General features: G+C 37.3%; 1 protein-coding gene and 1 long non-coding RNA gene across 5 annotated transcripts; one reads left to right on the top strand and one right to left on the bottom strand.

Moving 5' to 3' along the window:
• Positions 1–34,657: 34,657 nt before the first annotated feature.
• On the bottom strand, positions 34,658–54,194 carry GORAB (golgin, RAB6 interacting). Of its 4 annotated transcripts, none has more exons than XM_026003316.2 (5): positions 54,033–54,194; positions 47,804–48,161; positions 45,552–45,653; positions 43,129–43,269; positions 34,658–36,433 (listed from the first exon to the last, which is right to left on the bottom strand). In XM_026003316.2, exons 1-5 carry the CDS (start codon positions 54,166–54,168, stop codon positions 35,977–35,979), a joined length of 1,194 nt encoding a protein of 397 aa, XP_025859101.2. In that variant the 5' UTR covers positions 54,169–54,194; the 3' UTR covers positions 34,658–35,976. The 4 variants fall into 4 exon arrangements, with proteins under 4 accessions (XP_025859101.2, XP_025859103.2, XP_025859102.2 ...); XM_026003318.2 differs by having other exon boundaries at positions 47,800–48,161; positions 54,033–54,182; XM_026003317.2 differs by lacking the exon at positions 54,033–54,194 and adding an exon at positions 53,428–53,893.
• Positions 54,195–54,508: 314 nt separating this feature from the next.
• On the top strand, positions 54,509–58,050 carry LOC140594990 (uncharacterized). Its single transcript, XR_011996340.1, has 2 exons — positions 54,509–54,611; positions 54,797–58,050. It is a non-coding gene; the product is annotated as an uncharacterized lncRNA (long non-coding RNA).
• Positions 58,051–72,089: the final 14,039 nt, after the last annotated feature.

The raw sequence follows: 72,089 nt of genomic DNA, 5'->3' as shown, positions 1-72,089 counted from the left end.
CATCTAGGGGTGCCTGGGTGGCTCCAGTGGTTGAGCATCCAACTTGGTTTCAGCTTGGGTCATGATCTCAGGGTCATGAGATGGAGGCCCCAACTGGACACTCTGCTCAGGGTGAAGTCTACTTGAGAGTCCCTCTATCTCTCTCTCCCCCTCTGCCCCTATTCCTGCTTTTTCTCTTTCTAATAAATAAGTAAAATCTTAAAAAAAAAAAAGAAAATTCTAGACACCCACGAACGTTCTTCTTAAGAATGTAGCTAAATACTGATAAGCACATCCATTTAATGAAATACCCAAGACAGAGAGGGGGAAAAAACCTGAAAAGATCAGAGAAAACAATCCCACCAATCAGAATGGAAAGCTTTATAATGCATGGAGCTTTAATTATTCTGAAGGGTTTTGTCTCAAGGTAAGGAAAAATCAGTCCTTGACTCAATGTTGCCAGGTTCTAGAATAATGAAACTTAAAAGCAAGATCCTCAGAGAAGGACAAACTTTATATGGTCTCATTTATTTGGGGAATATATAAAATAGTGAAAGGGAATAAAGGGGAAAGGAGAAAAATGAGTGGGAAATATCAGAAAGGGAGACAGAACATGAAAGACTCCTAACTCTGGGAAACGAACTAGGGGTGGTGGAAGGGGAGGTGGGTGGGGAGTGGGGGTCACTGGGTGACGGGCACTGAGGGGGGCACTTGACGGGATTAGCACTGGGTGTTAATCTATATGTTGGCAAATTGAACACCAATAAAAAATAAATTTATAAGAAAAAGAGAAAAGCAAGATCCAAAAGACCAATTTCCAAATAACTTAATAATGTCCCAGAATAAAGCTCAAGGTTATTTATAGAAGTAAAAACAATCAAAGGAAACAAACAAAAAACTCTTGAGCCACTAACAATGTAAAATTCACAACATCTGTCAGCTAATCGAAAATTATCAAGCAGGCAACTACTATGATTGATAATATGGAAAAAATTAATAAGAGCAAATCATAAATGATACATGATAGAATTAATAGATGAGGACATTAAAACAATTATAACTACATTATATATGTTCAAGAAGTTAAAGGAAAGATTGAATATGTTAAGTAGAGACATGAAAGATGTGAAAGAGAACCAAACTGCACTTATAAAAATGAAAAGTACAATGTCAAAAATGAAAAATACACTGGACAGGATTAAGTACAGATTAGATGTCACATAGGAAAGAAGTAGTGAACTTGAAGACAGCAATAGAAACTATCCACAATTCATCACAGAGAGGAAAAAAGGGTACTGAGGAAAGAACAAACAGATCTTCAGGAAGTTGTGGTGTAACTTTAAGCAACTTAATTGATACATAATCCTAGTACCCAAAGAAGAGGAGGGAAGAGACAGAAAAACATTTTGAAGAAATAATTCTGAAATAATGGTCAAAACATTTCAAGTTTGATGAACACTATAAATCCATAGATCCAAGAGATCAAAGAATCCAAAACAAGAACAAAACTATGAAGATCATGACACCAATGAACATCATGATAAAATTTTCTTAAAATTAATAAAGAAAAAATTCTTACAAGCAGTCAAAGAAAACACATTTTAAACAGAGGGACAAAGATAAGAATGATAGTATATTTTTATTTAGAAATAATAAAAGAAGGTTGACTACTGTTTTTGACCTATCCACCCTCTTTCTCTCTGCTTCAACTTGAACTCCAAAACATATCTAGTACGTGGTACTTCTGGAATCCACTTTCCTATCTTAAAGCCTCAATCTGAAGGCATTGAACAAGTTTTTTTTTTTTTTTAAACTACTAAACTCTTCACTGTTTTTTTTTTAAGATTTTTTAAATTTATTCATGAGAGACACAGATGTATGTATATATATATATATATATACAGAGACACAGGCAGAGGAGAAGCAGGCTCCATGCAGGGAACCCAATGTGGGACTTGATCCCAGGACTCCAGGATCATGCCCTGGGCCAAAGGCAAGTGCCAAACTGCTGAGCCATCCAGGGATTCCTCCCTAAACACTCCACTGTTTAAAGAAAAACATATCACTTCCTTAAAGAAGACATACTATATGCCATCAGCTAAAAGATACTTTAAAAGAAATTTATATTCTACCGAGAAAAGAAGGGATAAGAAATAGATTTTTCAAGTGGAGAATAAGCGAGTTTACTGAAAAAGTCTTCCTGAAGGACATAACCTTGAGCTATATTATACATCCTGGCCCTAACACATTGAGAAGAATAAGATAAGCAACCAGATGCATCTAAGGTCTTTTCTTTCCATGTACTCTGTTTGGCACTTGCCAAGTTAAGAGATGCTGGTTAATGAGTGAATTGGAACAGAATGGCAGGGCAGAGGGTCAGATTGTTCAAGTTTACATTCCTGACTGTCACTTACTAGCTTGGGAACTTGGACCATTGCCTAAGCACTAGTTTCCTCATCTACAAACCAGGAATAATGAAATGAACTTCATATGGTTATAGTAAGAAGTAAAGAGTTTACATCTGTAAATCACCGTGCTCATAGTCAACAGCAAGGATGGCAGCATATCAAAGTCCTGCTCCCAGTGTAACACAGACTGCATATGGGAGGAAGAAGTGCTTGCTGAATATCAGTAGTTTATCAGATTTATCATCCATTATGAGGAATCGCTGAATGAATTAAATTAGGTCAAGACTGAAATAAATGGAGCTTAACTCATCAGTTTGTCAAAGATATTGACAAAGTCACCAGCCTCCACTAACAGTTTTTAAGGGAATGCTAGACTTTTTCTTAGTGGCTACATGAAAAGAATACACAGTTATCAGAGGCCATTTGTGAACTGTAGTGGAGTTGAATTCATGGTTATTTTGTATTTCTTTGTTTTAACAAAAGGGAGGATAATGCAGCAAATTTTCCAAGGGTTAAAACACACACACACACACACACACACACACACACAGGCACAAAGGAAATTATTTCAAGAGTAACTATCACAAATCACTTTTTAACCACCAGATGCCAACTGCATAGTCATTAATGATGCACTTTGGGCCTCTGATTTTACCTTTGTAAGGATTGTGGCTTGGTATGAAAATGACCAAGGCTGTGGACCACTGCAGCACTAAAAAAAACCCACTCAGCAGTTTGGAAGTTTGTTATTTGGACATTAGGAATGTCAAGAGCTCTGAGCAGACTCTGAATCTGATCCAGCTTGAGGGTCACTGAAATGAGGACCTGACCAGAGAAAAACTGTCCTTCTCTGGTCTCCGTGGATCTCTACTGTGGTTAGTTGGACAGCCACCAGGGGCTAATGGTGCATCAGATCTTCATCCTGTTGCCTGTCAGGCAACAAGTAGCAACTTACTTTCCTCATCTGCACACTGAAGATGGACTTCTCAGCAAACTTCCAGACTGGATCCTTCTCTGGCTTAAGGATCAGAACCAACACTGCCAATTTATTTTCAGACTTTGCAAATGGGAATGGAATTTAAAACATTTTTTAAAAATTTCCAAATGCTAAATTGGATTTCACACACACATACATATGTACATTTAGTTTACCATCAGAGAAAGCCTACGGCTTCGTGGCTTTTGATCCCCAGAAGCCACCATTCTCCTTTTACCTGCCGACTTCCCTACCTCTCCCACCAGCATTGCCATGCCTTATCACTGCCACAGAAGTGCCAACCAAGCAGGATTGTGAATGTTATAGATTTTGTCTATCTTCACCTCCTGGCAGCCCATAAAAACAAATAGCTAACCTGAGCCTAACTCTAGGTTAGTTCTTCCTAAGCCAATAATACATAGTTTTACCTGGATATAGGAGGTACATAAATATATAAAGCTTTCTAGCCACTTCATGTTGCTTTCCAAAAGCTGCCTAAGTGTTTTCCTGGGATTCATTTATGTTTTCAGATGTGCCATATGCTAACCTAGGTTACTTATGCTTTGCTTTCACCTTGTAAACTCTTTCAGTGTTGTACCTCATTTTAGGAAAGGAACAAAACACCGAAGGGTTTTAATTTTCCTCTCTTTCCATGTTTCGACTTTTCCATGCCCCATCCATACTAGTATTAAGCGGATTTCCTCCAGAAGCCTTGAAAGTGTCTGTCTTCTTTCTAAGTTTCTCCTTTCCCTCTGCTGGGTGGCTCCCTGGTATTGACAGAGTCTGTGTTCTAGCCTTCTCTGCCCTTCCTCAGTGTGCTTGTTTGTATTTTCCCTGAGGTTGGGCTGACTGTGGGGCTTTCCACAGAAGAGGCAGGAGTTTGGATAAGCCAGCAGTTTAAGCAGGTTTTATGACCAGCCAGTGTAATAAAATGCATTCAGGGGTCACCCAAGAAACTTTAATCAGCACCAGGGGTCACTGGATAGCACTTCTAGACAGGAGAGACAGAAATGAGGAACAGAGATTCAAAAGAGAGGAAGAAGAGTTGGGGGAAGGGGTTAGGGATCGAAGGTTCTCAAGTTATCAGAAATAACTTTAAAAAAATCAATGTGTCTTGCAATCAGAAATGGCAAAAAGCGCTATAATTGCCCAGCGGAAATGAGAGATCTGCTGCAAATTTAGATGAGAATTTTACCCAAAGACTTAATTTTTTCCCCTTGTGCAGTTTTGCATGAAAGTTTAGCCTTATGATTGGTCTCGAGATGGATATCAGATATCTCACCCCGAAGGGAGAAACATTCCCACCAAATCCTTCTCCCCTGAAAGAAAAAAAAAATTTTTCTGCATCCAATAATCAGAGCCTGGGCAGACAAATTGGCACCACTTTTTTGCTTTCCAGCCTCCTTTTTATTTTCTGCTAGAAATAAGACTGCAGACTTGAGTCACAACTCACAAATATTTGGTAGTATTATGTTGCAAGGAACTGGGGGGGAGGGACCCAGAAGAAGGTAATTCTTAAAAGCTTTGCCTTCACTCATGCAAACAAACTTTATGCTTCTCAATAAATCTCCTGTTTTGTAAGTGGCCATTAAAATAACAGATCATTTGATTAAAATTCTGTTTTCTTTTCACAACGGTCATTTGGAGTTTTGGGGAACCTCCAAATGTGGTCTTGGCCATGATGTCATTAGCATTTTATTAATGCATTCAAAAGGTTAAAAGCTCTTACTTTTTATAGGGCTTTTAAAAGCAAACATTTGATTGTCTCTTGCATAAACTGACTCTGAACCCATTAAAATGTGACAACAACTTCAGAACTGACCCTGTTTAAGGGTAAGAAAATTGATCAAGGATTTGCCACATTTTTAATTGCTTTGGATGAAATGGAAACTGAACTGAGGCCAATATTTGGGAATGGAAAGAATTAAATCCAGTCCAACACCTTTCAATATAATAATGATATTTTTTAAATTAGGGTTTTTCCTTTTTAGAGTTGAATGATTCTTTATGGCACAAAAAATAGTTTATAGTTTGAAAGATTTATTTTTTTCCTTTAGTCCAGTCACAATGTAGTCAGTTTGTCATTAAAAATAAGATGGAAATTTAAAAAAAAAATATGTTTCAGGTATCCTAGCCTAAAAAGAAATGCTCAGGGCGGCAACTGTAAATGTGTCTTTGCTGTTTATTTGGATGGAAAAGCATGTGTGGCTGCGTAGATTTGAAATTTTATCAAACTTTTATTTTTAAGTTAGGCACTTTTGGGAATTATGTGATAAATCCACAGTAAAACAATAAAACCAGTGGTGCTTAGGTCTAGGCAGCCATTTATTGTTACTTTCCATTTTGTCTCATTCTCATCAGATAATTTTAGGTTGGAAGGCTCCATTTCAATGAATATTTTGTATATAAAGAGAAAACTCCTGCCCCCTCTCCCTGGCTTCTACTCTAAATGAAAATATACACCCTCCGTTCTATTTTTTTCTATTCTTACATCACTGGTCATGAAGAGTTTTCAATCACGTTTATCGTTTTATTCCTTTAGTTTTTAGTGACTGATCACATTTCTCACTCTAGTACATTCTGAGGTTTTTTTGGAGCACATTAAACCTTTATTTTTTTTATCCTTCACAAATGAACTACTGAAAAACCATCTCCCTGAGCCTTTCTTTTTTAATTGCTTCTGTGTTCTGAGGCATTGGGGGAGCTACATAACTAGCAGGAGCCGATCAGCAGATAAGCTTGCATAACACACACTTAATTATACAAACAAGTCTTTCTGGAGAAAGTCTTCTGACAATTACCTCCCGAAATAAATATACGTTGGTGACTGTCAATAGTAATAAAACCTGCACAATCATTTCTTAAAGCTTTTATTGTTTGCCTGTAATTAGCATGTTGATGTGATTAAAGCTACATTTGACTTCTGATAAACCCCAGACTCCTATAGATAACATTTCCAGCAGTTCAAAGCTGCTTTCATTAGAAGCGATATTTATCTGATTTGTAACCAATCAATTGGAAATAAAACTTTCCTGTGGCATGCCGTTAAAACAGCCAGCAGCAGCCCTGGTTTCCTCAAACCCCTCTTCTCGTCTATGTCCTTGGATGAGATGGATTCCATATGGTCAGGCGCAGGAGACCAGGCAGGGAATTGAAAAGGTAGAGAACGCAGCTCTACGGAGGCCCCACCACACTTACTGCCTTATTTCTACTTGCTGCTATTAGAAGGCACGGTCACTGCTGTAACCAATTTTCCTGAAAAATACACTTTTGTGTGGCAGTATAAAAGCCTGCAGGACTGGGGTTTGCTAAGGGCATATTTGCGATGTTTACTGTGCTTCCATATTTTTTAAGTTTACGTTTGATTCTTTTACCAGACCTTTTCAATTCTGTTTTTAACTTTATCCTTTTTGCCTTTCCCCAAAGTTCTTTCCTCCCTTTATTTCCATACTATTATTCTAATTTTATATCTCCTTTCTTTCTTCCTTTCTGAGTTTTGTTTTTTATGTGTCTGTTTTCTGTGATAGTATTTGCTTTGCAACTAGTTTAAATTTCCTTGTTCAAAAAATCACAAAGCTCTAAATTTTGAAATTTTGACAAACAGACAAATAATGATTTTCAAAAGTTATTCTGACCCAGCAAATATACTGAGAACATTCTAAATGTCCGTGAGCATTTGGGGAGCACGGAGCTAATAGTATCTCTTCATTATTACTGTAGTGACACTGCATCCTACACCTCAATTTCTGTATAATTTCACCTCTGCACAAATTTATTTATTTTTGTTCTCAGTAGGAAGAAAGAAGGAAAGAAAGCCAGCCCACTTTTAGAATCAGCATGTATTTATTCAGAGCATTTCTCCCCTCTTATCCTCCACACTCTCCAAACATTTCATATTTTTAGAAATGAAATAGAGAAAGGAAAACTATTTTCTACAATGGAACCAGTGTTGACATGCAAACCTTTATGGATTTCCAGCCATGGCTCATTAAAATCTGTCTTTAAATATATAGTAAACATGTGCATAAATGCCATATATGCCATGCTTTTTAAGTAGAGTTTTAAAAGTGAATGTACATAAACAGAATATTTTATTGCTGTTAAAATGAAAACATGAAATCTGTGTCTGTAAAGCCATTTATACTAATCTGGACATGTTCAAAGGTTTTCAATTTTTATTTAATTATATGGTTTCTCAGTGTCCAGGTCAAATGTTTTCTCAGGCACTGTAATTTATAACTTTACAGGTAATCCTATACATTCCCAAACTTATTTAAGCACACGTATGTCTTTTGCACAGATTCAAGTGCATTATCTTGAAGACATTGATTCTTTCTAATTTTGAAATGACCTCAGTTAGGACATTTCATATCTTGGAAATGAATGTTATTTCATGTATTTATCACCTAGAAGCAGTTGCATTTAGAAATTTGAGGAAATAGGAGGAGGAATTATTTCTGGAAAGTGAACAACTAAGAAGATAGCGAGATTGGTTATGATGAGTATGTCTTTCCTGGTCTGTTATTTATGAATATGCCTTATAGCCAGGAGAATTTCTGAAGAACTACAAGCTCAGGGAAAAGGTTAGTAGTATACTATATGCCTCTTGAAAGCAGCTATTATCAAAGAGTTTAAACATTTTTCTTTCCATTTTTTAAAGAAAATATTTTAGAAATCATTAAAAATCCATTTTAAGTAAGTCAACTGTAAAGTAGGTCTTCACTTCAAATGCATCCCCTCATTTATCCATCTCCTAATTATTATACACTAAGGTAAGTTTGTTGGCAAATATTTTATGCTACTAAAACACAAAATATAAAAAAAACACAAAATATTTATTCTCATAATCTTGAATTTGGATTCCTTAATTTAAGATTATAAATTGTGTTCTTGGATAAAATTTTCATTTCTGCTGAAAATATGTTAGATATATTTTAGAAACTAAAGCTGGAAATTTTTTCCACATAAATTATCTTATATTTCAGCAACCATACAATCACTAAAATAACAGACAAGTTCAGAGCATTCTGGATTTGAGCAGTGCTTTTAAAATATACTCTGCACATAACTGAAACCACAGTGACAATATTTCAAGTAATAGAAGGAAAAATGGTTTGCAGATTTACAAAGAGAAATAACTTACTTCTGCAAAGTTTTACTCTCGTAGGAGATGTCAGGTTTACAGACGAGTAAGATTAAGATAATATCACATCAAATAACTAAAGATAGAGGGGGAAATCTGGTTTAACTGGATTTTTTTTTTAAATTGATGCTTGAGTGTGTGTTTACATGTGTGTGTTTATGTTTTGTGTATAAATACAGGCACATAGGTGACCATGGTCACCATGATTGAGCTGTTTATTTTGTCTCTAAGATTTACTTCTCTTGAATTACCTTTCATAGAATTTTTAAACCTTATTTCTTCCCCGATGGAGAAAACATATACTTATTTAGCCATTGATTATAGCTACACAATGACAAATATCAGAATGAAAACTGGAAAATCTGAATTGTTTCCCTTTACAGTGCCAAAGAGCTGAGTGTCTGAAAATCATCAAGGCACTAAACTAAGGTTTCAGTTTTTACCCTAGTGTTTGGCATCATGTAGACATGGCCACAGGCTCTGTTCCCTCCTGGCTGTGGGTTCTTATCATCTGTAGATACAGGATGTTTCTAAAGTACTCAGCAGAGCAATTGCAGAAGTGATTGAAATGACAATCCCCAGGCTACATACTTAAAGAGGGGAAGGTCTGACCACTCTTTTTTGCAGTTAGCCAAGCCAAATCATTCCAATTCACATGTCTCATCTGATATATCAGGTGATTTTTCTCCCACATTAGTCTTTGCACTTGTGTGTGTTAATTCCTTTATTTTTGTTTTCTAAAATTAACATGACTATTTTTAATAATCCTACACCAAATGGAGATTTAAATTTTGTTCGTAAATTCTATGCATATCATCAACAAGCAGTTCTGTTTCTGTGTCTTTTTGAGAAAAGCTCCTGATAGAGTAAAAGCAAAAGAATCTTATTTTAAATTTTACCTGAAGACATAGTGAGCTTCATTCTTCACAGGTGTAAGTCTTTCAAAAATACAGAAGTTCCATGAACTTGGGCAGGGTCTAAACAGGAAAAGATACTCTGATTCCACTGCCCCATTAAACTACAGAGTTGATTCAAATTTAAGTAACTCAATTTGTCCATTTATTTATTTATTTATTTATTTTAGCATTCTTGGTCTGAAGCACACTTAGGAGTATGTTTTGATGTTAAATGCCCTTTCCAGTCTGATCACACATTGATAGAAACGATAACATGAGCCAAATCCACTCCAGCTTCCCAATCTTTAAATAAATTAATATAGTAACTTCTACTCTCTGGGTCTTAAAAAACTAGTTCTTCAAAGCAGCTTGGAAGATCCTTCTGAAGGAAGTCTTCCACACAAAATGGTGGTGTTGGGCAAGTCTGCTCACAAGGGAAGTTTTGGGGGAGCTACAAACTTTCGCAGAGAAGTGGGTCACAGGCAACATGCATTTGCATTTGTGAACATGTCTCTGCCACTCCTCAAGCCTGCTCTTTACATGTTGTATGAAGGCCTGATGGAGGTGGACAGAGTGGGCTCCAGAGGCACGCCTTGCATTTGCTCTCATTTTGGCAATTTTTGCAGAGTCACTGCAGAGCCCCAAAGAAAGAACAATAAAAAAGAAAACTGAAAACACTAAAAAAGTTTTAAAAGGAAAGAAAAGAAAAAGAAAGGGTGGGGGAGAAGAAAGAACAGGCCCTCTCAGCTCCAACGGAAGCTATGCCAAGAAGCAACTAACTAAAAACAGACTGAACAGAGAGGAGAAATGAGGAAAGAATAAAATGGCTTGGAATCAGGCTGACAAATGCACGAGAGAAAAATTCACATGGTTTTAGAGCAGTACTTGGCATCTCTCTCAGAATTTCGTGTGTGTGTGCATGTGTGTGCGTGTGTATATATGTACAGTTTTTCATTTTTATTTCTGGAAGAATAGTTTGCAGTTTCCTTTTACTGAGAAAGATGAGTATTTTCCTTCTTTAGGAATAGTGCAGAAGGCACCCCCAACTCCCCTCAAAAGTCTACCTCCTCTGACTTCATAGTTTTTAAATATGTTTTCTTGTGCTGAATCATTAGATCGCTTCTTACTATCTCTAACCGAATAGAGTCCTAAGACCGAAATGCCTGGGCCTACTGTCTTTCAACTAGTTTCCTAACACCCCCTTATGAGGAAATAGAGGACCACTGGCTTGTTTCAAAAGAAGGCAGGGTGCAGCGTGGGCCAATTTTGATTCTGCATTACTTTGGGTAGTCTAAGCAGCCCCAGGGCTGCGGTCTGCAAGTATTTGGCTTATTAGATCTAATCCACTGATGGCTTGTGTGGTAACGAATGTCTGAAATGCTTGTCTATGATTAGAAATTTTTAATTCTGTCCTCATGGGCTCTGCTGGGCTCTCCTGCTTATAAATGGAGGCTTAACACACTCAAATCATCTGTGGAACTGTGCGAGGGAGCTGGCAACACCCAGGGAAAAACCTTGCCATTGTGATGCTAATTTCCCTCTCACCTTTGACCAGAAGGGGTAATTATATATAATTTGCAGAAACAGTTCTTCTGGAATGAGAAAACCTAAGGGAAACATGGAAGTTTGTTTAAACTAAATTGAATGCCTTTTAGATATAAATGCAGTTTGAACTGGATTATTCTTCTCTGTCCCATGATCAAAGTACTGGGGAATTCTGACAGCTCTGAAAGCCAGGAAATAGTGTGGACATTCTTATGTGGACCTCTCTCTGCAAGGCTGTAAAGACTAGACTTAATGAAGCCAAGATCCTGCAAACAGATGCCAGGGACTTTTGTTTTCTTTATGACTGACATGTTCTAAAGGCACTGATAATGACTAATCATAAATGACTGTCCAAAGCAATAGTGTTCAAGCAGTCTCCTTCTGTGCTTCTCCCTTGCCACTTCACTCCCCCTCTCCTGCCTACCAGCCTTAACCAAGTTGTGTCGGTATAGACACACCTGGAAAGTCACTGGGGAGAAGTGTGTAGATGACTCCCACCTCAGGTGGCCACCATTGTTGCCCTGAGGCCATTTGTATAACATGTAAGTTTCCCGTGCCTCTTCAACGAGTCTCTTGAAATATTTGCTCTATCTTATGTGTTCTAATTTCCAGCCTTTTTTACATCAGAAGTGAGCTCATCCGAGTGGTAAACCTTTCAGTAGTGCAAAAGAAGGAGTCCAAGCAAACTGATGAGGATGATGGTCATGATTCCCAGGTACACCAAAAACTCCCTTTTCTGGGGTAGATGGTAGTAGCTGAGGCACATGTATTTTAACCACAGTCAGACAAGGATCCAGGAGGCTGGTATTTTAGTATTAACTGAAATATTATTTCTATCAATTTCTACTATTGATTGAAAGTTTCAAATAAGTGAAAGTCAAATCTGGCTACTCCCATGTCTTGGAAATAGCATGAGGTTTAAAGTCACACAGGTCTGGATTTACACATTAACTACACTACATATTAACTGTATGACCCTTGACTTCTCTGATTCTCAATATCTTCAATCCTAAAATGAACACCACCTCATGGGATTTTTAAGATAAGATACAGAAAATGCTTGGTATGTTAAAACAAACAAACAAAAATGAGAAAAAAACTCTCAACACTCAGTGAAAGTTAGTTCTTTCTTCTCCCTAAAAATAAGAAAACAATTTTGAAGGGAACCATTTTGTTGCAAATCATTCTAAAGCCTAGTAATCATTTCTTCTAAAATAACTGATATCCTTGCTCTACCATGATAGATTAGCATGGCTGTAGAAATTAAAGAAGACATGATGACCAATATCCTAAATGCTGAGTCTGCTCTGTAATCTGCCTTTGTACTAAATTTCTATAGAGTTTTCTTATGCTATTATAATCATAATCATATCTTTTTGAAGATTGTAGTGAGAGCTATAAATTTTTTTCACTTATGTCACATAACAAGTCTACAAAGTAGTTATTCCTATTTTACAAATGAGAAAATTGAAGCTCAAAGTGGTAAAAATGTTTGCCACCACACAAATAGTGGAGATGGATTCAAATCCAGTTCTATTTGGCTCTAAATCCTAAGGTCTTGAGTGCTGTGGATACTGCTTTATGTTATTGGAGAACACACAGAACAGAACTTCACCATGCAAACAGCACAGATAATCATTTAGACTCTACTCCAATACTCTGATGACACAAAATTTACTGTGCCATCTAGGCAACTCATTCCACTTTTGGATAGTTCTGTTTTCCTATAGTTCTTTACTTTGAATCTGATGATCATTGCTGTGAAGCTGGGAGGGACACTTGAACAACTGTCTGAAAAGAAATATGCTGTAATAGGGAGTAAACAAGAGAAGAAGCTATTGAATTCTCTACAGGTCCCCTGGCCATCATCCAGTTTCTAGAAATATTCCCCAAGGTCAATAAGTGTTATTTTTCTTTTTTCTTTTTGGAACATTTTCATGGCCAATATTTTAGAATTGTCCTTGCTACATTTGGCTATTAAGAACTTGAAATGTGGCTATCCAAATTGAGATGAAAATGCAATGTATACACTTGATTTCAAAGACTTCACACCAAAAAATAGAATAATAAGTTTTTAAAATAACATAAAATTCTTTATTAATTGATTACATATTGAAATGATAGTACCTTGGATATGAATAAATACATTATTAAAATTGTTTTCACCTCTTTTTTACTTTTTAGAATGTGTCTACTAGAAAATGTTAGAGTATGTATAGATTTACATTTGCAGCTGACATTATATTTCTACTGCACAACATTGTTCTGTACCAGATGTTTGAAATGTATCAAATCCACACCTTGCCTCATACAGTCTCAGAGAACAATAAAAAGCAAAACTTTATTTTCCTTCCAACCTAGGCTGCTTTAGTGTTTTGAATATAAGTTAGTTTGTATGCACAGAGAGACTTTATATTTTGGGGTGTGGCTATTGCTAAAATGACTCCCTTATTCACCCTTGTTTATGGTTGACAGAATCTATTTACACCAGAAATATTACTCTTTGTGTTACAGGGGAATGCATGGCCTTCAACCTTCAAATCCACGGAGTTAGCACTGGAAAAATCCAGGCATGCGTTCCCAGTGTTGCAGGGTGGGAGTAGATGAGTACAGAGGGGTGATGTGGAGCAGAGGACAAATAGGGAGCTATAGTAAACAGACCCCAGGTATAAGGATGCTCACCTGAGCATCTATAATGAACACAACGTCCTGAGTTCTCTTCTCCTTCTAAACACAACAGAACATTATCCAGGGTAATCAACCATGTTGAGGACCTTCATCGGCTCTGATAACTGTTCCCTGAGAAACCAAATGGTGTTTCCAGCCACCCCACCTAGAAATAGTCTGTTCAGGTCACAGAGAAGAGGCTACAGCTGATTTCCATCTTGGAGGAAGGAATTGTTCCCGTCAGCCTGCCTGCCTGCCGCCTGCCTGCCTGAGATTGCAGCTGAGCCATATTTAGCCTCTAAAGCTAGATGTTTTAGTGCCTGGCTCTTTTTAACTGGCATATGTTAAGAGCTTTGAATTAACAGGTGCATAAAAACTGTCAAAAAACACTTAAATCTCAAGACAGACTGTCAGTTGTATTAAAAAATATGGTGTTACATAACCGTGCACTCTCAACACGTCCAGCATGTAACAGCTTGGAAAGTCCTTTCTCCCTGCTAGCAGCCTAGCGATGCTAATCCATCCCATGAAACAAAAGGCCATGGTCCTTTTACCTCTTGATGGAGGATGCAGGTTCTGTGTGTGCATGTGCTCACACACGCGTGTGGATAGGGGAGTGGGTCAGAAGCACTGAGGGGAAACTTTTCCCTTCCGCAATGGGATGTTCTTTCAGTTTACAAAACTCCCATCTATAAACTAAGCTGGTTGAAGGAAAAAAGAACTCCTATAGTCCTGAAAGGCACACTTGAAGTTCTTCTTTTTAAGGAAAATAAACAATTTATCATGTAATAGGGTGAAATTTAAGTTAAAATTAGCACAGGATGGCAGAAAGAGAGGGAAAATGTGTTGCTTAAAGCTGTGTGAATGACAGTTTCAAGGGAATGTATAAAAGTCACTATGTGGTTAAAATAAGTAGAATCAAGTATGATCCAGTTAAAGCGGAGCATAATGTTTGCTTCCATGATATTAAGAGCTGCTTTATTATATTTTTAAAGACAATATGCATATATATATATGCATATTGTCTTTAAAAAATATATATATATATATCATTAACTCTAGAATTGGGATGAGAGAACCAACCATTTCTGAATTAAGTACTTTCTTGCACATAATATGTACTATAGAATCATTTTAACTTAATCAAATTAAAGTTAAGTATGACCTTGGCTGTACTTTATAGAGTGATGTCTTAGATTTAATCTACCAAAATAGCTGGCTGACCATGGCCAAGTCTGTTACTTCAGCCTCATTACTTTTTTAAAATTGTGATATGAAGGTAGAGGGGGTGGGATGGGAAAGAAAGATTCCTTAACATTCATTTTGATTCTAAAAAGAGTAAAATCGGTGGGCACTTGATGGGATGAGCACTGGGTGTTATTCTATATGTTGGCAAATTGAACACCAATAAAAAATAAATTTATAAAAATAAAAAAAATACAGAAAAAAATAAATAAAACGAATAAAATCCTATGATTTATGAAATTCTACCTGGAATGAAAGTGTCACTTATGGATATCCCTATGTAGAATTCTATAACAACTATATTGAAATGAGGAGGCAGGTTTTTGTTTATCTTTTTGTTTCTTCTGTGTCCTGGTGTTACAGTTGTTTTTTTCTTTTGTTTTCATTTTAATGTGCATTCCAGAAGGCCATCATAAGTCAGACTTCCCAGAAAACAGGCGCTGGGAGGGAGATGTATATGCAGAAGTTGATTGGAAAGTATGCTTGGGGACAACAGTAAAGGGGATCAAGGAAGCAGCACTGGGCAGAGAGAGGTTGTTCTGTGATGTATTAAGACACAGATCTTAGCCGGTCAGGAGTTCTGGCTCCGGGTTCTTCCAACTGACACAAGGAGGGGCCAGTCCTTTCTGTCCCCTCAACTATTAGTCTTTGATTGCAGGCTACCTCAAAGAAAGGGGCACAGCCTTTAGCAAGGCCACTCTTGTTAGCCTAGGCCAACTCCCGGAAAGAGCATGACCAGTGAGCTGTGAGAGTATGACCAGTGAGCCATTGTGGCTGACACTTCCCACAGCTGGGGGACTAGATGTCTCAGTTCCAAAGGGGTCATCTGGCAAGTGTACCACAGTACCCACTATAAAGACAAATGTGCAATCTGTGCTCATGGTTATTGTTGGTGTTTTCTTTTACTAGATATATGAACTTAGACAAGGTAATTAATTTTTGTCTTCTTAACCCATACTTTGCTCATTTCCAAATTGGGGGTAATAAAAGAACCAGGCCAAGTTATAATAAAGACTAAAGGAAATAATACTTGTAAAGCAGCTAGTGGAGTGCCTGACACATAGTGGGCTCTCTTTAAATGTGTGTTGTGCCTTCTGCTCTTATTAAACAATAGTCCTTCTTCATGTCTAGGGATAGTTTCAAAAAAGGAAGAGTTAACAAACATTAGGTTCTCCTTGAGGTTAGTCCACAGATGAAAATATTTTCCTGTTGTAAACTGCCTTCCTTTTTAAGGAGTGCTGATGTTTTGGATCTGTGTTATACTCTGCCTCCTGAAGGCTGTCACTCTTGTCAGAAAAAAACATATTGGAAATGATGTGATCTGCCCCCCTCCACCCCCCCACCAACCACCTCATCTCAACAGCATCCCAGGCTCTAGCATTACTGAGCATTGGCTGTTAATATGTTACGACCTGTGGTAGGATGTGTCTTCCAGAAAGGCCTTTTCTGCCCTACATATATATTAATTTGAGAGGCCATCACTAAGCACTCTGCCAGATTCCTCTGACATGAGTTTATTAAGATGCACAGGGTTTGGAAGGGATAGAGGGAAGGTAGACAGAAGCCCTTAGTTATTTTGCCAAATCCCATTTTAAATATGAAACCAAGCCAAAAACAGATAGTACACTGTTCCCAACACTGTTTTCCCATTGGAAGGTGTTAACATTATTGTTATTGTTTTATCCTTATTGATTGGCAACGACAAGTTACTTTCTGTAATGGGTATGGAGGAGAAAGAGTTTTTGCCAAAAGGAATTACATTCTAGAAAGATCAAAGTGTGGGTGTTTCATTTGATACACATTTCCTTTCTGCTTGGATACTAGGCCTTATGGCCTGTTTTGAAATTCCAATGTGCATGTCAGATAGTTAGTGTTTGCTCCTCACTCTTGCTTACTCTCCCCTTCTCTTCCTCTGCCCACAGACGGAGGTTTCCTTATGGATTCTCCCTTGCTCAGCGTCAGCTAGTCTGATTTAACTAGCAGGCCAAAGAAGGACATGCCATGTCATAGAACCAAACTCTGTTGGTAAATATTTTGATTTCAGAAAAGCAAAAAAACAAAAAAAAAAAAACAAAAAAAAAACAAACAAAAAATAAAACAAAACAAAACAAACAACAAAAAAACACAATTGTTATTTCAGAAGTTGAAGTGCCAAGTCCTGGAAGGAAATTCCTGAAAGGGGACCTGGCCCTGGCATTGACCATCTCTTTAGCTGGGAGATATTTTTATCTCTGAATATGGAACAGGAAGATCATTTTCTTCAAACATTAGAATGAAACTGAATCTTTACCAGCCCGCCAGCAATTTATAACAGAATAGAAGAAAATTACTTGAGCCCTAACCATGGAGAAGTTAAAACCATATCAATAAAACAAACTAAAAAGACCCAAACAAACAAAAACCACTTTTCATTCCACTGTGTGAGCTAAACAATCCCATCCCTCAGGGTGTATTGGTTTTTATTTTAGTTTATTTACATTTAGGCATCCATTTTGCCTCTCTTTAAAGAAGTCTGAGGTGTCTTAAGGATGGGAATTTAGCTTTTCTAGGTTATTTATATTAGCAGTTTTCATCATGCCGTCTTGATGATTCTCTAACACATCAGATACCCTTTTTCAATCTTAAAATAAGTATGTAAGAAGTCTCTGAGAAATATTATTCAATTAAAACTATTCATTTTAGGCCTTGAGTTTTGCTAAAAAGAGATACTCAATGGCCTCATAACTGATTTATACCTAACACTTTGTCAAAATTTAATGGACTATGTTTCTGTAGCACATACATCAAAGTACACCAAATCTTGAACTGAATTAGAGTTCCAGGGGAGGCTTTGAATGCCCACAAGACTTTGGAGAAAGAACAGGATAGAGGAGGGAAGGAGGGACTTGGACATGAACTGACACACTCAAAGCATCTCTCAAGATCACCTGAGAGCCTCTCATTTTCCAGACCCTCACCTTTTATTTGCCTTGCTTTGCTACAGCCCACCAACTCAGCTGGACCTGCTAGCTCACCTTTTGGAGTGAGTGGTCCGCTGCCTTGTGAATGCTAAGTCCTCCCCCTCAGCTGTCTCTCAGAGGTCCAGAGTTTCAGTCTCTATCCACAACCTCCGGACTTGGATAAAACATGTACCACGGGCACATGGCACACACGATATTTATTACATATTCGACATACCAGAAGCCCCTAAGATGGTGTCAACTAGAAGCAGGGGAGCCCTACCCCATGAGGCAAACTTCAACCAACAAGAAAGGGAAACAGGATATCAGCCAGCAGGATGAATTCCCTCTTCTTCATACCCATGGACTACTCTGAGCATCATTTCTTATACAGCCGATCTGCAGAAGTTCCTACTGGATATGCCTGCTGTGCGACCAACTGTCCCTTTACCATTGTGGATTGAGTATCTAAAGCAGTGGCCAGTTCAGTATTGCTTTCTATCTCTCTCTCTGATTCCCAAGCAAAGGCTCACCAGTTGGTAAACGTTCACCTCAAGATCTGCCTGCTAGGGAAGCAGAACTAAGAAGCACAGCATGAAGTCTGAGAAACTAGTCTTTTCAACAACTCTCATGGACTATTGTCTGAATCTTAGAAAAAGCGCATGCAAGAAAGAATTCTCTGAGGATCTGGGAATATTAGACAGCCCCTTGAATATCCTGGTAGCAGAGGGTGGCACAAATACATGGCTCTAAGGGTAAGGGGAAAAGAGGTCTCTCTACTTCCTCACAACAGCAATTCTACAGGACAGTGTGGGAACCACTGGGGACTAAGAAACCAATGGGTGGCAATACCAGTAGTAGGAACTAGCCCAACCCTAGTGGCATGAAAAATCTTCATAGGAAGAATCACTAATGAGAAATAGAGAGGGAGAGAGTATGGCGGGTGGTACATGGTGGTTTAAGATAACTTATTCAGAAGAACTTGTGAAGCCCCTCTTAGAAGTTTTAGAACTATTTGGAAATTTGGGAAAGGAGATGATTGAGGGAAGGGGTAAAGGTTCCACAATACAAGTTGGACCAAATCCAACTTTTATAATACAGTTGTGGGGTTAAAACGATGAATGGCATTCTACATGAGCTAGCCACACTGTGACAACAATGTGCTGTATACCTTTGTCATATTTCTGTAGGGCACAGTGTGACAATTATGAGGAGAACCATTTACTAATAGGATGTATCACAACTTGTTTGATTTTATTATCTGTTTTCCTATATCCTAAGCCTAGTAATCAACCCATGAAATGTTCCATTTCTGTTAGAAATGATCATGCAACACCAAAATCAAACTTTCTTAAATAGGACCTTCCAGTTATACACTCAAAGCTAAATGCTTCTCAGATGATAGCTCTGAGGAAGGTAAAAAAGAATATTAGACACTTGAAAATATAATGTGTTCTAGAGGTAGGGCTCCTTAGTATAACCTCTCTACATATTGAAAGGCAACTCCCAGATAGTCTCAAACTATGCTTGAGAAATTATTAGTAATTATTAAGCTTGAGAAAAAGGTGACTACAGGGAAGAGCAAATGATATGACAGCTAAGTAAGAATCAGAGCAGAACAAATGACTTCTTCCCTTAAATCTTAAATTATCTATGTCACAATTTGTAAGTCCAGGAACAACTGAGGGCCACAGCAGTAAATATCTGCACAGTAAGAAGATTGGTATGATACAACTGTACTCATACATGTATTTCCCACAACCTGGCCAAAATAGCTCAAAAGCCCATGCTAGGTATACTCATCAAATTCCTATTTTGGAATCTTATGATTTTTGTTCTTTCCTAACCCTTTCTTTGAGTAGTTAGAGAGATCACTATTGCTTTAATTTTAAAATAAAAATAATGAGAGGTGCCTGCGTGGCTCATCAGTTAAGTGTCTGCCTTTGGCTTGGGTCATGATCTCAGGTTCTGGGATCAAGCCCTATATCAGGCTCCCTACTCCATGGGGAGTCTGCTTCTCCCTCTCGTTTCACCTGCCACTGCCCCTGCTTGGGCACACTCCCTCCCTCTCTTTTACTTGCTCTTTGTTAAATAAATAAATAAAATAAAATAAAAAATAAATAAAATAAAAGTAATGAATAAAAACAATAAAATGTCAGAATTATTACACATGACTCAAGATTTAAGTTTCAAAATCTATCTTATTGTAAGTAGATCTATTACTACTGCTTTATTCTAGTATATTATCAACTGTGATAATAATCTGTATGCTGTTGTTATAAATGCACAAATATAACAAATGCATATTGTCTATTGCTGTTCATTACTGTCTTTCTTCTCATACATCCTCTCCTTACCTGTTACTATACCTTCTTTTATTCAACCCAGGGATCAAATTTAGTTTGATTTTCATTGATGTATTTCTAGTATCACAGCACTTGGCATACAGTAGATATTCAAGAAAGGCATGTTCAAAGAATGAAATTTATGAAAAGAGATCATTAAATCTATACAGGAGATCATTTAATCTATACAGATTAAATCTCTTGAAACCGTCTCCTGAAAAATCTAGACAGGCTTTACTCTTTGGCTGTACACTAAGGTATATAAAGTACATAATTTTGAGAACTGACATTTATCTTTTTTGTTCTTTTATCCCAAAGAGTATATTCCAGTTAATCAGGCAAGTAAGAGACCACATGTATATGATGGTGGGAGCAATTACATAATTTTTACAGAAAAAATAAACATAGTTTTTGTGTGTCTGAAATACGGCATTATCTTCTTCCTCATCAACGTGATTATCCTCATCTTCATCCACTGTGAGCTGAAAAACACTGCAGAGAAGGAGACATAGGTGGTGCCAAGAAGGAAGTCTCAGGAGGCAGTAGATATACTTGGAAAAAAACACTGTATTAGAAATCATGAGATGGAGTCTTTGATAAATTACTTAACCTCTTGATCCTTGACTTCAGCTATAAAATAGAAGTAATAGTAATAGTAATTGCTTTGCCAATCTTACCTGGTTGTGAGGAGTATCCAGGGAAATCGGTACTTCAGAACTCTGAAGTTCTATATAGTTATAAAATGTTATTTTATTCATATAACAATCTACTGAAGAGGTAATAGAGCATTAGAATCAGACAGACAGGAGTTTAAATCCTGAGTCCCCTAACCAGAACTGTATGATCTGGGCTAGGTTATTTTTCTGAACCTCTGTTCTTCATTTTAATATGTAGCTAATCATCCTTATTAGAGTGAACATAACAATAAAAAACCATCATGTTGCTAGATGCAGCATTTGAATACCCTGTTCATGTAAGTTTGGTTTGAAATGCAATCATTTTAAACAAACAGATACTTGTGGAATATTTCTATTCAAGAGTTTAACAAGTTGAAGCCTGTCATTTATTTATTAAAGTAGCTGGCAAACTTTGATGCTCTATATAAAATATCTAAATTAACAAACTAAATTAACTCCCTGAAGATGAAGCCATAATCTTTTTCCTGACTGGAGGTGAGACCCAGGAGAATCCAAGAAATATCAAGCAATTAGCAGTACCTTAGTCACATGATGCTTACAAATAGAATAATTGTTTTCCATTAGATAGCAGAACTAAGTAGAGCAATAGTTGATATGGAATGTTAAAAGAGCATATGTCAACTGAAACAGTGAATCACCTGTGATGAGTGATAACTACTAAAATTAAGAATATTTACTCATAAAAATGTTTACAAATGGCAGAGGATATGATAAGAGCTAATTTAAATCAAGTTTTAAAAATAAATAAAAGACTAGAAACAGCAGCATATACAGTTTTTTCCCAAGACTGCTGGATCTGGTGGGCAAAAAGTATCAAGCCTACTTGACTAGTTTACAAGATTTGCAAAAGGGAAAATGATTCTGTTGTTTTTTTTCTGTGTCATTATTCTGTCTCTGATGGGACTTGAAGAAAGGCATTTGCTAATGGAAATACAACAGTGACTCAAATGTAAGACAACTTTTCATGATATAGAAATAAAGAGTAACACAAGCATGAAGAAATGTACGAAGGGCAAAACCTTAGGTTTAATAAGAAAACAACCATAAAGATTTTGCACGGATAAACAAGAGTCACCTAAAAAGATAGGTGACCAGACTCTCCTCAAATGGAAGGTTTGCATGGATAAACAAGAGTCACCTAAAAAGATAGGTGACCAGACTCTCCTCAAATGGAAGATCGCAGAGTAAGAGAAGGCGAAAGATGAGGCCACATGCACGCGGTCACAGAGACCATTTGCCCCTGGGCAGAAGAGTGGAGCCATGCTGGCTGCCAGGTGACGGTTGACGCCAGCTCTGAGACAGTGTGTGGAGATCTAGGATTTCGTTATCTGCTGCCTGATGAAAACGTCTCTAGGATCCACCATCAGGTTCTGTCTGGACTCAGTTTCCTTGCTAAGACTCATGTAGTCACTTATGTCCGGTGCTCTGGATTTGTGTCATTCTGGACTCTTCTATTCTCTTTGGGGGGGCTGATTGCAACATGTTTTGTTTGGTTATGTTTAATCTGCAAAGCTTCCTACTTTTCTGGCTAGGAAAATATGCGAATAGAAGAAAATTAAGAGTGGGTGGATAGTGGTGAAGGGCTGTAGACCTGCTTGTAATTACAGGTGCCTTGTAGGACTGATTTATGTTTGGCCAACTTAGAAAATGTTTTTTACCAAAGCAATCCAGTCTTAATTCGTTGAGCTATACAGTCTTTCACCCTCAATCTGATGTAAACTATGAACATGATGTAAGCTCTGAAGTGCACACATTGCCCAAGGCAAGGATTTAAAGTGAGAGTCAAGTTCGTAGTCTTTTACAAAGTATACTTTCTCACCCCGTCACTTCTCCAGTTACCAAATCATTTCCAACCTGTCTGGACCTTCTGGGACTCAGGCATAAATCAGGAGAAATGTGGTTGGAAATGGCTTCTTTCTCTTCAAAGCAACATGTACCCAACTCAATGGAGCATTAGAAATCCATAATGATGCATGTGGTTTCCATTATGCCAAGGGAAAGTCTGTCCTGACCGCTCCAAACTGTCTCTCTAGTGTATGACATCACAGCCCAAGTAGATTTAAAAAATTATGGAGAAGTCTCTGGGTTATAATCAAGAAGGGATCTCTTAAGATCTCAGACCTAGTTTCTCATTCTGATAGAAGAGGCCAATGTATGGTGGTTTCGCATGATCTCTCAAGAAGAGACTCTGTTATGAGATTTCTGGGCTTCAAATACCACTATCCTTTGGGGATTTTAGAACTCCTCTGAGGTTGTTCGCAGCTTGAGCCAGAATGATCACAAGAGGCCTGGGAACAAACATAAAGCATGCAGCCTTGAGGCAACAGCAATATGCTCACAGCTTCATCCCTTCTTTCTTTTTTTCTCTCCCCCTCTATCTTTTCTTCCTCCATTCCTCCCTCCCCCACGACTCTCTTGCTCTTACATCCTCCCTTCCTTCTTCAATTCTTATGTTATTGGTAGTTTGACTTTATTTTTTAGTTTGATGGTATGTATCTCAGCATTCTGGGCTGGTGGAGAATGTTAATAAATGTACACATTTGTCAGATGCCTTCTTCTAGCTCCCTTGTTTTTTTTCTAAGATGATGATGATGATGATGATGATGATGATGATGATGATTTAGTCTGTTACTACATCCATGGGTGGGGAGTACCACTGAAGTTCATAGACAAATGGGTTAATTACTGTGATAAGTGGATCTTTATGTGCCATTGAGAGTTATCTAGTAAGTAAACAGGGGCTTATTGAGTTATCTAGTATACAGCCAACAACTTATGAGAAAACACTTACCAAAGCTCCTCACAGTGAGTATATGAGTATATAAAAAAATATATGCATAAGCCCCATTCTCCAAAAATTACAGGCTTTTGGAGAAAACAAAATAGAAGAAAGTCAATGTTTACTATGCATGGAATGTTCACTAATTCAGCATTTAACAAGCATTAACTGAGTACCCACTCTGTGTTAGGAACTCTTTTAGATGCCAAAGATAAGGCAGGGAACAAGAGACAAGACTTTGACTTACTTTGTAGAATAAGGGGCGAAGTGTTTTGTATACATAACTTTATTCGATGTTACCAAGAACTCTGTAAGCTGGCTATTATTATTTCCAGCTTATACATGAGAAAATGAAACTTCAGAGAGGTTGAATTATGACAGTTTGTGAGGGATAGAATCTCAATCTCCAACCAAGTCTATCTGATTCCAAAGCTTCTCCACTTTTATTATGCTCCATGCTCTTCAGAGACTACTGAAATCATGAGAGATCTCACAGGGCAAGTAGGCTAGCCTAAGTACCAACTGAGAGAAATCCAGATGAGAGCAACCTGGCAAATACTAGAGCTGCCCATGAAAGTCTCCTGGAGGCACCTAGTCTGAAGGATGGAAATACAGGGCTCAGACAAGGAAGAAAAAGAAACAGCACATGAAGGCTCAGAGGCACATGGGTGCATGACCCAATTAGGGACAGTGAGTGAAAATGGTTTCAATGAAAAGCAAGATCAAGATTCTTACAGGACAGAACCGGGAGATAGAGCCAGAGAGAGGGCTGGGACACACTGTGGTGTGCCAGAGTTAATACTGTATCTTAAGACAATGGAGAATGTGGAAGTTGGACTTAGATACAGTGGCAATATATGCCCTCCTGCTCTGTGATTGCTGAAAATTGTTTTACTTTTTCAAAGTTATCATTCTTTGTCAGTGAAAGAGAGGATAAGCATGGACATGTTTTTAGGTGACTTCAAGAATGACCAACTAATAGAAACACTGGTAAATTGCTAGATAAAAAGGCTAGCGTGTGATTACATTTCCACCCTGGATGTATTTTTAAATACCCACTCAGATTCTTCTTTGGGCTGGCTTCGTGTGCATACAACTGGATACATGAGTATTTAGCCAATAAAACTGGTTGAAGAATGTGAGAAATTTATCTACTACATGAAGTCATTGTTTCATATTTGTCTGAAGCTCCCAGTGGACTCTGAACACCACATTTTTGTTCCCTCTGCTTTCCACATTGCTCTTTCCCATGAGGAGATTCTTTTGATATCAGCATGGGGTATATGGAATTCTTTGGGGGTGAAAGGTGTTCTTTCTATTATAGTAGCTTTTTATTTAACCAGTTCATTTCCATGTAAAAACTGCTATTAACGCAAAAAAAAAATTAGAAGGGGTGTAACAGATTTGTTTTTTAATTTTCCTCTAGTGAGGCAGTGTTGCTGAGCAAATTTGTTGAGCAGCTGCAATTACTAAGGTCACACTAACACTGAAAAAAGAAGGTCCTGACATCAACATACCCAAAGGTTTGAATAATTCTGGGCTGCCTCCAATTTTGAAATCCATTTCTCCGGGCTGTTCATTTCTTCTTTCTTTCTCCCACACTGGTTTCTGGCTTTTTCCTTTTTCCTAATGAACCCAATTTTATGTGAATGTTTTAATTTTGCCTGCTATAATGCAAACAGTTCCTATGGTATAACCTTTAGGTCAATTCTATCAAGTATTATTTGCTCGGTCTGTTCAGGGGGAAAAAATCACTTTCTTCTGCTGAGACCTTGTGTAATTGCATGAATTCTCTGATTTAGTTGGCTCTGCAAATCTATTCCAAGGTGCGTTGACTGCAGGGATGGAAGGGAACTCATTATACATTCCCTGCTGAAATGGTGACCTGCAAATAATGATGGGGAAATCAAGCTTGATCGTTGTGCTTTCTCTTTAGTCTAATTTCTGCTGAACTTTGGACTGTAACTTGTTTTTTGGCTGGAGAGCCCCAGGACATACTGGAGTCCGACCAAGGGGGTGCCGAGACCTGAATTTTCACACCATGAAGCTGGTAACAGTTTTGACTTCAATGCCTTGAAAAGTAGGTGATTTCAATTGCCCTGTTTCCTTTCAGGGGAAAATGCTTTCTTTGCACCTAAACAATCTTCCGGTGCTTTTGACTGACAAGCATATTGTTATGATTATGACTGGACTTCTTGACTCCTGCAGGGATAGCATTTAAAACTGCCTGAGACTGGCACAAATCAAAATATTCATCAACTTAAACTATGTCAGCTAAAATGGAAAAGCCAAAATTGTAGTGTTTTATATCATGTCAGAAGTCCATGAACACGGTGCAAAACTGCTTAACTCTTTCCCTGCCTAAAGAAAATTGTAGCCCATAATAGAAATTATCTGGATTCATTTTCAAAATTATAACTACTATAGAAATGCCTTATTATTTTCCCTTTATAGAATCCATTGATTTGGAGAAGGATTCAATTAACTTTCCTTCATTCCCATTCATTGACTCATATGATCCTTCAATGGATACTTTGGAGTGCCTATGAGGCACAGGGCACTGTTTGCCTTTGTGGGTAGGCAAAATTAAGTTCTTGCCCACAAGTTGCTGGTGGTCTCTTAGAAGAGAGAGAGACATATCCATAAATAGCTATACAAGAAGCAGTACACTAAGCGCTACATGTCTGTAAATAGCTATACAAGAAGCAGGACGCAGGTCAGCTGCCAACATAGGTTGATAAGGGTGAAACCACCTCCACACAGGAAACAGTAGACTAGACATCTAAGGAACTGCTGCTCAGCCTCCACGTTTTCAAGAATTTTCCTCTCCTCCATGGTGGTGCACAGTCTGCAGCCTCTTTGTAAAATGGGATTCTGTCCTTTCCTATGAGCATTCCCTCAAGTACAGCTGCTTGATCATGGACTACAATGACCTGACCAGTAGCCTTTCACTGGCATTCAGGTAGCAGAGCGAGACATTTCTGTCACACCATAGCAGCAGGAGTTGAAATTTAGACCCTATCTACAGAGGGGCCAAGTGTACAGTGAACAAAACTAACATGCAGAGAAGAGCAGAAATCAGAGAAAGCATGGTTCTGGTGGGAATTCAGGTCTTTGGTGCCTTGGTAAAAGATGTGGTTACATTTCTGTCTCTGCCTCCAGTCCTCCCCACCCCCCTCTGAACACCTGCATTTCATTTTCAGAGAGAGGGTGGGCAAGAATGAGTTGATTTCTATTACTCACATCCCAAAGAACCCTATCTAATGCAGGAGGTTTTGTAAGAAATGAGAAGGATGGGTTTGTCTCCACTTAACAGAGAATAAGAAAGAGAATAGAAATCCTAGTGTTGCAGGATCATATTTTGATGTATTAACAAATGTGTTTTTCCCTGTGATTTCCTGTTACCCTTGACCCTCCCCCATCCGGGCAGCTAGACCATGAGTCATTGCTTGCCTCAAGGGAGGGTTGTCACAGCAGAACCAGAGAACAAAAGAGACAAATTCTTGGCTTTTGAGTTTAAAAGGCTGAGCTTCAGGCTTCAGACAAAAAAGATTTGGAAGAATATTTGATCAATTTGAGCCAATTTTTTCCTGCCCACGTAAAATAAAAATTCCCCTGGCTGGAAGACAAGAGGCTCTTCTAAGGCAGAGCAAGAGGGTTAGATGCTAGTGAGTCCCTGAAAGCAGTTCTTGCACTCTACTCTTGCCACCACGCTCCCTATAGGCTGAACCCTGTGGGGTTTTCAGGTTCTAAGAACAAGGAGATCTGGGACTTCTTTTCAGGTTAGAATCCAAAAGATGGCAAACCTCAGAGAGATTACCCCTACCCAGCATTGCACCAGAGAAGCTGTCTGGCACATCTAGAGCAAAAGGGGATGGGTTGCCTCAGAGTTTTCTATGGTCTGAGAGTGGTAAAGAAGGTGAGCCTAATATTTTCTTTGCCCCTGGAGACATGTAGAAATGGCCAAGAGAAAGCCAGCCTTGGGGGTCTCTCATTGGTCTAAGGGATATTGAAGATTTTATCTGTAAGAATTGAGTTATGAGGGACTAGTCGTACCATATAGAGCTCAGAAGATGCCAACCTGGACAGATAATAGTCAAGAACCAGGCCCTGAGGGGTGTCTGGATGGCACAGTTGGGTAAGCATCCAACCTTGGTTTCAGCTCAGGGTCCCGATCTCAGCATCGTGAGATGGAGCCCAAGGTCAGGCTCTACACACAGCAGGAGTCTGCTTGAGATTTTCTCCCTCTTCCTCTGCCCTTCCCATCCGTTCATGAGTATGTGTGCTCTCTCTCAAATAAATAAATCTTTTTTAAAAAAGTTAAAAACAACAACAACAACAACAACAAAAAACACCAGATCCTGAGACATGTCAGGGCAATTAGATGAAAGTAGCTCAGCCTCCCTTTAGATAGCAATTTGAGCTTGAGCCACAATTCTCTGCACTTTGCACTAAATACTTCCCCAAATGGATGCTCTGATCAGATGGTATGGGCATCATTTAGATATGGTATACACCTCCTCCCTAGATGGGACAGTTTATGCTAATCACCTGAAGGGTGACTGGACTCCTTTATGGCCAGCTTGTATTTTGTTGCCTCATACAAATACAGGAGCTCCCGATTCAATCTCCTGTGCCATATCAATTATCTATTGCTGTATAAAAAAAATAACGCCCAAATCATTCTTCTAAAACAACAACATTTTATTTGTTTCTGATTCTGTGCATAGTAACAGCAAAAGAACTGCCCATCTGATTCTAGTCCAAATTGCTGACATAAAATGGTGAGAAAATAAAATGGTTGTTTTAAGCTCCTATTCTTCCTCACTTAAAGTCTTGTTTTTTGAGGCATCATTTATATACAGTGAAATTTACCCTTTTGAGATGCATAGTTTTATGTAAGCCATACCTGACTTAGATGATATTTAGGTGAGACTTTGGACTTCAGACTTCAGACCCTGGAATGAGTTAAGATTTCTGGAGCTGTGGGATGGATTTTGTTATAGCAGAATCCCACTTCTTGCTACCAAAATCTGTATTAGCTTGGGCTACCATGATAAAATGTCATAGGCTAGATGGCCTAAACTACAGAAATGTATTTCTTATAGTTCCAGAGGCTAGAAAATCAAGAGCAAGTTTCCACCTGATTTGGTTTCTGATAAGAGTTCTCTTCTTGGCTTGTAGATGGCCATCTTCTTACTGTGTCCTCATATGAAAGAGAGAGGAGAGAGAAATAAATAAAGAGAGAGAGAGAGAAGAGACAGAGAGAGCTCATATGAACTCTGTTGCCTCTTGTGGGGACACTAATTCTATGGGATCAGGGTCTCACCCTTATTACCTCATTTAACCTTACTTATAAGTAAGCCCTATCTCTAAATATAGTCACAATGGAGGTTGAGATTTCAACATATGTATTCTGGGGGAGGACACAATTCAGTCCACAATAGAAGAACTGGGTCACATCTCCCTCACATATACAAAATCAATAGAGGTTTTCATAAAAAAATTGTAAATGTGGTTTTGAAATTATGAAGTGAACTCCATTAAGAGTTAAAGAGAACCAACAAGGTTTAAGAGAATTAAATTGGCAAAATCACCACCAGTTTGAACTAAAAGAGACAAAGACTTTCCCAAATGAAAAGAGGCCTCTAGACCCTCCCTCTAGTTTCTATGGCCAGGAAGCAGGCTGATAAAACTTCTCTGTTGCAAACACATGTCATTTTTTGTGGAAAAGCAAAGATATCTCTAAGTATAGAGCTGAGAATTGTGGAAAACACTGATCTAGGAAGCCATTCCCTGAGATGAAAACTCGGCCTTTCATTATTCCCTGCTCCCAGAAGAGGGAGACCTGATAATATACCCCAGGCTAGATTTCAGAGTGCCTTCTCTCTGCTTCACACCCCTCCTTTTTAAAAGTGAATGTCCACTGAGCTAACCTGCCCTGTCTCACCACTGTGTATTGAGGTGTGGGGAGAGCAGGTGACTTTTCATTTTAGCTCAGAGGTCTTTAGATCAAGAGGAGCCACATTGAAGGGGCCATACCTGAGGAGGCTCATTCACATCTGGGCTTGATCAGATGATGAGATCATGGACTGCATGGCTGAAACCATAATGGAATGAGAATTTGGGGGGATGGTGAGTCCATTTTGTATATGGGACAAATGTGAATTATTGGAGGAAGCAGGGGCACACCATGGTAAATGGTTTGCAAAGATGACCACAATTCCTCCCCTTCCTAGATGATCATTCCTTTGCATTGTGAGTCTCCTACTCCTCCCATCAAGATGTTCAGTCTACTCCCCCACCACTGGAATCTGGGCTGGTCTTGTGACTTCCTTTGATCAGCAGAGTACAGCAGGAGTGATATGTGTGATTGTGCAACCTGGGTCCCAGGAAGCCTTGGAGCTCCAGTCTTGCCATCTTGAAACTCTGGAACCTCCGTGAATAAAAAGTCAAGCTAGCCTTCTTGCAGATAAGAGACAAACTGGAGAAAAAGGCCCAGATGACAGGTATCACCAACTGCCAGAATGTAAGTGGAGCTCTCTTAGACCACGTACCCCACCAAATTACTGCAGCCACATGAGAGATCCCAAAAATATCAGAGAACTGGCCAGCCTAGACCTAATTAATAACCCACAGAATCATGAACAAAACAGTGGTTGCTGTTTGAAGACAGTTATGGGATGGTTTACTACGCAACCATATATGTAGCTGGAATGGCAGACGTGGTTTCACTTCTTTAACTGCATATTGCACTAGCAATAGGAAGTTGGGGGAGGACAGCTTGGGGTAATTTTCGCAAATGGAGTTTATAAACCCATGGGCAATACAGGCTCCAGGGACTCCTTTCTTAGTTCATGCAGTGGAGTATGATTGCAGGATCTCCTCAAGCCCTCTCTCCAGGCAGCTCACTACACCTCCATTCTCACATGTGCTCTCTGATGCTTGAAATACCTGAGGCCAGGTTAAGATTTCCACTACACAAGCTAAAATACATTGCTTTAAATATATTTCATTATATTAAAAGGAGACACTTGAATAAAGTAACCTATTTAGTCTCCTCAAGATGTAACTGTTGTCTTAGTCTGTTTGGGGTGCTGTAACAGAATAATATACTTAAAAACAAGATGTTTATTTCTCACAGTTTGGAGGCTGGGAAGTGCAAGATCAAGGTGCTGGCAGATTTGCTATCTGGTGAGAACCTGTATCCTGGTTCATAGGATGCCTTCTTGCTATGTCCTCACACAGTGGAAAGAGCCAGGGAACATTCTGGGGTCTCTTTAATAAGTGCACAAATCCCATTCATGATGGCTCTACCGTCCTGACCTAATCACTGTCCCAAAATCCCATCTTCTGATACTATCATGTGATGGTTAGGTTTCAGCATACAAATTTTGGAGGGATGCAAACGTTGTCTATAGCCTGTCTTCAGCTCTTTTCTTAAAAGCAGATTTTGGGAGAGGGTGAGGGCACTGGTCACCTGGGCTAAGATAAATCACTATTTGACCAGAATTCTCCAGGGTATAGCCCTAGCCTACGCCATGGGAGACATTAAGGAGCACAAAAATCTTGTTCTCTGAGGTTGGTTCAGAAGATTTTTAATGATCTTCTGAAGTGATGAATTAAGAATCACAGGCACACACACACACACAGAATCACAGACACATGGACAGGAAACTGACAGACAACTGCCGCTATTGGCTTTTCAGGGCATCTGGCAGTCTGGAAAATTTTCACCCCACTGTAGTTAGTGGGTAGTCTCCCTTCTCATCCAGGTAAAAGGCCTGCCTCTACCATAGCATGGAGTTCCATTGGCTACTGGCTCTGGAGTTTTCCCTGTCTTCCACCAGCAGCATAGCAGTAAGGGCAAGGAAAGCTCAGCCCAGAAGACCAGAGAGGTTTCTGGACCTGTGTGATGTTGGGGCCATGTCTACTGGTAGTTTCTGAGGGAAACACACGAGGTAAATAAGACAAAATATTGAAAATGATTCAGTGTGGTTGCTTCAGCTATTTTTCAGTTCTAAGAGCCAGATATAAGCGTCCACAATTATAATTCTACCAGACTGAAGTTCCATGTATATGGCTATGGACTTCCAAGGTTGTATCTTAACTGCCTAGTTTTTGCTTGGCTAAGAAAATGAGATGGACAATTCTGCAGAGTTTTAAAGTGAAAGCTCTAGTGTAAATCCAGAGCTCCGGGATGCTGGATACAACTAATGGCGACATGTACTATATGTATGGAAGTATTATTGCCCAACAACTGGAGTCAAGAAATGATTCTTCCAACCCCAATTATTCATTTCCTTCTCATTCTCCCACTAACAGTGTGATGCTATACATTGCAGGGTTATTATTTCACTCATCACATGAACCTTTGGCCTAGTGACTTATCCCTTGAGGCATGCTATAATCACTGAGAAATGTGTTCCCTGTCACGTCTTATTGCTTAATTATGGCTCTATTTTAGGCTCCTAGAGTCATTTGGCTTGGAAAGACCTCTCTTATATGTGATTTTGGAACACGCACCATGTTGAGTTATCCTTGAGTTCACACGAGTCTGTTCCATTTCCACCTTGTTCTGGCTTGGGTAAATAATTATTGCTCCCTGATTCAGCAACACCTTGAGTTATTGCAATGAGCTCTTATATTTATGCTATTGTCCACATAAGACACCTTCAACCCTCTGTCATGTACTTAGTTTTTCTAATACTTGGGTTTTTAAAATAAAATTTTCTAATAAATCCCAGTGGCCCCCTCTTTTAAATCATGCAAAAACCTCTTTTTCCCAATACTCTTATTGCAGTGGTAACTATGATTTTTTTTTTTTTAAACTCAGAATCTGTACATGTTGTCTATCAGAGGCTTTTTGTTGTGTTAAGTTGTATATGTGTTGCTCCTCACTGCTAAAGCAAACTGAAAGATATGGCAGGCCCTAGATACATTCATAAGATTGTAAACAAAACAAAAAAATGGACAGAATATTTAAAATTAGAAGTGTTCTAAAATTTTGGTACTTCTGAAGGATGCATCTATGTTGTGGTCTAACCACTCAGTTTATCTCCTATCAAGAAGACATACTCTGTATCAGCCTTTGTTTTGAGTGTAAATCCTAGTCCTTCAAGTAGACTATAAGCTTAAGGACAAAAGGTGCAGATTACACACCTCTCACATGGCTCTGTCCATATATGTAGCTACATACAGTTGTTTGATCAATTGCATAAAGAAATAATGCTGCATTTTCAAGACAGCTGTTTGGGATTAGGAGCTTGCAAAAGTAGCTGACATTAAGGTAAAGGCAGATGGAGAATAGTGTCCTGCTTCATCCCTCCGGAGAGTAGTTCAAGTCAGACCTGGGGTAGATCTATGTTGAGAGGGGGTATAATTACTCTGGTCCAGAGTGGCCCCAGGTCTTGTCTGGCAGACTGAGTTATATCTATCAGGGCCTTTTAAAATGCTGACTTGGCTCCTTAGAAATACAAAACCCAAAACATCATTTATAAAGGTCACTGGGAATGGCCTGGGTCAGAATAACTTGAGTCCGTTTTGTGCCAATGTCTCGGAAAAGGAAGTTGCTGAATACTTAGATAAAGCTCCTTGAGAGTACTATGTTGCTAAATCCAAACAAAGAATGAGAGAGGTTTATAGCTGAGTTTTTACTCTATAATTCAAATGCCAATCTAGCAATAAAATATGCTCTAGAAATTCCAATCAGAGATTTCTATCATCTGACTTGGAAACCAGCTGTGCTCTCAGTGAGTATAAAGATTTACCACCTTGCAAGTGCTGTAATTCAGTAGAATTATGCAAAAGTGAAAAGCATGAAAACTCTCACTATATCTTAAATGCAATGAAGCCTGTGCCTCAAAAAATTCTCTGAAACCTATAAAAATGGTTCCATTTAAAGAAAGTGTGGGGAATCACAGAATAAGAACTATTAAATTCAGGAATTCAAGTTTACCCTTCAGAGTATGATTTCATTTTTTTTAAGACAATGAGTTGAAAATGACTACCACTGGTTATCTTTTAAACAGAACAAGTGAGAGAACACAAAGTAGTTAACTCCTAAATTATACATCACATTATTAAGAGCCCTGATAACCTTATGCTCCAACTATTTGAGAAGTAGAAGAGGAGTTTAACACCAGGGAGGAACAGTTCTACAAAGTGCTCCAATAAACTGAGGGCAGTAATTTTGAACCAATAATTTCCTTCACAGAAAGTAACAATTATTTGTGGATTTGTGAATCCATATATCAAAAGTCTTTTGAAAGTGTTTTATGATTTTAAAAGATATCAGGGATATCCTGGCAAAGCTAGTGCATATGGTCCTCATACCGATTAGCCCCCACTTCTTCATTTGCTCTTATTCCTCCCACACATGGAATACAGCTGCCTTGTACAAAACTGATGCAATAGAACTTTGTCACTTATATCATCACCTGAGCACTTGGATACCACCCTGGGAAAGCCAAGCAAAGCAAGTTTTTCAAAATAATGGTATCAGTGGACCTTTTATAGACATATTTGAGAACATTTCACAAGCACAAACACAATTCCTGAATGGGTTATAAAACAAAATTTCAAGTGGAGGGATGCAGTGAACTTTATGGCTTGAAATATATAAGAGATAAACTAAGAGTTTTAGAACTGCGACGTGACTAGCACTTTAAGTTTAAGATAAGCCAGTTGGCCAACATGTCGTAAATGAAATCTCTGGCTCTCAAATTACTCTTCTGTAGAGTAAGAAGATAAAATCAGATGATCTCTGAGGTCCCTACCAATTCACTTATTTCATGGTTCTCCTTTCTCCATATACCTTATAAATACTTCCACCGAGAATGAGATTGTAGCTCCTTGTATGTAGCCGATCTTATGGAACCTCATTCACTGAAGAATCTCCCTTAACAGAGGCTCACACAAAAGCAGAGGACTGCATTTACTACATGGAGATATGGGATGCATGACTGCTATGTAGCGTGTAGGAATACGTACTGAAGTGCTTGAGACTTTTTTAAGAGTCAACAAACAACCACATCCTAGATGTATCATACTCGTTTATTCCTTAGAAAAATAAGAGTGTATTGGACAATGATGCTTTCAGTTTTGATGAATATCATTCATAAATAAAAATACAACTATTTATATAAATGCCTGTTTAGATAAGTCAGTAATGGAAAGCTATAATTTCAACTCAAATTACATAATACAAAAATACACAGCTCATCCACACTGCTAAGATATCCTCAAACTCATTTAAAAAATAGGATGTCCCCAACTTTCTCAGCATTATTATAAATACAATATTACATTTGTTCTTACTCTTTTTATAATAGTTCTTTTTTCAAGACTTAAATGTACTATTTGTACTTTTCAGAATTTCTGATATATCGATCACAATTTAATGTGAAAGTCACAGATGCTGTGACAAATCAACAGTATTTATTTACACATTCACATATAACACAATGTGGTGGTCAAGTACTAGTAATAATAATTAAAAACTATTAAAATACTAAGAAAAATCACCAGTTTAACAATTTAAATGCTTTATGACAGGATAATTTATATCCAACACATATTTACAGATAGCTTTAGAAAGAAACATATCAATTTTTTCTGATATCAAAAGTATTGATAGATTTTTCTGTATTATCAACTTCATTGTAGAAGTGTTTTCATTATCTAATTTAATGTGCTGATTAAAAAAATGATATATTAACAGCAAGATTACATGTATTAGTGGTATATTTGTGTATATCAACTAACCAAAACTCAGGTTGTAAATTAAAGCCATTTAAAAGGCAAATTGAAGACAAAAATGTAACTTAAGCTGTCTTTTGTAAACTGCAACTTCCAAGTTGTGTTTTGCAGCTCCAGTAGGATCCAAAAGAATTTAACATGCTGTTTTCGTTATTTTTTTTCCTTCTCTTTTTCACATTTAATTTTTGTGTTTCTTTGCTAACTACATAAAATAGGACTCTCATCATCAACAGCTCTCCTAGGAGAAATCATGTAAGTTTGACGAGGTGTTGAGTATTATTTTCCATGTTACTTTTCTATATTTACCTGGTCTAACACTCTTAGCCATGTAGTTTTTCTTCCATCTTTTTAGGTCATTTGTTTTCACCTGGTAATCAGGGTATACTAAGGAAAATGGTCCTAGATCAAGGTGAACTGTGCCTACATATAAAATTATCATAATTTGAGGGTTTAGAATGGCAAACATGTTATACCAAAACTAACCAGGGATTCAAAAATGAACACCATCTTAAAGACACACTTATCTGAGCTCACAACATAATCTACAACAGAAGTTTACTGAATACCACACTAGCTGAAAGGAACAAACACACACTTCATGTGGTCAGAGCAGCTGAAATGGCCTTTACAGTAGTTTTGACTTCTTGACTTTGGTCTGGATTTAGAAGGGGATTGCTATTAGGATTTTCATACTGTTCATCTACCTTTAGGGAAGCGGTGTGTTCTTGAGGATTTTTATTCTCTTTGGCAAATCCTGATGTGACACACTCTGCAGAAGGCTGAAATGGCCTCTCCAAATGAACAATTTGCTTCCCCGCTTCAGCTTCTTGTTCATATAGCAATCTTTCCACTTCCACCTCAAGCTCCAAAGTCTCCTCATCAGCTTGTACATCCAGTTGGTGCATCAATTCCTCCAACTTCTTGGCCTTGCGGAGTTCATTCTGTTGTATAATTGTACAGAGGTGTTCAGTGAGTTGCTCTTTAATCTCAGTCTTGCGCTGCAGATCTAGCTTTGCTGTAACATACTCTGCTTCGGCCCTGTCAAAGCGCTTCCTGTAGAGACAGGCACAAAGATTGGTCCATTGGTTTGCCACTAAAGAAGATATTCAAAGGAGGGCCTAGAAATAATAATTAAACTCCAGAATTGGAAAAAAAAAAAAAGTACAATGAAGATATGGATGGTGATATTTTATGCACACCTGTCCTGCATATCAGACAAACAAGGCTGTTGATACTGAAACTTTCACAACATCCACGTTTAGACCTTCCTAATGTTAACAACATTCTTCTGCACTGATTTCCTCTTTCCGAAGCTGTGCTTGAATGAAAGCAGGCTGAGAGGTTAATTCAGTGTTCATGAGCTAGCTCTGGTTAGGGAGAGCTCTGATTTGCAGTGTTTGTCAATTTCTGTAGCATAAATATTACCACCACCAAGTTAATTTCAATGTGACATCACTGAATGCACAACTGGGAAGAGATATACAAACTCTGCTCTCATAAACCAGTGCAACCTAGCTCTAGCAGACAACTAGTCAAGATGTAGGAGTACAACAATAGGAGAAGGAAAAAAAAAGAAAATCTGCATCTTTTGATTAACAGATTAGAAAAGGAAGAATTTTGGTGAAGATCCTTTTCCTTATCCTTATGGATGGCAGCTGCAAGGTAAATATAAATGATGCTAGGTGAGGCAAGAAGCAAGCAGCAAGTAGAAAAGAAACACTTCAGGATAGGTTTAGGAAGGGTTTCTTAATCCTGGCACTATTGACAACTTAGACCAAATCCTTCTCTGTTGTTGGGAGCCATCCTGTACACTGTAGGATGTGCAGCAGCATCACACTGGCTTTCTCCCACTCCTGCTGGTAGTATCCAATACTTGTCAATAACCAAAAAGGTTTCCAGATATTACCAAAAGTCTCCTCAGAGGCAAAATGCCCCCAGTTGAGAATCTCTGGGTTAAGTTGTTCTCTCTCCATTCTGCAACAACAGATTACTGTGACTTTGGTTAGGGCATTTTATCTTCTAACATATATACAAATCTCAAAGACAGACAATGCCAATCTTAGAAGTAAGGTAATTCTACTGGGGAAGTCACCCTGTGATGTCTTTTCTTCCTTTTATATTAGGTTGACGCAGAAAAATTATCATATGCTGGTTCACTGTCTTTTGCCTTTTCCATGTAATTTGTTGTGTTTTTTTGTTTACTTGCTTTGTTTTTTGGCCAGGAAAAGCAACTGGCCCAAATTTAATCAACTGATTATTCACTTTAATAACCACTAACGGTTGTGAAATCCATGCTGCCTTACCTGTTACGATTGGCTACATCAACTCAACATAGTAAGTAATTTCTTGTACTACAGTTACAGCAAAACATATCTCCCAATGCAAGATTCTCTGTCTTGAAAAGAAATATAGTGAAAAAAATGAAAGGCTCTGATTTTAGAAAACCTATGGTTCAAAACCTGCCTTTCCCATTTACTGTGTATGTACCTGTTCTGGTCAAGACCTTTTTTGGATGTAAAGAACAGATACCCAGTCAAACCAGCTCAGGTGAAAAGTGGGTTTTATTGTAGGATACAAGAGGCAATCTCACAGGCAGGTCATCAGAATCAAAAGCTATTCTCTTTAATGCTTAGAAACCACAGTTTCTCTCATTTTGGCTTTCCAATCATACAGCCCAATATGGCCACCAGCTGTGGCTCTACATCAAATTCACTCCACTCAATTTCTAAGTGTTCCAATTCTAGGGGGAGGACTCAGGTTAGCTCTGCTTGGCTCATATCAATTTTGACAGAGCTCTTAGAGTGCAGCCATGCCACGAACCACTATTTAGTCAATGGATTAAATGATCTGCAATCAGTAGCCTATCTTTGTTCTCATCAGGTGTACCCCAAGATCAGCATTGTACATACAAAACACAGCTAGGTTCTTAAGGAGGAAAGTGGACAACATGCGTGCAATGTCTGAAAATTCCAGTATAGTGACCCTTGGTAGTATCTTCATCTAAGTTTTGGTTTATTTGGAAAATGGCAATAATTACTATTACTTCACAGGAGTGTTAAAGATTAAGCAGGACAAGTGTCTTGCCCAGCGGCTGGTAGGCACTCAAGAAACAGAACTCCTCCTTCAGAGCACCAGAATCAAAAAACATTGTTAGTGAATCATTAAACATGTACTGTATCTAACACTGAAATTATGCAAAGTTTAAAGACCTGGTGTTTATATTTGAAAACTCATATTTATATAATGTTCATTTACTGCATTTCATTTTTTAAATTGTCATCTAGTAACTATAAAAATGAGAAAACTAATGGTTTTTCAATTACTCTCTGTGTTAAAAGAACTGTTCAGAAGGAGCTTTGGTGGACATGTGAATCCCTTATTTCCATACTCTATAACATATCCTGTTTATGAATATTCTTGCATCAAGCTTAAGATTTCTGGCAACATTCTCTACAGGTATATGAATACCTTGCCCCTTCCCCCAACTCAGGCTTCCTTTCTGTGGTCTGGGGACTCCCTAGCCCAGCCAAAGTCAGTTAGTAAAGATTTACTGACTGCGCTCATGAATGCTGAATTGAAATTAAATTTGCAAATAGGTCCCTAGGTTTCCATTGATCTTTCACCCTGGATAAATCACTGCAGATTTTGCATTATGTTTATTTATTTAAAGTTCTTCTGGCCAGAAATATGCATATATATTTTTGCACAGAGTGATTTATGTTTGAAATATTGATTAATTTCACAAACTGCACTATGAGCCGGAGGGTCAGGTGGATAATACCAAATCAGAATATGATGACATATTTTGGAACAGAATAGTAAGAGCATTATATATAGCACGGTAAAATAAATTGAACTGGAAATATAATCACTGAATTGTTTTATTTTAAAGGGACATCGAGTGATTTAATGAATGTTATTTAAAGGATTCTAGAAACTGTCTCTTGGTTTTGGTATCCTGAAATTATTTGAGAACTCAATCATTAACCCTCAGCATGTCAGTAGGTTCCACTGATCCACTTTTAGTTTTCCAGTTCCTTTTCCAAGCAGTTCTATTTGTAAGGATCAACATGTCAAGGTTTTTATCATAAGGAAGGATAGAATAAAACTACATTCTGCAATTTCTATACGGGTCCATTGGATGCTTTTATAAATCTGAGATACATTGCAGGATTGTTGAGATAGGATATATTTTTCCTATATCTTGAACATTTTGCCTGGGAATTATTTCCTTATTACTCATCAATTATTCCCATTTATGCAGGGAAAAATTTAATAAGAAAACAAAGAATGATGGAATGATCTAAAGGATGAAGCCACGGTGAAGTGGATGATGCCACGGTGAAGTAAATCCATCACTGTTTAGTTTCCTTACTGTGGTGTCCAAAGTATTACCTCATCTTTCAAAAAGATATAAAAAAAAGACTAGAAACATCATTTCTGTAATTTGTTCTCAGCTTTCATTGAACACAGTTCAGAATTAATATTTTTCATTTCCTCCCCACAGTGGCAAAGTAGAGAGAGCTGACAGATAAAGGTATTTTGCAGCTATCAGACAAATCAAAAGATGATTGTTGTGGTACGCTAAAAACATGACCATCCATAGATATTTACTTCCTAGTCCCCAGAATCTGTAAATATTATCTTATGTGGCAAAAGATATTAAGTTAAAAATTTTTTAAATGTTTTATTTATTTATTTATTTATTTATTTATTCATTCATTCATTCATTCATTCATTTATTTGAGACACAGAGAGAGAGAGCGGCAGAGACATAGGCAGAGAGAGAAGCAGGCTCCATGCAGAAAACTGGATGTGGGACTCGATCCCAGGACTCTGGGATCACACCCTGAGCCAAAGGCAGACGCTCAACCGCTGAGCCACCCAGGTGTCCCTAAGTTAAAGATTTTGAAAGGAGTTTATTCTGAATTATTGAGTTGGACCCTAAATACAGTCACATGTATCCTTTTAAGAAAGAGGCAGAGGAAGTTTTGAGAGAGAAGAAGAGGAGGCAGTGTGACTACAGAGGCACACAACTTGGTGCAGCCACAAGCCAAGGAGTGCCTACAGCCATAGAAACTGGAAAAGGCAAGGAATGGACTCTTTCCTAGAGTCTTTGAAGGAAGACTGATCACACCAGCACCTTGATTTCAAACTCTGGCTTCCAGAAATGTAGAGAACACATTTCTGTTGTTTTAAATCACTCAGTTTGTAATGGCAGCCCTAGGAACCTATTACAAAGGCAGAAACAGACAGCCTAGGGTCTCAGTGGTGAAACTGATCACATGTGTGAAATCTCAAGAGCAGGAGACTTTGGAAAACACATCCTAGATGAATTTTCTCAAATTCAGAGTCAATGAATGAAAAACATATTTTTGAGGATAAAAAGGATATGTTATTCTCATAGAGTTAGTAATTCCAACAGGAAGAACTCGATCACAGAGTATTTTACAAGTATTTGGACCGTCTTGTGTTGTGAAAGGAGGTAACTGCATTCTTTCAGCTTTTTTTATGTTGGGAGTCTAACATTACTTGATACAAGGAGGTCTGCTATGCTTACATTCTTATTAAAATTTTTAATAAAGTTGTTTCCCACAATCCCTATTATTTTTACTTCTGTAAATTATACATAAAACATTTATGTGTGTTTGTGTGCACATGTATGCATACACGTTAGTTAATGAGAGTGTCTATTAAACATAGATGACAAACAACAATTATATTTTTTCCTGGTGTCCCTAAGTTAAAGATTTTGCCTGGGAATTTTGCCTGCCTAAAGATAACAGTCAAAGAAAAGTTCTACACATGGCAACTCTGCTTCACAAACTGATCTATGCAGCACACTGCAGCCTGGTAGTCACAGATGTGAACGGCAGCAGTAACTCTTTTTTTGGTTCAAAGTGCTGGTCTTAGTGGGGTCTACCCTAGCAGTGCTCTACAGAAACCAATTTTAAAGCAAATTCTGGCCTATTCATTATCCAAGAACTTTTTGTGCAGAGAGTACTGTACCAGGTACTAAAAAACCACAGTATTATTTTCATTTAAAAAAAAAAAAAAATCAAGGAAATCTCCCAAAGAAACTGGCTACCCTGGGGATTAGCTTACTAGTAGAAATCTAAACCACAATATTGTATCATCAATCTCTAATTTCTCAATAGCCACAGATGTAAATTTAGAAAATGATGTCTTAAAATCTTATGCATGAACAAGATACAATGCTGGTCCTAGTCACAATTGTCTACAGCTTTTCCCTAACTTCCTCAAGAGCTTAGATTTTTAAAAATAGCCTCACACATACAAAAGGATATTCACATACAACTATGTCAATATCAGTACCATGAGAAATTGCTATCTTTAGTTTGTTAAGAGACATAAAATTTTATGTAAATTTTTTTTACTATGTAAATATTACTAAAGTTTCATTAAACACATTTATATATTATGGGATGATTTCTTCTTTAACCAGTAATCCCTCCTAAAGCCTAAAACCATGACATTTCTTATATAATGTTTGACATACAAATGCATCCTTCTCCAGCCTCCTTTAGGACAGAATTAAAACATGAGATGATTTTTCTGTTGATGTATCCATAATTACCTGAATTATTCATATAAAGGGCTACAAAGGCATAAGAATGTTCCTCTAGTAAACTTAGGCTACAGAGATAAAATATGCTAAAAATGTAGGATTAATTTAATCTTAATGAAATCTTGGTTACCTCCGTAATGATCTTAATAGAAATCTGGAACCTCCAGTTATCAGCTACTGATGCCATTAACTTAAGCGGTTAATTAATAAAGGCAACCCATTAAGTCTAACAGCATATGGTCAAACAATTAAAAAAAATCACAAGGGCACCACAAACCTCTTTCTTAATAAACAATGAATTAAAAACCACAATCAAGTATTTCCGCTTTATTAAATTGTTATATAAACATTCTGATGCTGTGGTTTACCCTGGACTAATGAGGCATTCTGATTGATTTCTAATGTTACAGAGATGCAAAACTGTCATTAACACGGCATTCCCTTGTGAAAAAAGACAAACCAGGATGATTAAAGCAATGCTGAAAGGACTGAAAACCCTGAAATTGGACCTAATTTTTTGCCCTTTTATCTGCTTGCAAAGTTCATGTAATTCTTTACATGTGTTAGTTCATGTTAGAAATACTCCATGATGGTTTTTTTACTAAAAAAATGCCAATGGTTGAAACCAAGGAAACACATGATAGCAAACTATTATATACAGAACACAAAAAGAAAAAAAAAAGAGGAAAAACTTCAAGCTTTCAGGACAGAGTGGTATTTTCTTCAAAATACAGGCTTTTTTAAAAAATAAACTAGATATTCTTTCTTTGATGAAAAATGAAATGAGAACCAGGCTAATCTCTAAGGACCATCTTAGATAATCAAAATTTAATAGAGAATAGACATGGTGTTAGAATAACAGAATTTGGGGACAAGTCATTTAGACACTTACAGTCCCAAACATTACATAGCTGATAGTTTAGCAAGAAGGCAGGCTAAAATATAAATAAATAATGCAAGAAACACTCTAAAAGGAATATGAACAAGGGTGGGGAAAGTTAAGGAAGACTTTAAGAAGAGGAGACACCTGATTGAGTACAAAACAGAATTTAATGATATTGTTATGAGGCTTCATGATGGTATACCCGAAAGCTTCTGGCCCAGCTAGCATTAAATATTAGTTAATTTTGATTCCTGGTTCAGAGTTCTCTCAACTCACCGAGCATATGAATACTCGAGGCTGGCCTGATCAATCCGGTTTCTAAGGATTCCAATGTCAGCTGACACCATGTCATCTAGAGCCTGTAACTCTTTTTGAATCCGCTTTAGTTTCAAGGCCTCTGCTTGAGTTCTTTTAGATCTAGAAAAATGAGTATAATAATAAAAACATTTTAAAATCACTTATCTATACACAAGTAAAAAAAGCAACCTACTATATATATAATATGATTTTAATGTATAATTTTTAGAAATTAGAAAAAAACAGCACAAATTGAAATAAAACCAATGCTGGTAATATTTCGGTATATCTCTAAAATTGCATTTGTGCTATTGTACCTTAACTATTCCAATACACAAAAGAAAAAGATAATAAAAAAACAACTAATAGTTCACTTATAGGTCTATATTCATTTCATGAGGATGAGAATAAGCACTGAAACAACAGATCTTTATTCTCTTTACATGGAATATCCCACAAACCTTCCCAAATTTCTAGCTTTAAATTCTTGCTAAGCCCATTTTCATTTGCCTAATACTTAGTAGACAAAAGAACTGATGCCTACATTAATTACCATTTCTTTCTGTTTGTTTTTAAAACACCATTTTTTTTATATGTCTATTTGGTTTTAACCTTCTTAGGACTCATTTCCCCAAACTTTTATTATTTTGGTTCTTGTTTTTAGGCAGTACTACAGGTCCTCAAAATTCTTTCTGAAGCTCAAAACCCCAGAATACTGTTTACTTTTTCCTGTGCTTAAAGCACATCCAACCTCAGTCAGCACACTACCTCCAAATACATGACACACTGAAGAAACAGAATAAACAAATTCAAAAGCCAACCTTTAATCTGATTTTACTTATTTCAAAATTTCATACCCATTCTCACAGGAGACTAAAACTCCCCCAGAAAATAATTATATTGCAACTTACATCCTCCTGATTTCTACTCTATTATGCATTTTCCCTTGTTTTCTGCCTAAAGATAACAGTATGATTCCTTTACTTCAAGTACTTCACTGGCACATTTATTAATAATCTAATCAGGTTTATTTCCTTACATTTCTGCCTGTATCAATACTTTCTGTCTTCAATAAAAAACACATAAATAACAAGTGCTGAGGGATGCTTGGGTGGCTCAGCGGTTGAGTGCCTGCCTTTGGCTCAGGGCGTGATCCCGGAGTCCCAGGATCGAGTCCCACATCGGGCTCCCTGCATTGAGCCTGCCTCTGTCTCTGTCTCTCTGTCTTTCATGAATAAATAAATAAAATCTTAATAACCAATAGTTTTTCCAGGCTTTTCTGGAGATCTGAAAAGAAAATGCCAAGAATGCTTGCTTGCATTTCATCCTCCTTATTCTCAATCAGTGCTTCAGCGACTGAGCTTGGTTTCCTAAGGCCACAGCACATGGTAAACTACAAACTAAAAGGGCAGAAAGAGTGGGTGAGGGTTGGCAAGTGGCTCAAATATCAATGCTACTGTTGGAAGCCAGCACAATGTAGTAAAGGAAAAGCAACTGCTAACAAACTGACATTGGAAGGTGACAGAAAAATTGAAGTGCACATAGTATGGCAGAGTGCTCATGATGGTGACCTTGAGTCACTGATAAAAGGTTACATCATGTATCAGCGGGGGCAGGTAAATCATTCAGGAAAAATGTCCACAGAAAATACAATCAAGATTTCTGGGAGTGGAAGTCACTTAAGTAGAATAAACAATCTTACTCTTCTAACCTGTCACACAGTCAAGCCCTCCCTTGTCAAAATTAAAACCTGTGTTTGTTGCTAGTGCCCTTATACTGGTCATTGCTTCCTTATTAGAATGTGTAGATGGGGGGATCCCTGGGTGGCTCAGCAATTTAGCGCCTGCCTTCAGCCCAGGGCGTGATCCTGGAGTCCTGGGATCCAATCCCACATCAGGCCCCCTGCGTGGAGCCTGCTTCTCCCTCTGCCTGAGTCTCTGCCTCTCTCTCTCATTCTGTGTCTCTCATGAATAAATAAAATCTTAAAAAAAAAAAAAAATAGAATGTGTAGATGGTTAAAACTGAAAACACTGATGTTGATTCTGAAGTTTTAACTGCACCTGTATTCACAAATTCGGTACAATCTATGCTTACAAAGTCCTCTTTAATAAATCAACACTGGTATTTTAGTATCATTTGTAAAACATAATTTGTTTAGTTAGCCTTAGAAATAATGTCATAGAGAGGCGCCTGGCTGGCTGAGTCAGTAGAGTAGGTGACTCTTGATATTAGGGTTGAGTTCAAGCCCTACACTGGGCATGGAACCTACTTTACAAAAAAATTTAAAAAAGGAATGTTGTAGAGAAAATGTCAATTTATCAAAAAACAAGGGCAAACACATATAAAACATGACAGAACTGATTGCAGGTTACAAACAACCACTCCTAATTCGGGTGCCTCACCTTTCTGCAATAGCTTTAGCCAAAAGAGCTTTCTTACGTTTATTTTTCTCTTCCATTAGCCGTTGCTCTTGTTGGAGGACTTCCCAACGAGATTTTTCTTGCCTAGGGCAAAAAAAAAAAAAAAGTAAAAATGAGTTTCTGAAGCCCTATCCTACACCTTACCAGTCTCAGTTCCCTATGTATAAAATGTAATCAACCAGATTATGTATATTTTCCTTCAAAAACCCTCTTAAAAGGAACCCATCTGCAGCTCATTATTTTGTTCTAATAGGAACAAAGATTATGATTTAAAATAAAGAAGGCTTACATAAACTGGCCCTTTGAAATCCATTATATGTGTATAATCTAGGAAGCCACAAACTGGAAGCCAGAGTACTATGGCATTTCTTAGGAGTACAAAGAAAGTTGTATAAGTTAATTATGTATTATATGCAAAATGGAGATCAAAATAAATTGGTATGTAGCTAATGTCACATTCTATCTTTTAGAGTTTTCTATGATGAAAGTCTCTATCACCTTTCACCCTTAGGACAACAAACAATGCTTATTTTATTTTTTCAATTTCTCTCAGTTCTCAAACATTATGAAACAGAGTGGAACACTATGAGCTAAGATCTGAATGCTGCGCTACTGAGAAACTTCAAAGATCTGAAAACAGTCCTCTGTCTGTCCAATTCTGGAAGAGGTATATTGAAAATTTTCCATAAAATCAACAACTTGATGTCAACTCAACATAATGACAAAACTATTTATTCCTATTATTGTCAATTCTTATGGCCATTGTCTCAAAATGCTCTAGTCCCAGACTCATTAACCACTTCTAAATTTATCGTTTTATTTTCATTCCTACAGCCTCCACCCTGGTGCTAGCACTGGTCCACTTTCATTTTAACTATTGCAGGCATCTTCTCACCAGATGCTAGAGTTCCAGCTCAGTGAGCACCCTCTCCCAAATGTGCCACAACACTGACACCCGCATTTTTTCTAAATGTTGTTTTGATCAGGGCATCTCTCCCTCAGAGGCCTTGGTGATAACCAACTACACTGAACTCGATAGATAGGAACCCTCAACTTCCATATCCTTCTTCGCTTCCCTCATTCTCCACTATTCTCTGGCCTCGCTTTTGGATCTTCCAGAGAAGTGAGATGCCATCTCTGAGCACTCTTCAGGATAGAGCTTTCCCTTTCCCTTTCTTATAGGCTTAGAATTCCTCTTTGTCAAGAATAGTTCCTGAGATTGCATGTCTTCTATGAAAATTCTCCCGAGTACCTAAAAAAATTTATTTTCCTAACAACATTCAATCTAAATTGTCCAGCTTAATTTAAATCCACCCTCCCCAACTTGTGTCAGGCTGGTGCTGGCAAATTACGCTTAAAAACACTTAAGTATATGCACTCATTCAATGCTGATCTCATAATTCATATGGCTTTATTTCTCTTGTAAAAATGATTTCTTGGTTGTGAACTCAGAGCACAGAATCTGGATCAGAGAAATCATACGATACTTCGAAAGACTCAGAAAATGGAAAACAGAAACAAATGGCATCCTGATCAATCAGGAGGAAACAAATAAGAATGGATATTAAAACTAAGCTATAGAATTCACAAGTGATAGAATGGCAATTTCCAAAAGAATGTTTCTAAACTAAATTCTGGAGGTAGTTTCTAACATAAGCACATTAAACAAAGAATAAAAAGAAATCTAATGATGCAGGTGAATTGTTTTATTAGTCCTCTCAATTTCAACTTTCCTTTGAGCATCCCTTCATATTGTATCTCTTCACAAATACTTTTTTCTGGGCCAAAGTATATGGAGCCTGGAAAGTAAAGACTGGTTTGATTTGGGGATGAGGTGAGGACTGCACATAAGAACTGTTTCTAGTGAGGGTAAAGGGCAGAGACTTTGGATCTGGAAAGACTTGTAAGTGAACCCCAACTCTTCTACTTATTGGCTATGTATTTGATTTGGGAATAAAGTATCTTTTCTGAGTCCAAGATTTCATCTATAAAGTGAAAATCATGAACAGGTACTGGAAGCTGCTGTGAAAACTAAGTGACATAACCTGTATAACATGCCAACACCAACTGGCTTACCATACATTTATGGGGTAGCTATTCTTTCAAAGACTATTCACTACACTTCTAGGTTAGAATTTAAAAGAGAAAAGGTTAAAACTCAATTTCTTCAAAACGTAGTGAAGGAAAAAAAAGTAAAATGGAAAAAAATCTCATTGATATATAGACTTACTAACAATTCCACTTTCTTTTTTTCCATTTTGCAATCTGGCTCTGGGGGTAGAACCTCGGTGTTTTTGTGACTATCATGGGAATTCTCGAATCCTAGTTCCCTTGGTTGACTTTCAATACCCTGTGGTTTTCCATTACCAACAGGAGAGGTGAGTGTCAGAGGACTAGGAGGAACAGGGGGAGAAGAATGTGGTTTTGGACTATTAAAACTTGGTTTTGGTGTGGAAAGCAACTGCTCTGGAGGTACTGAGGTTGATCCCTCTTGAAGTCCAAGTTTTTGGCTCTGCTCTTGAAGGGCTTTTTCTCGCTGAAGTTGTTGTCGACTTTTCTTCACAGGAAGACGCCGCTGTGGTTCAAATGGGTCTATGTGAAAAAGAGAATGGAGCAGCAAATAATTAGGGTTTCTCTAAGAAAATAAAGTATTAACATTATTAAAACTTTGACAGTAATTCTACAGGGTTTCTCTCCCCTTCTCTATCCAAAAAAGCCCAGGGAAAAATAGCCATCTTCTTGTAGCATTTTGACAGTTCTCCAATCATACTGTTAATATTTAACAAAAACTGTCCCAACTCAAATTTACCTTAAAAGAAGTCCATTTGTCTGTTGAGTTAGGCCTCAGAATAAAAAGGTTTCCTTTTCAACTTGAATTGAGAATTGCCTAAAGAATCAACTAATTTGACCAAACAAGGTACACAAATGAATTCTTGATAGGTCTTAAATTTGATTTATGATTCTATCTGCTCTCCTGAAATAAAATGGTGGTTACATTTACAAATGGGCTGCACTTTGTTTCTTAAATAATAGCAGATCTTAGGCTAATTTGATACATAGATAGACGTTATACATAAAGTATAACTGAATGAAGTCTCTTGTTTCTAAGAATGCTAGTTAACCCTCAAATGCTAGCTTTCATCTTCCAGAGCAGTGCAAGGTTGTGTTCCCCAAAGTCAATTAGCCATTAATCAATATATGCAAGCTAATTTTAATAGCAGCCTGAGCAAACCATAGAGGGAGGTAAAACAACTGGGAGAATTTTTTTTTTAAAAAGCACTACTAAATAAATATTAACCCATTATACTTTTTGGGTTGTCCATGCCAGTGTTAACTTTGTAAGGCAGAGTACTGGAGAATTTGACTCACATTTACACTATGTTTAATAAGATCTGTAAATGGTATTGTTTATAAAATGCCTGGGAAATGAAATTGTGGTAAGTCCTTGTAAACAAATTCAAAAAGGACTTTTAAAATTCTGCACGTTGACTTCTGAAGCAACACAAGCCTAGTATCTATTTCTCCAGAAAGAGAATTAAAAGCTCTGGAGTCATAGTTCTGGTATTGCTTTTGTCCAGCTCAGTAACCGTAGGCAAGTCAATTAATTATTCCATACCTCAGTTTCTTCATCTGTCAAACTGGCTGAACATTTTACCTACTCTATTTAACTCATGGAGTTGGTGCAAGGATTAAATGAGATAGGTAAAGAAAATGTTTTTAAAAGGTAAATGTACCTCTGAAAGTAAAATGTTATTATTGTTGACTTTTGTCAGAAACACAAAGTAGCCCCCTTTATCTTAGGATAGGAACTCATTCTTGCCTACTGATCTTTATCCACACCATGAGAAAATACCATTGAGCCTGTTTTACTTTCCAGTTACACTCAATCAGCTGAATTAATAGTCCCTATGAAATCCAGTACTGCAGCTTCCATTCTATTTTGCATTTTCACAGAACCTGCATATGAAATTTAAAATGCTACAATAAAGTAAAAAATAATAAACCAAACAATAAACAAATCAGGCCAATTAAAAATAGAACATATGATATAAAAACTCCTAGAACTATAAGTCATTAGAGCGAGGCTGCAGAATGCAAGATTAATATATAAAAGTCAACTATTTTCCTATGTCTCAACAATGAAGAAGCAGAGTCTGAAATTAACCTTTTGCATTAGCACTAAAAAAAAAAAATGTAATATTTAGGAATAAATCTAAGAAAGTACAAGATCTATGAAGAAAACTACAAACTCTGATAGTGAAACCAAAGAACTAAATAAATAGAGAGATATTCAATGTTCATGAATAGAAGATTCAATACTGTCAAGATGTCAATTCGTCCCAACTTGATCTATGGATTCACTGCAATCCCAATCAAAATCCCAGCCAAGATATTTTTTGCATACCGACACAATGATTCTCAAGTTTATATGGAAAGGCAAGCCTCAGAACAGCTAACATAATATTAAAGAACAAAACTGGAGGACTGGCATTACTCGACTTCAAGATTCATTATAAAGCTACAATAATCAAGACAGTGGGTATTAGTGAAAGAATAGACAAACAGACCAATGGAACAGAACAGAGAACACAGGAATATACAAAATGACCAATGAAATAGAACAAAGAACCCAGAAACAGGTTCATTCATGTACGCAGCACTGGTATATGACTGAGATAGCATGAGCTTATCACAGCAAAAGGTGGAATCATTCAGTAAATGGACTGGCTATGTAGAAAAGATAAAATCAGATACATAACTCACACCATATAAAAACAAAACATTCTCTAAATGGATTATGGACTCAATGTCAAATCAACACTTTAAAAAATTCTTATTAGAAACACATTTCTTTATGCAATGTTTTGAATCTGCTGTAGCTTATAATAAAAATGACTGTTAAAAACTCTTAATTGAATATGAGGATTAATATCTTATGGTAGGGTACTACCACCTCATGGTAGGGTACTAAATTCTTAAGACACAGAAATGTTGATGAATTTGATCATATTAAAATTAACTACTTTGTTATTTAAGATAAAAGTTATAAGACAAGGTAAAAGCTGGGAGAAGATATTCAGAGGAGAAGATATTTGTAACATATCCAGCAAAGAACTAGGATCAAGAATAAAGAATTCACAAATTTTTTTCTTTAGACATTGGTGGCATTGTAGCAGCACTTTTTTTTTTATTTCTACTTTTAAAAAAATTTTTCTATTTTATTTTTTTTTTTTTAAAGATTCTATTTATTTATTCATGAGAGACATAGAGAGAGAGGAGGCAGAGACATAGGCAGAGAGGGAGAAGCAGGCTCCATGCAGGGAGCCGATGTGGGTCCCGATCCCAGGACTCCAGGATCACGCCCTGTGCCCAAGGCAGACGCTCAACTGCTGAGCCACCCAGGTGTCCCTATTTCTAATTTTTAATTAAGAAATAAGTCATACATCAAATAGACATATATGTTATGACACAAATCTAACCTGTACGGATAATTTAAAAATAGTAACATTTTAACACGTAAAACATCACTACAGTAGACATAATTGCTATTTAACGATAGACATGTTATCCTCTCTTTTGGAACACACAAGATAATTGTATTTATTGCTCTCCAAATCATATTACTCCCATTTAATTGCCAATACTCAATTCTCTCTCTCTCTCTCTCTTTTTTTTTTTTTTGCCAATACTCAATTCTCAACCTTTTTCTCCTCCTGCCATGGTGAACTCCTCCTAAATGATAGCACCAAAACACAGTGTAAAGTAATTATGTGGAAAAGAATGACCTGTCATTCTATGTTAGACATGAAGCTAAAAAGAAAAATTTATCTTTATTATTTTAAAAAATCGATATATTACAGCTATTTGTGTAACTTGTCTTAACTTGACTTCATCATTACCAATACTTTTGAAATTCCCTATGTATTTGCCCCTTCCTGATAATATTCCCTTGCCTTTCTAGTATCCTGCATGTCCTGTATCCTTTGATGTCCTATATTCACAAAAGAACATACCTGCTTTGCATGATTTTGATCTTCTACAAATTAGGTATCAAGTTGTATATATTTTTCTCAATTGCTCTTTTCATGCATATTTATGAAATTTACACATTAATACATGTGGGTATATTTCATATATTCCCATAGCTGTAGAGCAGCCCACTGGATGATTATATCACAATTTATTAATCTACTTTTTTTAAAAGATTTTATTATTTATGAGAGACACAGAGAGAGGGTCAGAGACATAGGCGGAGGGAGAAGCAGGCTCCCTGTGGAGAGCCTGATGCGGGACTTGATCCCAGGACTCCAGGATCATAACTTGAGCCAAAGGCAGATGCTCAACCACTGAGTCACCCAGGTGCTCCATATTTATCTTTTTTTAATGAACATTTGGTTTGTTCTCAGCTCTTTAATATTAAAATACGAATGCTAAGAACATTCTTTCTTAATGTGCATATGGGTTTCCCTAGAGTACTGTCATGCTTATTTTCGCTGGCAACCAACTCCATCTTCATGGATTACTTAATTATATTTTTAGGTTGGAGAATAGCTGGAAGGAGCCTTAAAACTTAAAAATCCAGATCTTCTAAGTTTTATACATGAGAAATTCCAATGCAAAAAGATTTTGAGGCAGAGCTAGGAGATCTACATGCCAATCACTGTGTTTGGCTATGAGCATACAAGGATGCTAAGTATGGAGGTCACAGACTAGTGGTTGGGGTCTATGCTCTAACATCCCACTATGAAATGACAGGCCTTGAAGCTAACATCCTTCCAGGCCCTCTCTGTCCCAAAATGCAGAGATATTTAGAAATGTACTTCTACATAATGAATCTATAGTTTTAATTTAGTCTATATTAATCCTTCTTTCTCTTGGCAAACTCACCTCTGCTAACACACAATCTCTGTGAAATCTTCCCAAGCTCCACCCCAACCCCAGCACAGTCAGGTTCCTGCTAGCTCTATAACAAGCTCTTAAAAAAAAATAAAATAAAATAAAATAAAAAAATAAAAAAAAAAAACAAAAAAAAACAAGCTCTTATAAACTATCTATTATCCATTATATTATAGTCTATCTCCTCACCAGACTATCAGCTCTTTGAAGGCAAGGATGATACCTTGTTCATCTTAGTGTGTAATACAGAAGCTGATACTTCTTTGAGTCAGACCAGAAGCAAGAACATTTGTACTCTGTACATTTGAATATGTGAACGAATGTTCAAAACAAAGAGCAAAAGAATTTGAGAACACCAAACTAGATGGAGTCAATTAGTTCCACGCTGTAGTATAACCTTGATGATGCAATTTATTTATTTATTGTTTTTAAATTTATTATTATTTGTCTTTGATGATACAATTTTTAAAGGCCTCTGGACCAGTCAAAAATTTGTCCATCCATACTCCAATCTACACTGGCCCTATGTTACTACTTTAGCTCCTTTCCCCCTGGTCAGCCTTAGATTATTTTTACACCTATGCTAGTAATACTGCTAAAATTTCTACACCTGTGCTTTTTTTTTTTTTACAGACTTACCTGAGCAACACCCAATTTGATCACAAACTCTAATCAAAAGCATGCCAGGGCCCCATTTTAATTTTCTCCCAAAGTAAAATATATCAATTACGGTACTCAGCGCGATGTAAAGTAATGTGCACTACCAGGATCACCCATACAGAAAACTTCATAAAGTTCCAACCACAAGCAAAGCATAGTTTATACCACCAAGAGTTTCTCGCTAAGTAGCAGCAAAATTAAGTCCTTCATTAAAAGGAAAACAAAACAGTACAAGTTCCAGCGAAGGAAGCACAACATCTTCGCTCTACAACAAAGCCAACGTGTATGATTTCACACGTACCCTCCCAAAGACTCTCGGTTCTTCTCACTCTCGACAGTTAGAAAATCACAGAAGTCATCTGGCAACCAGAAGTGAATGCAAGGCTCCAGATGTATAATGAAAGGCACTGTCATCCTTTCGTGTTTATTCAGATCCCTGTGCTCCCTTCTTCCCGACCACTGTCCACTTTTATCAATTCACCACAAGTCTCACACGCCCCTCCTCCTCCTTTTACCCGACCCCAATCCTCCAGCCACTGATTTATGCAGCAATCTTCCCATTGGCGACGGCTAGGCCGTAGGCTCACTTCCTCTCCCAAGTCCCATTCCTTTCACAGGAAAAAAAAAAAAAAAAAAAAAAAAAAGTCCACTCTAAATCCCCGGAACGGATTCCTGAACTTCCTGGTCTAAAAGAAGACCCCGGTCCCCTGGACCAGCCCCTCCCGCATCGGCTCCCCAGTCCAACTACCTCCGGAGCCCCTCAATCCCCTCCTCCCATTACAGCTCCTTCCCCAAACAGGGACACAGAACCCTCCTTCCCGCCCCCTTCCCCCTCAAAAGCTGCAGCCCCGCCCCTTTCCCCTCAACAGACCCAAAGATTAAACCACCACCGGCACGTCCCGTTACCTTTAGTCTGCCTTAGCCGCCTCAGCTCCTCCTCAGAGAAGCCTGCCCAACCCCGCGCCATTGGCCTCGGCTGCCAGCACCCCCAGAGCGCCCAAACCTCAGAGCCCCGACTGCCAACACGACTACCCGGGCACATCCGGGTTCTTCCCCGGCCGCGGCCGAACAGCCAATCAGCGCGCCGAGCTCTGGCTCGAAGGACCCCTCTCGCTCGAAGCAGGGTCCGGCCCCCTTCGGGTTGTCTCCAGCAGTGCCGGACGAGTTGCCTGAATTAATCTCGGCCACAGACACATTCTTGTCTTCTCACGTGAGTCGGCTCTACCTCCCTGGCTCCTGTTCTTGTTGTATTAATAGCTTCACGGGATAAGGGGAGAAGTGGCGATGGCGATGAGGGGGAGCTAGACAGGCAGGTAGGAAGTGGCTACCAGTCGGTGGCGGCGAGGAGCGGACCGCCCCTCGGGTCCTGTGGGGCGTCATGGGGGCGGAGCCTCCTGGGTGCTGGGTCTGCCGGGGCGGGGGCGCTCCGGGCCGGTGGGACTGCGCTGGGACTTTTCTGCAAATTGACTTAAGAGGATGTTCAGAGTTAGGGTTTTAGTTGTGAAGAAGCATTTCAGAGGGCCGGGGGGTTGGGGGGGTATCATAAAGGGAAGGGGACAGACACGTTAACAGGCTTTCTCTGCGTAGCTGGGTCTCCCACGGAGCGTGATGGGAGGTGGTTTCCGTGATGTTGTGAACGATTCCCTCAGATCTGGAACTTCTCTCCTCAGGGATGCCTGTATCTCTACTGAAAATGAGCCCTCGTCAGCTTTCGTCCAGAGAAGTCCGTGTCCAACAAGGCCGGCGCTGGGGCGCCGACACTAGGCTTTTCTCTCCCCGGAGGCCTGATTCCATCGTTCTGGTTCGACCTTGAGCACCTGTCTGCGCTTCCATTTTCTCCTTTCCAGCAAGATCTCGAAAGATTAAGATGCAGAATACATATAGATCAGGACGATTTAAAAGAGACCAGTTGCTCTTATTTTTCATGTTTCTCATCACCATATTTGCATTGAAAAAAAAAAAAAAAACCCAAAACGTTATTTTGGCTTACATTACAAAATCCCAAGTGTAACTTTTGGTTTTTAGTGTGCCAGTATTTTTTTTTTTTTTTAGTTGAAAAAGTAGACTGGAAATAAAATGCCACACCGAGAAGAGTTTGGAATGAGATTTTCAGGTTAAGATAGGAGACCAGAGGTGAAGGATGTTGGGAATTCCTCTTGTAACCTTTGAACTTAAAAGTAATTTCTGAAGTTTTAAGTGTGCACAAATTCTTCATTTTAAATGTGGACTCATTTTTCCTTTTTTTTTTTTTTTTTTTTAAGTGCAATTCAAAAGGATTGGCGAGATAGATCATACAGTTTGGGGACATAGATTAAATGTTTTTAAAATACGAATTTTGGGGCGCCTGGGTGGCTCAGTGGTTGAGCGTCTGCCTTCGGCCCAGGGCATGATCCTGGAGACTTGGGATCGAGTCCCGCGTCAGGGTCCCTGCATGGAGCCTGCTTCTCCCTCTGCCTGTGTCTCTGCCTCTCTCTCTCTCTCTGTCTCTCATGAATAGATAAATAAAATATTAAAAAAAAACAGATTATCAAGCAGGTGGGGATCATTAGTACCAATGGTAATTACTTTGGTTTCCCATTTATAAGCATCAGCCATGTAGTAAAAATGAAGTACCTTGTATATCCCATGTTAAATTTTATACATGAACTCTTTTTTTAAGCTCTGAGTGAACTTCAAGAATTACCAATAATCGTAATAGAAATGGAAATTATGGTATTTTAAAAGGTTTGCATAAGGCCTGAATGAGAACCCAAACGTGAGGTTATAGTAAAAAATAACATCTGTGTAAAATTACAATTTCCACTTTGCAAGGTTCTAACTCTTGTTTCTGTTGGCTTTCCCTCATGGTGACTGGTTTCTTCAAATGATGTGTAATGTGTTATTGGGAACTTAGCTTCAGAGAAGTTTTTGCTTTGTGAAAGTCCCCTGTATCTTGGATTGAGAGACTCTTTGCAGAAACACCTAGTGTATAACAGAATATTGATGCCTACTAAGCCTTCAAATAAATGTTAAAAGACTTAACTTTCCCAAGTTAAGTATTGAGATGAAACATTTCCATATTTTATGCATTCTGAGATTCCTTTTTACGAATTTCTGTGATGGTGAATAACATTAAACATCCATTTCTTACTTACTGCTATTTGCAGCCATGGACTCATTGGTTAGTAAATAAAAAAATAAAAGTAGGTTGAGTAGCATCAACGTGCCATTTTATTTTTTATAAGCCTTAAAATAATATTTTAGCAATATTCTGCAGTTTTCAGTTTAGGGATTTTGCACATCTTCTGTCAGATTTATCCCCAAATGGTTAATAGCATGACCCATTGTAAGTAGCACTTGTATTTGATATTCAATTTTTGTATCTTATATATAGAAATAAAATTGATTTATGTTTGTTGATCAACAGTGGTAAACACTAGTCATGGCAGCATTTTTTTAAGGTAGATTTCAGTGGATTTTGTACATGAATGATCATGTCTGCAAACCACAATTTTGTTTCTTTCAAATCTGCATACCATTTATTTTCTTGCCTTATTGCATTGGGTAGCTAAAGTCAGTCATGGGTGTTCCATGCCTGCATGACTGTCCAATAAGAACCCTAGACGACAAGGTTTAGATGACTTCCCTAGTTGGTGATACTTTGTATGTGTTGTCATGCATTATTGCTGGGAGAATTAAGTGCAATCCATACAATACACTAAGAAAGGACAACTGGAAATTTATATCTGATTTTTTCTGGACTCCTCTCTAAGTGCATTTGCCTTTGCTGCTTTCTTTTTTAAAGAAGATGTTATTTATTTATTTGAGAGACCGAAAGAGAGAGAGAGCGAGCACAAGCCAGGGGGAAAGGCAGGGTTAGAGGGAGAATCAGGCTCCCTATTGAACAAGAAGCCTAACTCCTGGCTTAATCCCAGGACCACGGGATCACATCCTGAGCCAAAGTTAGATGCTTAATCGACTGACCCACTCAGGTGCCCCATTGCTTTTGCTGATTTTAATCCGTATCTGTTTACTATAATAAACTATAATTGTGAGTTTATAACAGCTTTTCTGAGTTCCTTGAATCTTTCTAGTGCTAATTTAACAAAACTAAGAGGGGCATGGAGACCCCCAACACCTATTAACCTTTTACTGACTAGGTTTTGTGCTGATATCACTTCTGTAATTCCTGATACTGTAAGATAATTTGTATCTTGTTTCTTTTTCTGATCACTCCCCTTGCAGGTTTACCAACTCTATTTTTATTAAACAACCAGCTTTTGGTTTTACAGAATTTCTCTTTTTATTAGTTTAATACATTTTTTGTTTCTTCTATAATCTTTACTATTTTATGCTTGCTTTGGGTTTATTTGCTCTTCTTTTTAAAGTAGAAATTGAAGTTCTTTGTTTAAAACCTTTCTTTTTTTCTAAATAAATGTTCAGTGCTATACATTTTCTTCTATATACTGCATTAGCAGACTCCCATGAATTTTGATATATTATTTTTAGTACTTTCTTTTAATTCAAAATGTCTTTTAGGTTTTTTTTTTTTTCATCTTTTAGTTACTGATTATTTAAAATTCTGTTGCCTAGTTTTAAATATCTGGAGATTTCTGGAGACCTCTCATTTATTTTTAATTCTGTTGTGATCAGAGAAATAGTTTGTATAATTTGAATGCTTTTATATTTAATGATATTTGTTTTATGGCCCAGAATGCAGTCTATCTTGGGAAATGTTTTGTGTACAAATAAAATGAATGTGTATTTTACTATGGTTAGATGGAGTGTGTTAGATGGAATGTGTATTTTACTATTGGATGGAGTGTTCTGTTAATATCAAGGCAATTTTGGTTGATTGTGATTTTTAAGTCCCCCATATCATTACTGGTTTTTCTACTTATTCAGTTGAAAGATGAGGATTAAAGTTCACCACTGTAATTGTGAATTTGTCCATTTCTTTTTGTACTTTTGTCAGTTTTGCTTTATGTGTATTTTTTTAAAGATTTTATTTATTCATTTGAGAGAGAGAGAGAGAGACCCAGAGAGAGCATGAGCAGAGAGGAAAGGCAGAGGGAGAATGAGAAGCAGACTCCCCACTGAGCTGGGAGCCTGACATGGGGCTGGATCCCAGGACCTGGAGATAGTAACCTGAGCCAAAGGCAGACATTTAGCCATCTGAGCCACCTAGGTGCCCCACTTTATGTGTCTTGAAACCCTGTTATTAGGTGCATAAACATTTAGGATTGTACGCCATGTTGATTATTTGATCCACTTATTATAAAATCTTCCCTTCTTTTGCCTGATAATATTAGTCTGAAATCTTAGTCTGATATTAATATACTACTCTAGTATTCTTTTTTAAAAAAAGATTTTATTTATTTAGTCATGAGAGACACAGAGAGAGGAAGAGAGAGAAGCAGGCATCCTGTGGGGAGCCCAATGTGGGACTTGATTCCAGGACCACGAGGTCATACCCTGAGCTGAAGGCAGATGCTCAACCGCTGAGCTGCCCAGGCATCTCATACTCTAGCATTCTTTGATAAATGTTAGCTTGGTATATCTTTTCCCTTTTCTGGTTTTTTTTTTTTTTTTAACTTTTAACCTATTTGTACCTTTCTTTTAGGCAGCACATAGTTGCTCTTGCTTTTCTATCTAATCTGACAATTTCTTCCTTTTAATTGATGTGTTGATACCATTTACATTTAATGTAATTATTATGTTTAGGTCTTAAACCTCTAAGCTAAACCTTAAAACAAAACAACATTGCAGTCTTTGCTCTCTTTTTATCTCCTATATTATACCCTTTCTGTATCTTCTTTTGTATTCCTTTTTTTAAGATTTCATTCATTTCCTTTGATAACTTACTAGCTATAACTCTGTTTTATTATTTTAATGGTCAGTTTGACATTCAGGTAATATAACATTTAACATATAGTATAAGAAAATTACAAATATATATTTTTACTTCTTCACTCTTGGCCTTTATGTTACTGTTTTTGCACGTTTTACTTATATTTGTTACAAATTTCACAATTATTTTTGTTGAAATAGTTATCTTTGTCAAAGATACAAATATTTACTCATATAGGTATAGTTTCTTGTACTCTTTAGTCCTTGGTGCAGATCCATATATCCATCAGGTATAATTTTCTTTCTGCTTGATTGAAAAAGTCTTTATTTTGCCTTTTATTTTTGAAAGATATTTTACTGAGTGTAAAATTATAGCTTGACTTTTTTTTCTTTTAGTACTTTATAGATGCTGCTCAGTGTCTTCTAGCTTCTTTCTCTTATGATGAGAAATCTATTATTATCTCTTCATATATAATTTATCTTTTTATCTGTCTGCCTGTAATATTTGTACTTTATCATGTTTTTGGGCAGTTTGAGTACAGTGCCATGGTGGACTTCTCTTCATATTTCTTGAACTTAAGGTTATATGAGATTCTTAAAGTGTAGATTTATGGCTTTCATCAAATTAGAAATTTTTCTGGCCATTATTTCTTCAAATATATTTTTCATCTTCCCCACTCTTTGGGTGCCTCCAGTACATATTGGTTGACCATTTGATGTTTTCCTATAGTTCACTGATGCTCTTTTCAAATTTTAATATTTTTTTTGCTTCCTTTTGTATAATTTCTACTGCTATGTCTTCAAGTTCACTAATATTTTCTTCTCCAATTCTAATTTCTACAAATCCCATGTGTGTCTTTTTCATTACAGAATTTGTAGCTTTCATCTATAGATGTTCAACTTGGGTCTTTTTTCTTAGATCTTTAATGTCTGTCCATACATTTTGAACATGTGGAATATAATAATGTCATTATTAATTATAATTAATGTCATTCATTGGTGATTCTAAAAGCTGTGTTAGTTCTGAGTCAGTTTCAGTTGATTAATTTTTCCCTATTTTGACTCATATTTTTCTGCTGCTTTGCATACCTGGTAATCTTTGATTTAATTCACATTGTGAATTTTACCTTGTTGTGTATTTTGCTTGCTATTTTTGTTTTCTTATAAATATTTTTGAGCTTTGATCTGAGATGCAGTTGCTACTTGGAAATAGTTTTATCTTTTTGAGAACTGTTTTTTTTTTTTTTTTAATATTTACTAGAGAGAGAGACAGAGCAGGTGGGGAAAGGAGCAGGGAGAGAGGGAGAATCTCAAGCAGACTCCACACTGAATGCATAGCCTGACACAGGGCTCAATCCCACAACCCTGAGATCATGACCTGAGTCTAAATTAAGAAGTGGACACTTAACCCACAGATCCACCCAGGTCCCCCTTTGAAAATTGTTTTTTAAATGTGTTAGATATGACCAGAGAAATGCTTAGTCAAGATTAATTACTTCCTACTACTGAGGTAAGAATCTTCTGAATACTCTACTAAATATTCTGTGAATTGTGAGTCTGACTGCTGGCAATAGCCACTATTCCTGGTCTATGTGAGTACTGTGTACTATACTTTCTGGTGCTTTTATGTAGTTCTTTCCCTGGCCTCACATAGTTTCCTAACATGGCATGTGCTTATCACTACTCTACTGAATGCTTGAAGGGATACTCTGATGATCCCATGGGTTTTGTTTTTGTTTTTGTTTTTTGGGGGACTATTTTTTGCCTTTTTATTTTTTTCAACTCTCTCCTTTCTTGTTGTCTTGCAATTTCTAACTCCCTTATTCTTCTTGTACTCTGAACTCAATCTCCTCAACTTAGGGTGTACTGCAAGCTTTGCCTGGATCCTCCCCTCAACTCCCTTCTATAGTGTGTCCTAGAAACTCTCTCAAGGCAGTAAATTCAACATTCAGGCTTGCTTCAGTTGTTTCCCATGTCTCAGGGACTATCTGTCATTGCCTGATATACTGTGTCTTGAAAATCATTTCATATTTTATTTCATACTCTATTTGTTTTTGGTGGCTTTAGGAGGGAGCATAAAATCAGTCTCTGTTACTCTTGGCCAAAAGGGCAAGTACCAGCATGTTTTAAGTGCTTTACATATACAAACTAATTAAACCTTTCAATAATCTTATGGAATAATTTTCAGCTATTATTTCCATTTTGTACATGAGGAAACTGAGGCATCAAGAAATTAAATTAGTTGCCTAAACTTGCGTAGCTTGTTATTAGTAGAGCTAAGCTTCAAAATCAGGCAGTATGGCTCCAAAACCTATGATCTTAACTGCCCTGCCATTTGATTTGATAGCCTTCCTCAGTTTACAAAGAACTGTGCCAAACATTTCATTAAATTCTTATGTAACTCATACAAGCAGAATGTGGATGACTGAGTTCTTAATCCCACACTTGCATGTTATTTGCATTTTCAAAGAAGTATGCTTATTTATTCAGCAGAATCTTTAGTCAGCTAAATATTCAAAGAGAAATGAGAAATATTTCTGAAGTGTAGCAGAAACTTTTTTTTTTTTAGTTACTAGCTCTTCCAATTTCACTCTACCTTGGATTTTCTGGTTTGGTTTTCCAAGTTGGTCTTGATTTTTGCCAACTTCTCTTACCCCATGCTTTATATTGTTACAGATGACCTAAAAGTTTCCCTTTTTTTATACTTTGTACCTATGACATCAGGTACTAGGAAAGATGGTGGTTATTCGTATGCTAGAGTTTTTTAAAAATGAAGTACTACACTTTGACATTGGCTATAACAACATTTTTCTGGTTAGGTCTCCTGAGGCAAGGGAAATAAAAACAAAAATAAACTATTGGAACAACATCAAAATTAAAAGCTTCTGCATAGCAAAGGAAATAATGAACAAAACTAAAAGGCAACCTACTGGATTGGAGAAGATGTTTGCAAATGACATGTTTAATAAAGGGTTAGTATCCAAAATATATAAAGAACTGATACAACTCAATACCCCCCAAATAAAATAATCCAATTTAAAATAGGGAGAAGATATGAACAAATATTTCTCCAAAGAAAACATCAAGATGTCCAATGGACACATGAAAAGGTGCTCAACATCACCTATCATCAGGGAATGCAAATCAAAAGTACAATGAGATCACCTCACACCTAACAGAATGGCTAAAATAAAAAACACAAGAAACAAGTGTTGGTGAGGATGTGGAGGAAAAGAAACTGTCATGCACTGTTGGTGGGAATCTAAGCTGGGGTAGCCACTGTGAAAAAGAGCATGAAAATTCCTCACAAAGTTAAAAATAGAACTATCCTACAACCCAGTAATCACACGGCTGGGTATTTACCACCACTCCCCCCACCACCAAATACAAAAATATTAATGCAGAGGGATACATGCCCCCGTGTGTGTGTGTGTGTGTGTGTGTGTGTGTGTGTGAAATCTTGCCATTTTCAACAACATGGATGGATGGAGCTAGAGAATATAGTGCTAAGCAAAATAAGTCCGTCAGAGAAAGACGAATATCATATGATTTCACTCGTGGAATTTAAGAAACAAGACAAATGAACAAACGATAAAAAGAAAGAGACAAACCAAGAAAAAATACTCTTAAATATAGAGAACAAATTGATGGTTATCAATTTGGGGGGAAGTAGGTAGGGGTATGAGTGAAATAGGTGATGGGGATTAAGATTATACTTATGATGAGCACTCTATAATGTATAGAATTATTGAATTACTATATGGTACACCTGAAACTAATATAACGCTGTATGTTACCTATACTAGAATTAAAATTAAAAACTTAATTAAAATGAAGTGATATAAGTAATTTAACAGCTTGCATTTTCCTTTGGGAAGCATTCAGAGCTGTTTGATCAGCTTTCAGATTCCAATTTATTACTTTATATATATCAGAATATTTTACTGTCTCCAAGTACATAGCCATTAGGCAGTTAGGAGAGGTATGTGGGAAAGTATTTTCGATTACAACTAAATAACAAGTAACTAGAACAGTGCCTGAGGTGGCAGCCCAATATTGTTGAATAAATGAATGATTGAATGGATGAATCAAGGTATGCAGGTGGCCAGTTGGAAGAACCAATGGAAACCAGACAGAGTAAAAGCATGCTGCAGACAGCATATTCACTATGAAATGAATACCTAGCACATAGGCAAACGAGTCTTGAGTACATGATGTTCTGATTTTAGGATGTCTTTTCAACTTATATTTGAATACAGTTGTGCTTTGATTTCACAACTCATCATGCTTAAAATAAATCATATTGATTCTAAGATGATACTGGAAAACTGAGTTTCTCCTTTTCAATTTGCCATATTCACTGGAATTTTAAACATGCTTCTCAATGAAGAGACAGTCTCTTTTAATTGCCCTAGTGTTCAGATATTTTTTTAAAAAATGCAAATGCATTAACGTGAATTGCTGGGCAAAATAGCTCTCCTATTTAACAGTTTCCATCAGTCCGCAGTTTAATTACTACGTTATTCTGCCAGCTTTCTCCAGAAATAATTGACCGAATGAAGTCATTTCACTGGATATTTACAAACACTAGACTTGTAAAGGGGGTGTCTGTCAATTCCCTTTTGGCTTGGAAATGACTGAGGCCAACCTGGCACTATACAACTGCTATTTTGGGCTTAGCATATTTTCATAGTAACCAACTCAGAAAGATGATGGGAAGGAAACACAGGAAGGTAAAATGTTTGTCTTTTATACTCAGTCCTAGTTTTATAATTTGGGCTATAAGTTTACTTGAAAAATGAGAGGGTAAAGCCTTTATTTGGTCTAAGACACAAAGTGGTTGGACAGTGATTTTTTTGTGTGTGTGGTGGTTAGCATATCTTGTTAAATTATGAATAGTCTGGAAGAAATTTGCCAAGTTTTGAGTATCAATAGTCAAAGCTTAACATTGGCTTCTCAATCATAGCAAAAATGAATTACCAAGGCCAGTCTGTGTATATTACTGATTTAATATTCTTAATAAAGTTTTTGTTTTGGGTTAAATGATAAGATTTGATTTTGTGGGGGTTTTTTTGTTTGTTTTTTTAAAATTTGATTTTGAAAGCATAACGTCAAACTAGAGATCAGACAAGACAAAAATTAGGCTGGAAATTATTTTATCTGAGGCAGCCTACAGGAAATTCCAAAAGACAAGATCAATATAAATGAAGCTTTTAAAGAACTGAAATAGAATGCCAAATTGCAGTAGTGTAGATTCAAGTTTAACTATGATAGCCCCCACTCATGGAAAAAATTGATGCAGAAACTTCAGATGGTCGTCAGAAGGGATTCCAATTGTGGTAGTATTTACAATGTGATGATTTCCCAGTGGCTATTTATAGTCTGAAAATATTGAGAGATGGGAGAGTGGTTGTAAGACTATTGGGTAAGGTGCTTATTTAACCAAATAGTCAATATTATAAGTGTCTTTTTTAAAAAGATTTTATTTATTCATGAGAAACAGAGAGAGAGAGAGAGGCAGAGACACAGGCAGAGGGAGAAGCAGGCTCCATGCAGGGAGTCCCATGTGGGACTCAACCCTGAGTCTCTAGAATCATGCCCTGGGCCAAAGGCAGCACTAAACCGCTGAGCCACCCGGGCAGCCCCAATATGATAAATGTCTTAAGAGGAATGCTAAGAAGTGAGATGGTTAAAGTTCATGTAATTATGAAGAGTATAGAAAGAATGCATCTAGACTTAGTTCTTATTTATGTACATTTTAGCCACACAGGAGGATGAATATCTCTCTGTCAAGGGTGACCTCAGAATAATCCAAAGTGCATTTTAGCCTGTCATATAATTAGTAATTTAAGTTCAACTGTCTCAATCACAACTTCTAACTTTAGTGAAATCCCATTGGGCCATTTCATATTATATGGTAGCAGCAAGTTTTGCAGGACATGAAGGCTATAGTTTTGTGGGGCCCCCATAAGAAAAAAATATATAAACACACACTTATTTGGATGCCTCAAGCAAGTGGAAGACCTTTAGTAGCTTCAAGTCAATGCTTCTACTAAACACATTTCATTTCATTCATAGAGGATGAAAAGATCTTGTAAGTGAAGAGTAACTGGAATATCAGTGTGGTAGAAAGAGGAGTAGATGAGATTTAGAACCTGAGTTATAGCCTAGGTTAGTCCACACATTTTATTATTCGTTTCCTGAGTGCAGCATTATAAAAGGCATAATGGAAGTGGCTGTGAACATGACGAATCTGTTCTTCAGGAGTAAACCATTCCAAGCCCAATTTGAATTTGGGGAATAGTATATACACAACCCCCCTCCCTCTTAATAAGCTACAATAGACTTCAGTATACAAATGGCTCTGAGAGATACTACTGTTTAAAGACACACACAACAACGCACAAAGATTGACTTCATTTATCCCAGTGTTCAGCTCTTTTCTTTTTAAATGTGTGTAACACAAAGTAGTATCACCTGGAAAACATTTTGGGCAACACTGCCCTTAGGAATTATCTCTTTCAGCCTCCTTAATTGTTACAGGTGTTCTTAGTTTTCCTCTGTGGCCAAGTAGGAACTGTCATTCTTAAAGAAATTTCAGGCAGTGTATTTTGGACAGGCTTACACACTAGGACTCAATCAGTGGCTCTTATTAGATAGTGCCATTCACCAAGTGGAGATTGGTGATAGGGTGTGGCTAAGTGCTTTACTAGGTTGGAGGAATCAGTCCTTCACAACCCAGGCTTGTTCTCCCTGATTCCTGAGAAGACTTTCTTGTAAGAATTTTGGCCTTCTTAAATGAGCTCTCTGCTTTGTAGTATTGCCTTCCATGCTTATGTGTAGAGGTCACTGCACTGGCGTGTGAATACCACTCAAGCAGCCTGTGTAGTGGTCGCAGGGCCTAGCAAGAGGGAGACTCTCCCCCTTCTGTAGAGTATTTCTCAATGTGGAGGCCTGAAAGGAGGCCTTTTTGACAAGCATGGCTTGAAGCTCAAACTTAATGTCAGAGCCACATCTTTTTAAGGTAATTACCACTTAACCAAACATTTCTGAGTTCCTTATAAATTGCTCCCCTCAGTCACTTAATCCTTTTAGTAACTCTTCTCTGAACTTTGTCCAAGTATTCTACAATTTTGGTAACAAGGACTCTGCAGGGAATGCAGTGTCCAGGTGCAGCAACCTTGCCATGGCATTTGCTGTGGTGGGAGGGGCAACAGAAAGATGATAACCACCCAATGTCTCTTAAGCTCTCATAAATGTATGGCAGCTTTCCAACAAATGGAGTTAGGCTCACAATAAATATGTAGACAAGTAGACTGGAAATTGCCCCTTCCTTGATTCAGGTGAAAGAGAATCCAGTGCCCTGAAAAGCAAGTGGTGAATGTGTATGGGAAGTTGAAGAAATCCTTCACTTTCTATACTTGACATAATAAATGACATATAGCCATACTTGACAATAAGAAATCATTTTAGGGCAAAGGCTGAGACGGTCTTAACAGGGATATTTTGAGGAAAAGTTAAGGCCTAATCTGAAAGTTACTGTTGTTCTAGCTTTTCTCAGTACTAATACCATATTTGTACATAAATAAGATCACTAAAAGAGTGTTCATGATTTTTGTTTTCTCATTTTTTGATGAATCTGAAAAGAAATCTGATGAAATATAGAAGTCACTTGAAGTCGAGTAACTTGCTCAGGGTCAAACAAATGAGTAAATGGGAAAGTCAGAATTATACCCTAAGTGTGGATGGTTTCAAGCCCTATACTTTTCATTTAATGCTAAACAAACAAACCAAATGAAAACACTCCCACCCTCATATCCTATTTCTAATACTGGTTGAGGAAGTTAGATGTTAACACTTACTGACAAGTCTATTGGCCTTTAAATGTAGTTACTATATCATTTGTGTCCATAGTTGCCGTTTTTTTTTAAGATTTATTTATTTATTTACTTGAAAGAGAGTGAGGGCACAGAGAGAGAGGGAGAAGCAGCCTGCCCTCTCAGCAGGGAGCCCAATGAGGGGGCTCGATCCCAGGACCTGGAGATCACAACCTAAGGAGAAGTCAGACACTTAACTGACTGAGCCACCCAGGTACCACTGTGTCCATAGCTTTTTTTATCTTGTACTTATTAGTTCACTTTTTTGGAGATAACTTTCTTTTACACCAAAAAAAAAATGAAATTCCAAAGACATAAGCATCTGGTACTATGGTAAAAGTAAGTTATGCCAAAGTTTGTTGGGGTTTTGGGAGACCCTAACAAGGATACCGGGTGAAAGATTGTTAAGGCTGAAGTGCAAAAGTCAATAAAATTTGTGGAAAAAACAGGGTACTCTTATTTCTTGATATTTGGGACATTTAAACAAGTATTTAACAATCTAAGGCTAATTAAACATATGCATAATGGACCACCCTAAGAAATACATAAATTACTCATGCAGGAAACTACATATCTCTGTGGCAAGCTAATGTTTGAACCGTATTTAAAATGCATAAATATTGCTATAAAACAAAACTGGGCAAGGAGAACCATACCAGGAGGAGTATAGTATTTAATGACAAATATGCATATTACTGTAGCATTTTAAAGATACTTTTTATAATCATGAAAGCTTAAGATTTCAACCGAAGTGCCATTATTTCTCACAACCCTGGAAGATTGCTTGCTATTAAGATTCTCGATTCACCATTTCTGATGGGGGTGTGGAGTGGTAGGGGGCACTGGTCACATGCTCTCAATATCAGATTGGGCTTTTGTTCTAAACACGTTCTAGTGTAGATTTTTGCCTGACCACTGCAGGGTTATTGTTTCATTAAGGAACCACTAATCAAGTGAGGATTTTTAGGGGATAGACTACTACATGGAATCCAGAACTATCCTTTCCTTCTCAGATCTAACAAATCTTTGTATCAGCCCTATCCGACTTTGGAGGCTGGGTTCTGGAGATCTTTGAACACAGCTGGACTCTCAGGTAGTTTGGTCTTTGGGGGCTGATATACTTAAAATAACTTTGAATAGTTAAATCTGACCACGTGTGAAATGGCAGTTGCCTTTTAATTTTAATGGAATATTTTAGAGCACTTTTATGGAAAAGCTCTTAAAGTTCGTTTTTTCACTACCTTAATGAAAGGGGAAAATGTGTTGCTGTTGCTGTTATTTTTTATAATAAATTTAAAGCAGTTCCTGCAAATCTTAACAAGTAGAATCAAATATTTAATGCTTTTGGCAAAACCCCTTTATAAAATTTCCAGAACAAAATAAAATATTCTGAATTTAAGCTTCTTTGAATAAAACAGACTGAATTTTGAAGAGTACTTACATCATGTATCAATATTTCCAAGTTAATTTAGTATATGGAATCAAATCACATCATTACTACAATAGTTACCGTTGCATCTGAAAAGATTTGTCTTCAGATTTTTAAACCAGAATAGAAAGTTATATTCACAAATATGATATTTCAGATAGAAATACATTTGGTTTTTTTTTTTACACAGCATATTTCTTCTATACATGTAAATCAGGGTATCTTATACCAGCTTTTTGCATTGTAAAAGCTGTATCATTAAGTTTGGAACTGTACAAAGGCTGATTGTTTTGGAAAAGAGGTAGTGATGAGCTGGTAATTTTTAGCAAAGGCTCTCCAGGAAAAAAAAAAAAAAACACGAATCAAGAACCACCTTGATTCGATGGTTCCTAATAGTGTAAACATGAAATGTGGAGTTAAGAAGACATGTGTAAATCATCTCTTAGCAATTGATGACAGCCTGCATGATGAATTCCTTTATATTTTCTAAACATGCAGCATGGAAGCCATCAGTTATAAAAGCCTAAGTTAATGGGAAAAATTGGCTTACCTGGGTAAGATGGACTAATATGGTTACTGTGGGTATAGACCACCTGGGAAGGTTTCAACAGGATTTAGTCATTTTTCAGAGGGAGCATTTTGAGAAAAGAGTATTTTATATAAATTAAATGATACATTAGGTTCTCTTGAGTACTCAGCCTCTTTGTGAAACATGTTGTGTTTGGTGGTATTATTGGCCATTTTCAATTCTGTGTAATTTTCTATTCTGTGAATACATCAGAATTTACTTATCCATTACGTTTGGTGGTCATTTAATATAGTAGACATTTGAGAAATTTTCACTGTGCTGCCATGGACGCTCTTGTTTAGATCTTTTGTGAATATCTATATTTGCATTTTTGATGGCTTAAGTGTGGGGTAATAGGATATATACCTTTGGCTTTAGCAGATCTAACCTGTATTATTCTATTACTTTGTGACAAATTACCTCAAAATTAGTGGTTTAAAATAAAACTTATGTCACAGTTTCTGGGAGTCAGGAATCTGCATAGCTTACCGAAATGCAATCAAAGTTGGTCAGGCTGGCATCTCTGGGTGGCGCAGCGGTTTGGCGCCTGCCTTTGGCCCAGGGCGCGATCCTGGAGACCCGGGATCGAATCCCACGTCGGGCTCCCGGTGCATGGAGCCTGCTTCTCCCTCTACCTGTGTCTCTGCCTCTCTCTCTCTCTCTCTGTGACTATCATAAATAAATAAAAATTAAAAAAAATATTTAAAAAAAAAACAAAGTTGGTCAGGTTTGTAGTTACTTCAAGGTTTGAGTACATTCACTGATTAAGAATCTATAAACAAACAAACAAAAAAAGAATCTATAAACCTCAGTAGGTAGCAATGAGGAATTTGCCATGCTAATTCTGTTTAAGTTTCAGAGTTAGGTACATAACTACTTGGTAACTATCTCTCGTTCTTCTCTGTCTGTCCTAGTTATAAACTTTAGTAGCTATAGTACTGTATATCTATATATGTGGTCTGACAAAACAAAAGGAAATACAAAAAGTCAAAAATAATTTTTTATTTATGTTATTCATAAAGAATCTGACTGTTCTGCTCTGAATGAGCTTTGAGCTGAATTGTTCAAAATTATCATCATTTGTATGATAGAATGCTAATATAGTTCTGGGAAATATGTCTTCTAGGGAAATATTTTATTAAAATAATTATAGCTAATGTTTGTTGCAGTAGTCTCTATTCTGAGAGATTCTTCTTATCCACACCCACCCACCCCCCATTTTACAGATAAGAAAACTGAACACAAAGTGTTGCAGTCACTTGTCCAAGTTTGCCACACCTGCTAACTGGGATTAGTCCAGTCTGCCTCACAGGTTTGTGCTCTCAGTCAACACACACAACTCATATGTTGCTTTTGCTTTGAAAGAAGCCTACTCATTACCCTAGTTAGCTGATCGCTTTGAATGTTCATCTTTGAAGTAATTTAATTTACATAAGGTTATTTCCACCTATGTGGTTAAGAGATATGGTGAAGCTATCATTGATTTTCAGAGAATAGGCAGTTTGAAAACCATCTTAAGGTTAGGACAGTTCTGAGCTAGGTAATCTTTGGATTACATTAATAAGATGGATATTAAATAGTAATGTGGCAAAATAATATGTACCCTTGCCTTTAGTTAATTGAAATCATCTATCAAACTGTAAATGTATATACTTTCTATCCCTCCTTATTCACATATATATCACCTTAAATTCAACATATATATGTGAATATGTCCCTATACACATGTGCAAATATATATATGTCATATATGTATGAGTTTTTTAAAGAAGTAAGGAAATATAAATTAAGGGAACATAATAATAGGAAAAACAAAATGGAGCCAAGAATGAGGATAGGACACGAAAACAATGTTTCAAGGTCTTATATTTTCAAGAGCTGCATCACAATTTTGGGTCTGAAATTTTTTGGACCAAAGCAAAGGAGGGAAATAATATGGGGTGTTCATGTTATGCCAATTTAAAAATATTTTTATGCATTTATAATCACATAGTGATAACAACTTTACTATTAACATCCAGAGTTAATCAGAATCTATGAATCTCCTCCATCTCCCAGAACATGCACATCGTTTAGCGTACTTTTTTAAGACCACACCATCAATTTATATTTTTAGATCTTTTGGAATCCTTTTGATTGATTGGGTGTATTTGCATATTCTCTTATCATTGTGTTTTTGATTCCTGGTTTTTCTGATTCCTCAGGAATAATTTCTTAGCAATTGAGTTAATTTTAGAGTCAATTATCAATTCCTATTCAAACTTAACTGCAGGCTTTATCTTTGCTTACAATTTTTTTCTTATATCATCTTCTTTCTTGAATTCAGTTTTTATTTTGTTATGGTACATTATTTCGTATTTTTTCAGAAAGGCTATAGGTGTTCAGCTCAGACTTTGCATACTATAATTTGCCCTGGTTTTAATTTTTAAAAATTTTTAAATCTCCTCTAGTTTTCAAAGTATCGTTTAATTTTGTATGTAAATTCTAATTGTCTCTTGCTAGAGTATTGTTCTGTTGTCTTCTAGCGTCTATTGTAGGTGAGAGGTCTGATGCTGTTTTAATTTTTCTGTCCACTTGGTTATTTATACCCTATCTCTTTCATAGTCTGTTACAACTTCCTACTTAATGTCTAGATGTTATTGCTTGCACTACTGCTGATGGGTTCTTTCAATATGAAGAGACTTCATCTGGCAGAAACTTTGCTTCTGCTCTTGTTTTTGCTACTTATTTGATTTTTTCCTTCTACTTTTTATTTTCTTTCTTGAACGCCTACCAGATGGATGGCAGAACTTTTAGATAAACATATCTCATCTTTTCTCTAACTTTATATATAAATATAAAATATATATGTATAAAATATATATGTATAAAGTATATTTAATATATATATTTAAAGATTTTATTTATTTATTCATGAGAGATACATAGAGAGAAGCAGAGACATAGGCAGAGGGAGAAGCAGGCTCCCTGCAGGAAGCCCGACGTGGAACTTGATCTCAGGATCCAGGGACCTGAGCCAAAGGCAGAGACTCAACCACTGAGCCGCCCAGTCCCCCCCTCATCTTTTTAATCTCTTTTTTCTTCTCACTGAATTCTGATAGGATTTTTCTGCTTACCCCTCCCTCTCACTATTTTAATCTGAAGTCTCATTCATTCTGCAGTCCAGCCCATATTTCAATAATCTTGATGATTTCCAAAAACTCTGTTTCTTTTTCACTGCATGCTGTTTTGAAAGTTTTTTTTTTATTTACTATCTTTTC

This window comes from Vulpes vulpes, chromosome 13, assembly GCF_048418805.1.
Source record: "Vulpes vulpes isolate BD-2025 chromosome 13, VulVul3, whole genome shotgun sequence".
NCBI lineage: Eukaryota > Metazoa > Chordata > Mammalia > Carnivora > Canidae > Vulpes > Vulpes vulpes.
The sequence above is the reverse complement of the archived record's forward strand: the minus strand, read 5'-3'. Positions and strand labels throughout refer to the sequence as shown.

Coding starts and splice junctions, on each gene's coding strand:
- GORAB (XM_026003316.2), bottom strand. CDS start 54,168: ATGTGCCCGGGTAGTCGTGTTGGCAGTCGGGGCTCTGAGGTTTGGGCG. Junction 43,270..45,551: donor GCTAAAGCTATTGCAGAAAG/GTGAGGCACCCG, acceptor TCATTTTTCTAG/ATCTAAAAGAACTCAAGCAG. Junction 36,434..43,128: donor CTCGAGTATTCATATGCTCG/GTGAGTTGAGAG, acceptor CTGTCTCTACAG/GAAGCGCTTTGACAGGGCCG.